The sequence below is a fragment of the Salmo trutta genome, chromosome 22 (assembly GCF_901001165.1).
Source record: "Salmo trutta chromosome 22, fSalTru1.1, whole genome shotgun sequence".
NCBI lineage: Eukaryota > Metazoa > Chordata > Actinopteri > Salmoniformes > Salmonidae > Salmo > Salmo trutta.
In genome coordinates this window covers 10849122-10921210 of record NC_042978.1, presented here as the reverse complement: position 1 = coordinate 10921210, position 72089 = coordinate 10849122, and the positions used below count along the sequence as shown (strand labels likewise).

Sequence of the window (72089 nt, the reverse complement as noted above, 5' to 3'; positions counted from 1 at the left end):
AGAAGAGAGCAGTAGGAGTAGGAGTGTTTTCTGTGGTAATCCATGTTTCCGTCAGCGCCAAGAAGTCAAGGGACTGGAGGGTAGCATAGGCTGAGATGAACTCTGCCTTGTTGGCCGCAGACCGGCAGTTCCAGAGGCTGCCGGAGACCTGGAACTCCACGTGGGTCGTGCGCGCGGGGACCACCAGGTTAGAGTGGCAGCTGCCACGCGGTGTGAAGCGTTTGTATGGCCTGTGCAGAGAGGAGAGAACAGGGATAGACCGACACATAGTTGATAGGCTACAGGAGAGGCTACGCTAATGCAAAGGAGATTGGCATGAAAATTAACTAAACAACTGGGGAAGCGAGAGAGCAGGGCCTCCCTCACTAACAATTCACTGAAACACTAAAACGCTAAAATATAACTTTTCTAGCTACCACTAGAAATTAAAATTGATGTAAACTACAGTGGTTCAATGTTTCCAGGAATAGGCTCAAACTTAGTTTATTCCGCTAGATAACTTGGTACTGTATTCTTCCGTGAAAACCCCCCCTAGTGCACCGTGTCCTATGACGCCATAGCTAACTAGCTAACTAGCATGCTAGCATCCTATAACACACGGTTAGCACCAATACTTGGTAACAACAAGCTACCAATGGATCATTCGTGTCCGTGTCTAGTTCATAACGCAGAAGTAATTAAACGTTGGCTAGCTAACACAAAGTCAGTCCTGCTAGCTACACAAGTGGACTACACATCTCGAATGTTCAGAAAGTTAAGCTTACGTTGACTTACGCAGAAAGACTCACAGTTGCCAAAGGTTATTCGAACATGTTTTGACTTTTTATGTAAATGAGATATTTCTGAATTTAATTTTCAATACATTTTCACTTTGTCATTATGGGGTATTGTCTGTAGATGGGTGAGAGAAAACATCTATTTAATCGATTTTGAATTCAGGCTGTAACACAACAAAATGTGGAAGTCTGAGGACAAAGTGAGGGAAATGATCTCAGAGAAATTGAAGATGGACCACAGGAAGATTGAGGTGGAGTGCGCCCACAGGACTGGAAAACCAACTACCAGCTCAGGTGACAGGCCCAGGACGATACTGGTCATGTTCCTGAGGTTCAAGGACATTGTAGCTGTTCTGGAAAGAGCCAAAAACTCGAGAGGAACATATATCTTCCTCAACGAGGACTATCCTGAAGCTGTGCGCCAGAAGAGGAAAGAACTGATCCCAGCCATGAAAGCTGCCAGAGTTCATTTACATTACATTTACATTTAAGTCATTTAGCAGACGCTCTTATCCAGAGCGACTTACAAATTGGTGCATTCACCTTAAGATATCCAGTGGAAAAACCACTTTACAATAGTGCATCTAAATCTTTTATCTAAATGTTCGTGGGGACATTGCTTACATCCGCTAAGACAGGCTCATTGTCCACCCTCCCTCCCAGAAGCCTGGAGGGCAATGAGAGAGCCAAGCCTATGGATTTGTAGCTTCAACCCCGCAGAACACACACACACACACCAATTGATTAATGGACTGCTGAATGTAGATTTTTTTCTTTTGCTTTTTGGCTCTTTTCAGTATTTATTATCTCTGATAAGCTACCCAGGAAAGAGCTGAAACTAGCCCATATTAATATGTGTAGCCTTAGAAATAAGGTTCATGAAATCAGTAACTTACTAACATCAGATAACATTCATATATTAGCCATTTCTGAGAATCACCTAGATAATTCATTTGACGATACAGCAGTAGCAATACAAGGATATAACATCTATAGAAGATACAGGAATGCTTATGGGGGAGGTGTTGCTGTATATATTCCGAGCCAAATCCCTGTAATGCTTAGAGAAGATCTTATGTCAAGTGTTATTGAAGTGTTTTGGTTGCAGGTTCACTTGGCACATCTAAAACCTTTTTGGGGTGTTGCTATAAGCCACCAAGTGCGAACAGTCAGTATCTAAATAATATGTGTGAAATGCTTGATAGTGTATGTGATGTTAAACAGAGGTCTACTTTCTTGGGGACCTGAATATTCACTGGTTTTCATCAAGCTGTCCTCTCAAGAGGAAGCTTCTTACTGTAACCAGTGCCTGAAATCTGGTTCAGGTTATTAATCAACCTACCAGGGTGTTTACAAACACTACAGGAACAAGATCATCCACATGTATCAATCACATTTTTACTAATGCTGTAGAACTTTGTTCTAAAGCTGTATCCGTAAGCCAAAGTTCCAACAGCTGGGCCTAAAATAGTGTATAAGAGATAATACAAAATATTTTGCTATGACTCATGTGGATGATGTTAAAAATATTTGTTGGCCTGATGTGATTAATAAGGAGCATTGAGATGCTGCACTTGATGAATTTATGAAAGTGCTTCTTAGAATTATTATAAACATGCACCTGTAAAGAAACTGACTGTTATAACTGTTAAGGCTCCATGGATTGATGAGGAATTGAAAAACGTTATGGTTGAAAGAGATGGGGCAAAGAAACTGTATTATGAAGCCAAGACCAATGATATAAAGAATGATGAAAAAAAACTACTTTAAATGAAATTATGGGCAGAAAAACAAATTCAACTCCATCTTGCATCGAATCAGATAGCTTATTCATCACAAAACCATTTGATGTTGCTAATTATTTTAATGGTTACTTCATTGACAAAGTGGATAAAGTTAGGCAGGAAATGCCAACAATGAACAGTGAGCCATCGTATTCATGCATCTAAAAACTAGTAATGAAAGAAAAGCATTGAAAGTTAGAATTTTGTAAAGTTAGTGTGGGAGAGGTGGAAAAATTATTGTTATCGCTCAATAATGACAATAATGTCCTTCAATTTAGATGGAGAGCTACTGAGGATTGTAGCTGACTCGATAGCCACTCCTATCATATATTTAATCTGAGCCTAGAGGAAAGCTTTTGTCCTCAGGGCTGGAGGAAAGCCAAAGTAATTCCGTTACCCAAGAGTGGTAAAGTTGTCTAACAGTAGACCTATAAGCTTGCTGCCAGCTTTTAGCAAACTGTGGGAAGAAATTGTGTTTGACCAAATACAACACTATTTCTCTGTAAACAGACTTTCAATTATAACAGACTTTCAGCATGCTTATAGAGAAGGGCACTCAACATGTCAACACTGACACAAATGACTGAGGATTGGTTGAACGAAATTGATAAGAAGAAGATTGTGGGAGCTGTACTGTTAGATTTCAGTGCAGCCTTTGATATTATTGACCATAACCTGTTGTTGAAAAAACTTATATGCTATGGCTTTTCAACCTCTGCCATATTGTGGATTCAGAGCTATCTATCTAATCGAACTCAAAGGATTTTCCTTTAATGGAAGCTTCACTAATGTAAAACATGTAAAGTGTGGTGTACCGCACGGCAGCTCTCTAGGCCCTCTACTGTTTTCTATTTTTACAAGTGACCTGCCACTGGCATTAAACAAAGCATATGTGTCCATGTATGCTGATGATTCAACCATATACGCATCAGCAACCTCATCGAATGAAGTCACTGAAACCCTTAACAAAGAGTGTCAGTCTGTTTTGGAATGGGTGGCCAGTAATAAACTGGTCCTGAACATCTCTAAAACTTAGAGCATTGTATTTGGTACAAATCATTCCCTCAGTTCTAGACCTCAGCAGGACCTGGTAATGAATGGTGTGGCTGTTGAACAAGTTGAGGAGACTAAATTACTTGGCGTTACCTTAGATTGTAAACTGTAATGGTCAAAACATATAGATGTAATGGTTGTAAAGATGGGGAGAGGCCTGTCCCTAATAAAGAGATGCACAGCTTTTTTGACACCACACTCCAGTTCTGCAAGCTCTAGTTTTGCCTAGTCTTGATTATTGTCTAGTCGTGTGGTCCAGTGCTGCAAGGAAAGACCTAGATAAACCGAAGAAAAAACCCCCCCAAAAAACCTAGTTAAACTACAGCTGGCCCAGAACAGAACAGCATGGCTTGCACTTCATTATAATCAGAGGGCTGATATAAATACTATGCATGCTAGTCTCTCTTGGCTAAGAATTGAGGAGAGACTGACTGCATCACTTCTTCCCTTTATAAGAAACATTAATGTGTTGAAAATCCCAAATTGTTTGCATAGTCAACTTACACACAGCTCTAACACACACACTTACCCCAACAGACATGCCACCAGGGGTCTTTTCACAGTCCCCAAATCAAGAACAAATTCAAGAAAGCGTACAGTATTATATAGAGCCGTTATTGCATGGAACTCCATTCCATCTCATATTGCTCAAATAAACAGCAAACCTGGTTTCAAAAAACAGATAAATCAACACCTCACGGCACAACACCTCTCCCCTATTTGACCTAGACAGTTTGTGTGTATGCATTGATATGTAGGCTACGTGTGCCTTACAAAAATGTTGATGTAGTTCTGTCCTTGAACTGTTCTTGTCTATTAATGTTCTGTATTATGTCATGTTTCATGTTTTGTGTGGACCCCAGGAAGAGTAGCTGCTGCTTTTGCAACAGCTAATGGAGATCCTAATAAAATACCAAATACCCAAAAAAATAACATAGCCTAGACATCTATGATTCGTACAGATTTGGTCTGGTCTGGACTGACCAAATGTTTACTTGTTTGGGGGCGGAGCTCATTAAAATAATACCAAGCCTGCTTTGCAAGTGTTTGTTATTACATGTACTTTTTAGCATTCAGCAAACACTCTTATCCAGAACAACTTGCAGCCAGTGAATTCAACTACAGTAGAAAACAACAACATATCACAGTCATCAAAAGAAAAACATATTTCTGTAACCGAGACTGAGAATGCTATTCTAATTGAAGTGGACTGTTGGTTTATTCAGTATGCTCGACATCATAGCTGCCAGTAATAAAGCTTTTGAAAAAGCTAAGGTAAATTCGTGTGACAGATGGGTGCAATAGTAAATATTAGTAACGAGAAAATTGAGGCTTTCTAAAGACTTTGGCGCTGTCATCAAATTGTGCTGGTGTGGTGCCAAAAATCTCCCCCCTGCCAGATTTCTACCCCCCTTTGCAAGAACGCGCACACACTCAATTCTTCATTGCTGCGACTTGCTTGGCAGTTGAGAGTTCTGCTCTTCACTCTGTTGTCAGTTTAGCCTACATTTCACTGATCTTAGTAGCAGAAAGCATTTTTTATTTGTGTCCTTCAAGGCAGCTGCCAATGATCACGTTAGGCTGTGTTTCATTTTATTTTTTATGGTGGTTTGATTGTGGGGGAGGCACTAGTAATGTCTGCAGTTTTCAGTTTGGCTATTTGTTTCAAGTGTATTAGTCTATAAATAAATCTCTTTGCCAAAATTCATCATCTCTCCCATGTCTTATTCGACTAGTAGCTGTTCTGAAATGTTTATTGCTTGCCTACATTTTACTCCCTCCTCTATGCTTAATATAACACACATGCATTCATTATTAATTTCGGTTTTCTAAGTTTGCTCTAAGTTTGTTCTATAGAAAGTATTTGAATCTGATGTTCGCCACAAAAAGTATTTGACTCTAGTGACAAAATTAAGGAAATTAGAAGGGGGGGGGGGGGATTTCGGCAAGGCCATTTTCTTGCCTGCTGAAATTCTCCCCCCTCCCCCCTTCGATCTTGGGACTGGAGGGCCTGGTACACTTCCAAATAATTTTGGTAGCTCATGTTGACCAGTAGTTTTTGCCACAGAACGTATTTTACTCTAGCCACAAAATTAAGTTGTTTTACAGCGTCCTGTGTGAATTTAAATATGCTCCCTCTAATTCTCTCTCTCCTTTTCTCTCTCTATCTCTCTCTTTTTATCTCTCTCTTTCTCTCTTTCTCTCGGAGGACCTGAGCCTAGGACCATGCCTCAAGACTATCTGGCCTGATGACTCCTTGCTGTCCCCAGTCCACCTGGTCGTGCTGCTGCTCCAGTTTCAGCTGTTCTGCCAGCGGCTATGAAACCCTGACCTGTTCACCGGACGTGCTACCTTGTCCCGGACCTGCTGTTTTCAACTCTCTCTCTACCACACCTGCTCTCTCCAACTCTGAATGATCAGCTATGAAAAGCCAACTGACATTTACTCCTGAGGTGCTGACCTGTTGCATCCTCTACAACCACTGCGATTATTATTATCTGACCCTGCTGGTCATCTATGAACGTTTCAACATCTTGGCCATGTACGGTTATAATCTCCACCCAGCACAGCCATAAGAGGACTGGCCACCCCTCAGAGCCTGGTTCCTCTCTAGGTTTCTTCCTAGGTTCCGGCCTTTCAAGGGAGTTTTTCCTAGCCACCGTGCTTCTACATCTGCATTGCTTGCGGTTTGGGGTTTGAGGCTGGGTTTCTGTACAGCACTTTGTGACATCGGCTGATGTAAAAAAAAAGGGCTTTATAAATACATTTGATTGATTGATTGATTGATTATCATGTCACCAGAATAAAACCCTCAAAATGTATTGGAAATGAGCATCAAGCTCATCACCTTGCACTTTCACCACCCTGTGAAGTTCATCATCATTTATTTCATCTGTAGCCTAATAAACTGCATGATTGCCTGACGAGTTGTATTGGGAAGATCACACACTCATGATGCCAAATTTACTTTGATATGATTATTATATGAGTATCTGCTCACAAAAGCGTTTCCACCAACATTTCTTTAATAATTAATCTTACCAACACAAAAATATCCTACCATGTTTAGCCTCCTTTTTTTGTCGACATTTGAAAAGTTTACTGAAACATTTTCTGTTTCCATCAGGACATTACATGTACTTTACTTGCAAAAAAAGGTTGAATGGAAACCTGGTTAGTAAGACAGAAGCGTATACTACACTAAATTAAAATAATTATTTGAACAAAAATGTGCAGAAAGTGTGGTTTCAATTTTTTTTTAATCAAAATAGTGTGCCACCACCAGCATTCGACCCCATACCTTCACTTCCCTAAATGTTTCATAATTCCCTATTCTACCTGATAAACTACCGGTCAGATGAAAATACAGTACCTGTAAAAAATCCTAACTATATTTGTAAGTATGGTATCCAGTAGAGGTCGGTGTTTGAAAGCAGCTTGGAATCAAAGAAAGCACCAGAACCATGACAACATTTGTGGGATCTCGAATTTCTCAACACATGGTTTGAAAAATCACGTGATCAAATGAAACTGACTTCATTGTAGTGATGGGCATTCCGGCTCTTTTCAGTGACTCGTTTGGCTCAGCTCACCAAAAAGAGCCGGCTCTTTTGGCTCCCAAACGGCTCTTTAAAAAAAATTGGTTTTGTATTTTTTCAAGTCAAACCGTTTGCGATAGTTTGACTATGATTGGTGTTAAAACAATTCAAATTAAATTATTGAATGAAATCATACCCTACCTTAACCACAATGTATTTAAAAATGCATTGGTTTGTTATGAAAAAGAATGCTATTAAACATTTGCATTAAAAGTATAACTTTTTAATGTATATAAACAAAGTGCATATAAATCTAACCATTCAAAACAAATACAATCTGAACAGCATAAAATAATATTGCACCATATCAAATAAAAATAAATAACAATTTGCAAAACTGCAGCATCCCACTTAAAACATTAAACTGGTCCCTCTTTTCTCTCTCTTCTTTATTGCCATGTTATAACCAGCAGCACACAGCAATGCTGACCATATTTTGCTTTTATGAGAGATTTGCATTTAGAAATGCAAGCTGCCTCACTTTCGAGGGGCTGATGCGTTTTCTTCTCTCAGTAATTATTTGTCCCGTTTTCGAGAAGACCCTCTTAGAGGGAACGGATGTGGCCACTATGCAGAGTCTCCCTGTCATGACTTTAGTTAGCCGTGGGTAGACAGAGGCCTTGTTCCTCCACCAGCTCAGAGGATCTGCTCTTCCAAATAGGATCGGACCTCCGTTATGGCATCTGCTGAGGGATTCCTTCGTGCTGCATCCCCAGTTGCTCTCTCGTCAAACAGCATCCAAACAGCAGACGTTTGTGGCACTACTGCTGGTGCTTCTGCCAGTGGCGGTTCTAGACCTTTTCAACTGGGGGGGCCAAGCTGGGGCCAGTTGTACTGTTAGAGGGGCCAGTTACATTAGACGTTATTGTTGTCATATCGTTTTCTTCACTGCATTGCAGGCATTAGCAGGCAAAAGACCATGTTCATAATCATCATCGTTGCCACTGTCTAATGACGGATGTAAAAAAAGAACGATAGCAAAAATTTGTTATGTAAAAATTATTTCATTCTCCACGTTTAGGGGGGCCACAAGGGGGTCCACAATTGTTGTCACAGGGGCACTGGCCCCCCCTGGCCACCCCCCAGAACCGCTAGTGGCTTCTGCTCCATCTGATCCCTCTTCTTCCAGTTGCCCTGGTGCCTGAGCCAGCTGACTGCTGGGGCTGTCCCTCCCTGCTGCTGGGGTTATTCTTTGAAGAGCCTCATCAATCGTTCTGGCATCACTGAAGACTAACTTCTTAAACCTGGGGTCAAGTGCAGCGGTTTCTGATAGCCTTTCTGTGGAACTTTCTGTCCATTGATGAACATAGGGTGTCCATCAACTCTGTCACATGTCCTGTGGTTACATTTGCTTCTCTCTGGTGGCTGGCTGTGATTCGCTGCAGACCCTTACACAGGAGTATCATTTTTGAGGCTGTCACATAGCTTATAAAAGAGAACAGTAACTTATTAGTTCAGGTTCATGTTTTGTCTACTGATACTACATTCTCATCTACTGCTCATATACATATATAATACTGGATTAAATAATGATGTAGTAATAACTGTTTACTGTACCTCTCTCCACTGATCTCCACAGTGACCTGCTCAAAGGGTTCCAGGACTCTGCACACCTCCTCCACCACCTCCCATTCCTCTTGGGTCAGAGCATCAACAGGTGCATTGACAATGGCCAGGGTAGAGATAATGGCATTCTTTGACTCAAGAAACCACTTCAACATATAAAATGTTGAATTCTACCTTGTAGTGCAGTCTTGTTTAGGCCTCAGCTCAGGCATCCCCATCTGGCGTTGTGTAGACTTTAGTTTTTCAGCACCTACTGTGAAGTATTCCACAGCTGCTTTCACTTTGTCCACAGTGGGTTTCATCACCTTCAGAGCATCTCTTACAATCAGGTTGAATGTGTGGGCAAGACATGGATGATGGGTCCATTTTAACATTTTCATGGCTTTGGTTATGTTAGCTGCATTGTCGCTAACACAACAGACCACTTTTCCATCTACTTGCCATTATCTGGACACTCTCAACAGTTCCTCTGCCAAGTTCTCTGAGGTGTGTCTGTCGCTGACCTCAAAGCAGTCCAGAAGACAGCTAGACATCGAAAAATCTTCAATGAAGTGACATGTAACGGACATGTAAGAAGTGGTTACCCTTGATGTCCAGCAGTCAGTGGTAAGGCAAACTGCAGTAACTTTTTGGACTCTTTCCCACACTATAGCCTGTGTGCTCTCATACAGTTGTGGAATAAGTGATTTTGAAAGGGTTTTCCTGCTTGGAATTGTGTACATTGGATTTAGACTATTGCTATAATTTCTAAAAACTCTGTCCGCCACGATCGAAAATGGCTGGAAATCGGTGGCAATCATTTTAGCCAATGCAATATCAATTTGGCCTTGTTTTGCTACAGACATAGACTTTGGCATAAACTGGTCCATAGAAGACTGCGTTGCTGTGGGTCGCTTGAACAGGTAATCGCTTGAAGACTGCGTTGCTTACTTCATTCAGAATGTAACGTTATGTGCAGTTGAAATTTCCCCATAGAATCAATGACAGAAAAATATATACTTTTAACGTCTGGAAAATATGCATTTTCACCTTTCATCGAGAACATAAAGTGAACCTAACTTCAATGTCTCGAAAATACATATTTTAGACATGTTTTCAACATCATTTTGCTTACTGTGAGTAGGCTAGGCCTACAGTGACACGGCATAGAACTGCAGCAGCAGAATCATGACTCCTGTAGGTTACTTTATTATGGAAAAAATTACTGTGAAAACGCAACAGTTGAACTCATCAATGTTAGGCATTGGTGGGTACTGCAAGGGACAGCCTAATTCGCACTCAAAGTGGTAGACATCATTATTTCTACGCAAAAATGATTAGTCAAAAATTGAAGTACATATATTTTTCAAACAACATTTTGAGAATACAAAGAAAATGTAGTTGTACTGTGGATACCAATATCCTTGTGGGCCTCCCATGCCCTTCTAACTTTGTTGTGCATATAAGGTAAACAAAACTAAGGACATTAGATAAATGGTCAAGTTTGAGTTTTTGGCATTGCACGTGTACTTGTGTTTCCAGCTTCATTAAAAAAGTCTGCTCAAACACAAGTTTATTTGTCACGTGCACCGAATACAACAGGTGTAGACATTTCAGTGAAATGCTTACTTACAGGCTCTAACCAATAGTGCAAAAAATGTATTAGGTGAACAATAGGTAAGTAAAGAAATAAAACAACAGTGAAAAGATAGGCTATATATAGTAGCGAGGCTATAAAGTAGCGAGGCTACATACAGACACCGGTTAGTCAGGCTGATTGAGGTAGTATGTACATGTAGATATGGTTAAAGTCACTATGCATATATGATGAACAGAGAGTGGCAGTAGTGTAAAAGAGGGGTTGGCGGGTGGTGGGTGGCGGGACACAATGCAGATAGCCCGGTTAGCCAATGTGCGAGAGCACTGGTTGGTCGGCCCAATTGGGGTAGTATGTACATGAATGTATAGCTAAAGTGACTATGCATATATGATAAACAGAGAGTAGCATCAGCGTAAAAGAGGGGTTGAGGGGGCTGGGCACACAATGCAAATAGTCCGGGTAGCCATTTGATTACCTGTTCAGGAGTCTTATGGCTTGGGGGTAAAAACTGTTGAGAAGCCTTTTTGTCCTAGACTTGGCACTCCGGCACCGCTTGCCATGCAGTAGTAGAGAGAACAGTCTATGACTGGGGTGGCTGGGGTCTTTTGACAATTTTTAGGGCCTTCCTCTGACACCGCCTGGTGTGGAGGTCCTGGATGGCAGGCAGCTTAGCCCCAATGATGTACTGGGCCGTACGCACTACCCTCTGTAGTGCCTTGCGGTTGGAGGCTGAGCAATTGCCGTAGCAGGCAGTGATGCAACCAGTCAGGATGCTCTCGATGTTGCAGCTGTAGAACCGTTTGAGGATCTCAGGACCCATGCCAAATCTTTTTAGTTTCCTGAGGGGGAATAGGCTTTATCATGCCCTCTTCACGGCTGTCTTGGTGTGTTTGTAGACACCAAGGAACTTGAAGCTCTCAACCTGCTCCACTACAGCCCCGTCGATGAGAATGGGGGCGTGCTCGGTCCTCCTTTTCCTGTAGTCCACAATTATCTCCTTAGTCTTGGTTACGTTGAGGGATAGGTTGTTATTCTGGCACCAGGTCTCTGACCTCCTCCCTATAGGCTGTCTCGTCGTTGTTGGTGATCAGGCCTGCCACTGTTGTGTCGTCTGCAAACTTAATGATGGTGTTGGAGTCGTGCCTGGCCATGCAGTCGTGGGTGAACAGGGAGTACAGGAGGCTGAGCACGCACCCCTGGGGAACTCCAGTGTTGAGGATCAGCGTGGCAGATATGTTGCTACCTACCCTCACCACCTGGGGGCGGCCCGTCAGGAAGTCCAGGATCCAGTTGCAGAGGGAGGTGTTTAGTCCCAGGATCCTTAGCTTAGTGATGAGCTTTGAGGGTACTATGGTGTTGAACGCTGAGCTGTAGTCAATGAATAGCATTCTCACATAAGTGTTCCTTTTGCCCAGGTGGGAAAGGGCAGTGTGGAGTGCAATAGAGATTGCATCATCTGTGGATCTGTTTGGGCGGTATGCAAATTGGAGTGGGTCTTGGGTTATACTAGAATTTCTTAGATTTTCTTTGCACTTTGCCTTTCTTAGCACTGTTTAAGCCATTGAAACATCTATAGAGAGAATTAGCAAACAAAAAACAGCAAGAAAGTAAGAAATGTTTTGAATTATGAAAGAAATATTACACTTACCATATGCAAAAATTTGTAAATCATTTTGTGACATTCGTTCTAACCGACGTAAGTGTGCTAGCTTAGTATATAGCGCTGCTGTCACGCCCTGACCATAGAGAGCCCTTGGTTAGATCAGAGCGTGACTGTTCTAGTCATTCATTTTCTGTGTTGCTGGTTTGTATGGTTCCCAATTAGAAGCAGCTGGTAATCGTTGCCTCTAATTGGGGATCATATTTAGGAAGCCCTTTCTCCCACCTGCTTTGTGGGATATTGTTTTGGTTAATGCTTTGTGCCCTCTGTGACTGCACATTTGTTATTTTCTTTGTTGTTTTGTTGTAAGTTTCACTATTAAATATAATGTGGAACTCTACGCACGTTGCGCCTTGGTCCACTTATTTCAACAAACGTGACAGCTGCCTCCCTGAATTTGCCTCTGACTGGGTTTGAACCAGGGTCCTCTGTCTCGCCAACACAAATGCATGCCCGCGAGACAACGTGCAAACCATTTGAGCTATACAAAATGCATCAACTGGATAACTTCCTCAGCAACAATCCAAGCTTCCTGTGGAGTAAGGTATGGCACATTCCTAACTCTTTTACACTGTGCTGACATGCTTTTCTTTGCACTGCAGGCGGCATGGTAGTTACAAGGTCAACATGGAGTGGTAAGACAGCCATGCCATATTCTGCTTGAGGACTGAATGTTTCACCATGTTCTAACAAACAACCCCCTTTACAGATAAAAGAAACATGGATCAATGTGAATTCATCTGACATTCTGGAGGGAGATTCGGTGGGAGTTCTGTGTGGAGTTGCCATTGACTACACTGTTGTCTTTATAGAGGTAGGAAAAAGTTGCTGCAAACCCATGGTTGCACATGTCCTTACAAGAGCTGCTGGGAGAGAGCCCTGCAGGGACACGGACAACCTTGAGGTGTGACTATGTGGCTGCCTGTGTCCAGTGATAAACGCGCAGTGGTGGTTTGAGGGGAGGTGCCTATTATGTCTACTATGGCTATATTCATCCTGGTTTATAGGGACCACTATTTTCAATTCAAGTTGCTTAAATGATGCCAATTATGCCTACAGGGGCCCCCTCAGGGGTGCGTGCTTAGCCCCCTCCTGTACTCCCGGTTCACCCACGACTGAGTGTCCACTCACGACTCCAACACCATCGAGTTTGCTGACAACACGACGGTGGTAGGCCTGATCACCGACGATGATGAGACAGCTTATAGGGGGGAGGTCAGAGACCTGGCGGTGTGGTGCCAGGACAACAGCTTCTCCCTCAACGTCAGCAAGACAAAGGAGCTGATCGTAGACTACAGGAAACGGCGGGATGAGTATACCCCCATTCACATTTACGGGGCTGTAGTAGAGCAGGTAGAGGATTTCAAGTTCCTCGTCCATATCACTAAGGATCTATCATGGCCCACTCACACCAACACAGCCGTGAAGAGGGCACAACAATACCTCTTTCCCAACAGGAGGCCGAAAAGATTTGGCATGGGTTCTACAGCTGCACCATCCTCAAAAGGTTCTACAGCTGCACCATTCAGAGCATCTTGACTGGCTGCATCACTGTTTGGTGATGTAGTTTCAAACCAAACGGTGATGCAGTTTCCCTCGGCTCACCTGCATCTACTGCTGCAAGTCCTTCAACCAGAAGGGCAGCCTGGACCGTCACATGCGACTCCACATGGGCATCACACCTTTGGTTTGTCGCATCTGCGGCAAGAAGTACACCCGGAGATGGACTGCTTTAGTTCTCAGGCTGAGGATTGTTTGCCCCTGCTGATAGTCACGCAGCCTCAAGGCCGAGATAGCAGAGTGAGAAACCACAGTCTAGACATGTTTTTCTCGTTTTAGATACTTTGTATCTAATTCAATGCAACAATGTTAAGGTATGATCGATGGTAGGTTGTCCACACCACTCGTATAAAGAGCGTTGTCTCCTGTTTCGCCACACAGAGGTATTCTGTATGTGAATCTCTGTCTGCAGTTGCATTTTATTTCTAAAGAGTTTTATACCAAGGTTCCTGTGTCTGTGTCATCTATCTGGAAGACTGATTGTTAAAGGAAAATTACATCACCCCATGCAAAGGACCACCCAACATTTGGCGAGCTTCCCAGGAGTGAGTGACCACTGCGTCTGGATGATCTTCGTCTCACTGTGCAGCGCATCAAATTATAGGGTAAGCAGACGCCTGTTAAACCAAAAGTCTGAAATTAGAAGAAGCACTGTGTGGTTGATGACTCATTCCAGTATGTAAGTGGCACCTCACTCATGGGGTTGATAATTACAGGAACAGTCGATACCTAAATGTATGTACAAGCCCGTAATTGGATGGATATGTGATAAATGACACAGAATCCCAGGTGTAATAGTCAGAAATTCCTGAGGGTCTAATGGAACCTTGTGTCAGGAACTTGGTTATAGATTAGGATGAACCAAGTCAGTGCTGAGGTACTGGGTGACTAGTGATTGAAAGTGTTATATGCGCATGGTGTTCTTACCTGAGGGAAGGCACAGGTTTTTAAAGAATGTGTGGTGTTCTTACCTGAGGGAAGACACTGGATTTATGTACAGTGTTCTTACCTGAGGGAAGGCACAAGTTTTTAAAGAATTGTTGTGTGTGGTGTTCTTACCTGAGGGAAGACACTGGATTTATGTATGGTGTTCTTACCTGAGGGAAGACACTGGATTTATGTATGGTGTTCTTACCTGAGGGAAGACACTGGATTTATGTACGGTGTTCTTACCTGAGGGAAGACACTGGATTTAGGTACGGTGTTCTTACCTGAGGGAAGACACTGGATTTATGTAAGGTGTTCTTACCTGAGGGAAGGCACAGGTTTTTAAAGAATTGTTGTGTGTGGTGTTCTTCCCTGAGGGAGGACACTGGATTTATGTATGGTGTTCTTACCTGAGGGAGGACACTGGATTTATGTATGGTGTTCTTAACTGAGGGAGGACACTGGATTTATGTATGGTGTTCTTACCTGAGGGAAGACACTGGATTTATGTATGGTGTTCTTACCTGAGGGAAGACACTGGATTTATGTATGGTGACCTTACCTGAGGAAAGACACTGGTTTTATGTATGGTGTTCTTACCTGAGGGAGGACACTGGATTTATGTATGGTGTTCTTACCTGAGGGAAGACACTGGATTTATGTATGGTGTTCTTAACTGAGGGAGGACACTGGATTTATGTATGGTGTTCTTACCTGAGGGAAAACACTGGTTTTGTTATGTGTATAATTGGTGGGATTATAGATTTGGTGTGGAACAATTGTTGTATGAGTTGAGTGTATTTGATAACAGTAAATGGACATATGCTAGTCAATATCAAGAATTTTTATGTACTGAAATAAATCTAGACTGGTATAGACAACAAGTCTTTAAGACTAGTACAAGAAGGGATACATTTGCGAATTGCATATTGGGCAAGACATGTTGTGAGTTTCCTCTTCCATTACATCCACAAGAGAGGAGACAGGGAGACCCCCGTACTGAAGTTAAAATAGAATTGAAACCAATTGTGGTTATTTACCACACATCTGTGGAACCATTTACAGTAGCGTGGTTAGTGAATAAATGTAGTGAAACTAAAGAAGAAGACGGGTTAGAGAAAATAGAACTGCGTTGGGTATATCATCCTATGTTAGGTTCTACTACCCGTATACGGGGATAGAATTGGGTTTTTCTACAGTATCATACAGATAAGCCACTCAGTCCACATTACATAGAACCCGATTAAAACAAAATCACGGGACACCATGACAGATTCAACCAAAGGCAGTGCGGAGACAGTGGGTCCCACACCAATGAAGGGTGAGCCTGACCTCTCTGACACTGCCCTGACTTATGCTGACTTGGAGCTTTCCGTTGACGGTTCTGCATAAATGGATCAGACCACAGGGAAGAAACATGCAGGGTTTGGTATTATGACAATTGATAGAACCACTCACATACAACAACCATTGCCAGATACTTTCTCAGCTCAACAGGCTGAACTTTTGGCACTAACCACTGCCTGTAAAATGGGAGAAGGGAAAAGGGTTACAATTTTCTCTGATTCTGCTTATGCAATAGGGGTTTGTCCCTCCTGGTGTGGTGTCTGGAAGATTAGGGGTTTTCACTATGGTTTTAGATCTCTTGGAGGCTATGATGCTGCCCTCTGCTTTGGCTATTGTGAAGGTTGCTGCTCACACTGGGGGGAACATTTTTGTGAGTATGGGTAACGCCATGGCAGATGAGGCTGCTAAATTGGCTGCCTCAAAGTGTCACAGCCACTCCATGTTCTTCTCTGCTACTGTTGGGAAAGACACTGATGATTTAGTATCTAAACAGGCTTTGGATGTTGGTTCTCATTTGATATGGCAACAGTGGGGTCATTTCCCTACGCCAAGAGGACCATTTGTCCGTCTTGCCATGGATTTGATAGAACTTGCAGAAAGAAAAGAAAGGGAAAAGGTACTGTTTAGTCCTTATTGACAGATTCACCAAGGTGGGTGGAGGCATTTCCCACCACACTCTGTGATGCTAAGACAGTAGCAAAGCTACCAGTGAGGGAGATAATACCTAGATTTGGTCTTCCTGAGGTTTTATCTGCAGACAATGCTACCCACTTCACTGGTGATGTAGTGAAGCAGGTAGCCATAATGACGGGAGTGGACCAGAAATTTGTGTCCATCTACCACCCCCAGAGTAATGGGGTTACCGAGAGAGCTAACCAATCCATTAAACAAGGGTTAGCTAAGGCATGTCACTCCACCAAGAAATCTTGGTTGGATTGTTTACCAATGGTGTTAATGAAAATGTGCAGTAATGTTAATAAAGGCCTGGGGTGTACACCACATGAAATGTTGACAGGAAGACCCATGAATGTTCCCGCACACAGACCCATGACTGACAGACAAATAGACCTCACTCTAGCTGAAGTAGAACACTTGGAGTACATGAAAGAGCTAACTACTATTGTCAGATCTCTCCACTCTCACACTAAGAAAGCTCAGGAGGAGGTACCAGGTGAGGACCCCGACTACCTGCCTGTGGAGGTTGGAGACTGGGTCGAAATCCGGGTCCACAAGAGAAAGAGAAAATGGAACCAACCAAGATGGATGGGGCCATTCAAGGTAACCATGGCAACACCAACCCCAGTCAGAGTTCAGGAAAGGACCGACTGGCCCACCTGCCAGAAGGTGTTCAGCCCACAGGAGATGATGGAGCCAGACACAGCCTAAAACCAGAGGAAGAAGCAGATGAAGGGCAAGACCAAAGCCCTGAAGAACCAACTGTTTTACATGATCAGCAAGCTTATGTTGTAAACCCTTGGGGGGTATAACAGAGGGAAGACGACAGCATGTGGTCATTGGTGGTTGACTGTGTTGGCTCTATCCACACTACTTGTTTGTGTGGGTGATGCCGGCCCTGTCAACACGTGGGTAAAGTTTGTTCGAGACTTAGGTAGAAAAGTGTCCCCAAACGGGACTGCGGTGTTAATTTTGTCTAAACCCAAATCCATGAGAGAGTTGTTTGGTTCAATGAGTAGACAAATGGCAGAGACAGATCAGGCCTGTGGAATGTTGTATTTTATTAGGAGGGCAAAATAAAAGCAGAGCCAGCGTAATGGTTCACTGGGAAATTTGGAAATGGTATGTTCCAGATTTGAATGGGTATCTTATCATTTGTAGTTCCTGTGTTGATAGGCTTTCGCTATGTTTTGATATTTTGTTGTCTTGGTAAATGGGCAGTGAAGACCATGCCTGGTTTAACAGTATTGGCTTTACCTGCCTCCTATGATGAACACTATGATGCCACTGATGTTGACCCCAACTATGACCCTCTCGCTTGCCCAACTGACCCTTAGGATGATTACTATACTACCTATATGTGAATGGTTAAAAGTTCCAGATGTCTAACGTTGATTTCTGTACATGGTTATATGAGACTAGGTAGTCTCAAAGGAGGGAATTTTGGGGGTTACCCTGGGGGTCGGGTGTGGGGCTACACAAATGCCATGATTACTGTATATATGTGATAACCTTTGTATGCTTGCAATGATGGAAAAGTACTGGGTAAATGGAGATTGAGAATTGTCTGCACCTGCTGATAGTCACGCAGCCTCAAGGCCGAGATAGCAGAGTGAGAAACCACAGTCAAGACATGCTTTTCTCATTTTAGATACTTTGTATCTAATCCAATGTAACAATGTTAAGGTGTGATTGATGGTAGGTTGTCCACACCACTAATATAAAATAAAGGTGAAATAAATAAATAAATCAAGAGCGTTGTCTCCTGTTTCGCCACACAGATCTTTACTATAGACTACTGAGGTATTCTGTATGTGAATCTCTGTCTGCAATTGCATTTTATTACTAAAGAATTTTATATCAAGGTTCCTGTGTCTGTGTTATCTATCTGGAAGACTGATTGTTAAGGGAAACTTACATCACCCCATGCAAAGGACCACTCAACAGTTCCATTTACTGCGCAGTACTTTAATGCCACTACTGCAGACAGCCAATGCCTCTCAGTCTGGGACAGGAAATGAAAATGATTGTTGAGGCCATCAACAGTAGTAGTATTTCCAATCAGATTTGTACATACCTTTAACTGTTGGGTTGTTTGTCAATTATAGTGGCATAAAAAGTTATACTATGGAAAATGATATCTAGTATACCAATTAAAAAGACTAACAAACAAAGGTCATGTTGGATTTTTTTGTTTGATCTGTGGAGTAGTTTGAAAGTGTGTACTTAATGAAGTTGGTGGAGCGTTTCAGTCTTCTATGCTGACTGCTGAAGTCCAGAAAGCACATCAGATTGAACAGGCAATCCAGGGCGACATTAATTGAAAATACATGGATGGGGAAGCAGATGGTGAGGTGAAAGAAAGAGCAGTGTTTTAAAGGACATTTACACCCAATAAACCAATTTTTCTGTCCGTAGTTCCATGATTATGAACTATAAACTAAATGCCATAAATTATATCAGAAAGTCAAGTTATGAAAGTGATCTTTTCAACATCCTCAACTTTCAGTCAATCAACTTACAAACTAACAAGCAAGAAGAGATAGTCTACTGCACTTTTTTTTCTCATTTTAGCTACTACAAGTAAATAAATACATCAGGAACTACAAGCACCATAAACATCTGTTTGACTTCAAAGTAATGCATTCTGGGAACAGATGCTATTTTATCCAGCGTCTTCTCTGTTCTCTGAGGGCTTGTCAATGAGAAGAGAACACCAATTCCCATAATGCAAATTCACTTTTTTCCCTCGAAATTGTCCCGTCTGCCGTATCATGAAATGGGAAAATGAGAGCTGCGAAAGGAGTAACCGGGCAGATAAAATTGAACATAAGTTAACGTGCACATAGACACATTAAATATGGAACAGTACCGCAGTTGTATTACGATGGTTCGTTATGACACAGAAGTTGTACGGTGTTCTGTCTTTCTTCGTTTTTGTTGTTAGCTACATGGACGTTGAACTAGCTGGCTAACGTTAGCCACCTCCCTGTCGCGAGCAACGCCGGGGTGTATATCTTCGTTTAGGCTTCGGCTCATCACCGTACTGCAGTATGTTACAGTGGCTAAAAAGAGGGCCAGGGCTCGGTTATAGCATTTGAGCGTTACCGCTGTGCAAAAACAGCGTCGGTTCACACCATTGGTCAACAATGCACAACCCTTTGCAAGCTATAATTAATTCCATATTCTATGCAAGTTAGCCAGCCAGCTTAGTCAGTAGTTAATATGATGGTGCAGTACAGAAATTAATTGCAAGTAACGTTTCAGTGCCCGTGGTACAGTGCTGCCGGTGTATTCCGAAAAGGTAAGAAAAGTTGTCCTCTTTTGCTAAGCAAAGTTTCTTGGTTAGGTTATCAAACAGTTAATCTCCAAGATATCTGTCCACTAGTTTCCAACTTGGGGATCATACAAGGCAGCATGGAGCGAGGAGACACCATGGAGCGAGCTGGCAGCATCCAACTGGACATCCCTGACTTCAGCAACTCTGTGCTGTCCCACCTGAACCAGCTGCGTATGCAGGGGCGGCTGTGCGACATTGTGGTGAACGTGCAGGGCCAGAGCTTCCGTGCTCACAAGGTGGTGCTGGCTGCCAGTTCCCCTTACTTCCGAGACCACATGTCACTGAGCCAGATGAGCACCGTATCCCTGTCAGTCATCCGCAACCCCTCTGTGTTCGAGCAGCTCCTCTCCTTCTGCTACACCGGGAGGCTGTGCATGCAGCTGGCGGACATCATCAGCTACCTGACGGCTGCCAGCTTCCTGCAGATGCAGCACATCATCGACCGCTGCACGCAGATCCTGGAGGGCATCCATCTGAAGATCAGCCTGGCGGATGTGGAGGAGGAGCTGGGGGCCGGAGTGAGGCACAGGGGGGCTGGGAGCTTGGAGGCCAGAAGAGGAGGAGGGGGGTTAGGAACATCAGGGGGCTCGCGCTCCCTTAGCCCGCGCCACAGCAGCCCCAGGGTTCTGGGCCTTCGAGGAAGCAGTGCTGGAGGGGCCTTGGATATCCGGGAGGTGGGAAGCCCAGCGGGGGAGTCCATGAGCCCCCAGATGGTGGAGCACAGCGGGCTGGGCCCAGAGGGGCTGGCTAGGGGGGTGGTAGTGGGCAGCAGGCTGGGGAAGGAGCCCATACTGCGCATCAATCGGGCTGGCCAGTGGTACGTGGAGGCCGAGTCAGAGAGAGGGAGTGGTGGTGAAGAGGGGGAGTCAGTGCGGGTGGTGGACGGGTTGAGGATAAAGACTGAGAGGATGGAGGAGTGGATGGGGCCCGATACCCAGGAGGAAGGGAGCGGGGCGGAGGAGGGAGCAGCCATGATGATCGACACGTCCGGGCGCAGCTCATTGGTGCAGGAGGGTTTTGTCACGGGGGCCAAAAGCTCTCAGCCCTCCAGCAGCTTCAGTGAGACAGAGAGGTGGGTACAAGTTCCAGGGAAGCAGGCCCTTCATGGTTTCATCTATGCCTTTATATAAAGGGAGAGTGTGCATGCAAGTTTTAAACTGAAGTCAAATTCAGCACAAAGTACCTCAGAAAAGCACTTTGGGTAACATTTAAAGTTGAGTGAAAATTCAATACAAAAGTAGCCTACTATATGTATTACTAATGGAAGATGGAGTGCTAAGGTAAATGGCAAGGTGGAGCTACTCACCGAACTGAGGTTTACGGATCCAGTATCTCTGTCCTGTTAGGTTTAGTCCTACTGGCAGTGTGGTGGTGATGGCCGAGAGACAGAGAGCCAAAAGTGAGTCACCCAGCAGAGCGGACAACCAGCGCCACACCAGCTCACAGGTATGTGTCACCCTCATCGACTGGTATTCTACCCTGGTGGTCAGCACTATGCATTCCCAAAGTCCACCATACATCGCTAGTCCTGTGGTTTGTTTGCCAGGGGGAGGAGCAGGCCGTGTTCGACATGGGTGGTTACGAGGAGTACCTGCGTGAGCAGGTGGGTGACCGCTGGTTCCGCTACAACCCTCGGCTCACCTGCATCTACTGCTGCAAGTCCTTCAACCAGAAGGGCAGCCTGGACCGCCACATGCGGCTGCACATGGGCATCACACCTTTCGTTTGTCGCATCTGCGGCAAGAAGTACACACGCAAGGACCAGCTGGAGTACCACATTCGCAAGCACACAGGAAACAAGCCCTTCCATTGCCACGTCTGCGGCAAAAGCTTCCCCTTCCAGGCCATCCTCAACCAGCACTTCCGCAAGAACCACCCGGGCTGCGCCCCTCAGGAGGTGGCCCACAGTGCCTCCCCAGAGACCACCACCGTCTCCTCCCGGGGGGGCCAGAACGAGGAGTCATCGCCCAGCCAGGAGGAGCCAGAGGGGGGTAGCAACGGAGGTGGGGCCTCTTTTGGAGAAGGTGCCCAGGCCTCGGTCTCCACCACTGGGCCTGATTGACCCAGTGGGCCATGGAGGGAGATGGTTGGGGTATGGGAGAACAGGGTATTAGTTTTTTTTGGGGGGGGGGGGCAATTAGGCTGTCGTTTTGTACTCTCCTGCCAGGCGAAGAAAAAAATATATATCTTGGAAGTTGCTTCAAAGGAAAGGATGAAAAGGGAGTAGGTGATTTCAGAGGGTTTTAAGTCCATCCAGGGTGTTATTTTTATAAGCAATTTTCAAATCCCTTCAACTAAACAGCAGGGACGGGAGTTCCAGAATGATGCAAAAGAGTAGTTTGATAGGGCACTTTGTATTATATAGTTATTTATAAGTGATATGTCCGCTTTAAACCACATCTACCTTCATAATACAAACTGAACAGATCAATCGAACACATGAAGAAATGCCACACACTCTAATAACTTCATACAACACTGAATGCCCGTGGTTTTTATTTGACTGTCTATTTTCCCATGTTACAGTTTTATACTTTTGTATTACCGGTTTACAGAGTCAGAATGCAGAAAAGAATAACAGGCTGAAATGGTCACAGTTTGGTCATATTGTATTAATATTGCCAAAACACTGTGCCAGTATAATAACTACATACATCCATACTCTCCATTTTTTCCTTTTGCCTTGAGACAATCTTGAGCAGTTGAGGGTCAATGATAGATAATCAGACTCTTCATATAAGCTCATTATAAGTGCCAGAATGGCTTAAAAAAATGCAATTGCACATGAATAGTAGATATGGCCCAGTGAACAAAAAAAACACTGTTAATTTGGTAGTAATAAGTGCAATGATGAAAATAACACAACCTTCTTGACAGATGTCAAGAAGACCGAAGGGTCAACATGGCTAAATGCTTTTGAAAGTGTAACATTATTTAATCAGTACAACAATTTTACAGATGTATTGTAAAAGAGGACTCTTAATCCATCTGTATTTTACTCGTTAAAACCTCATATCTACATTCTTCAACTAGCTGCTGAATGCATACTTATATACAGGAACGCAAAACACAGGAAACTCAATGGTCTTCAACCTCAGATAAGCTACAATAAAACTGTTACCTCTCACACATCACTACGCAATACAAGTCTGCTCCAAGCAGATTGGTCGATACACTCAGCAGAATTTACAGTATGTAATTGTTTTCTCGTTTTTCTATGTTGTGGTTAACGTTAACTACTTTTTTTTACAAGTGACAGATTTTCTTTCGCATAGGTCTTATGTCTTCGGAACATTTTTTTATCTAGCCAATGTTGGCAATGTTGGAGGATGTAGAGACGAGACAAGATTGTAATGGAGGACACTCGTATCCCTATCAGGGGAGTCCTAAGGAGGAGCAGGATGGGAGACTAATAAGACCTTGCGGCTGTACTGTAGTGCCACCCAAGAGAAAGCAGGAGGTCACTGACTGCCACGGATGGCCCATCACCAGAGGATAGACACGCACCCTGCGTGCTTGCTACAGTAGAATGTGCTCCATTGGAAATCAGTAAGAGGCATCCTGGCAACCAATGGAATTGAGAGGATAAGCCAAGGAACTTATTCCCCCCCTCGCATGGAGGCCAACAGTACTATGCCAAGCACTTAAAGGAGGGGTTTGAAAGGATAGCATTTAAGAATTATGTAAAAGGTATATATCGCATATGCATATTTAAACACATTTGTTGCTATATAAGAGTAAAGAGAACCTAAACAACTTGCTAAGATTTTGAACACAGATATAATGGTAGCATAGTGGATTGGCTGTTCTTTTTTTCCCCCTTTTTGTTTTACAGAGCTGTGAATCATTTGTGGTTGTGAAAGGAGTTTTTATGAATGGGTGTATGCAAGTGAAAAACAGCTACTGATTTGTCCACTGGTTTTTTCTTATCCGGATTGAGAATGCATTACACATCACCACAGTACACCTCAGTCTAGATTCGTCAGACAAAAACAGGTCAACATTTGTTACAACAAATATCAGGTATTTTTGTTTACTGTTTTTAAGTTTACTCTCTTTGTAAGTTACGTTTAAGATTATGGAGTTTAACAAAAACATGCTTTGGCTAACTGCAGTGATATCTTACAGCAAGCTTTATTTAGCAAGTGTGCAAAGCTTAAATATACATGTTTTAATAAAATGAATAAACTATTTTGTGTAAATGAAAATGCCATTATGGCGGTAGCAATGCAGCTATTATCTTACGTCGAAACTAGGGATGCACAAATGTGGAAATGAAACCGGTTGCTTAGGGCCCCAGCCGTTAACAGTTTTTAGGAACTCAGTTGGGGTCTCAACTTACAGTTTTGAAATTTAGTTGAGCATCAGCAGTTTTTTCTCTTATGTCAGTCAATTATTAAGCAGGCGCGAAGGGACATGCCCAGGGTCCTCCCATTGATTTTGTCAGTCACTCTCACTCAGATATCATATTAACGTGGCGTAAGTCATGGCAAAATGTGTAGAATTGCAGGAAATTAGCTTTAAAACTGCAAAAATGTCTCTTCAGCTTATGGCAAAATCTGTAGAATTGCAGGAAATATGGTGTAAAACGGAAGAAAAAAATCTCCACCCCGATGGCAAAATGAGTGGAATAGCATTGAAATTAGTTATAAAATCGCAAAGTCTTCTCTGCACCATGGCAAAATGTGTAGAATTGTGGCAAACTTGCTTTAAAACTGCAATATTTTCTCTGTGTCCCATGGCAACAAAAACAATTATTGCAGGAAATTAACTCAAACATATTTTTTTCTCCATGCCATCAAGAGGGGTCCACTAAAATGTTTTGCCTGTGGGAAAAATGTTGCTTAAGGCCCCCAAAAGGCTAGGGGGAAAATCTTGGTCAATAACCAATATCTTTTTGTCCATGATGACTGATACAATTTATGTATTAGCCATCATGGGAAAATGGCATTACAGAAATTATGTCAACAACTAGCTATTTATCAAAAGGCCTTTTTCATAATTTATAGAAGACCATTTTTGTAAAGGTCCAATATATTTTCACCTAGAGAGCACCAATCCCCGGGTGTGGGAGTTGTACAAGGTGAACGATGCGCCGTGTCATTTTATTTTAGCTCAGATTTAACACCATACAATATTGGTACAGAATATCGTTTTTTCAGCCATGTTTGTCCTATACTGATATGAAGTCAGATATGTTTCAATTAGGGATGCATGATATAAGTATTTTAATACTCAATATTATGCTTGCAGCATGAAGATTCTTAACAATGAGATGGCTTCAGCTAACATAAAAAAATGTGAGTCACGCTCACAGATCATGCCTCTAAGCCAGTGGTCACCAACCTTGGTCCTGGAGAGCTACAGGGTGTGCCGACTTAGAATTAAAACATTCCAGTGCGTACATAGCATTCCAAAGTAGAACTAAAGCGGAATCATTTGAATTGACAGTCGGTTTTCAGATACATTAGATTTCAATCATCTTAGAGATGACATTACATTTACTAACCTTGATGCTGGAAAACCTGGAATCCAGATAGGAAAGTGTTCCTGCATTATGTGTAAAAAATAAAAAACTATTTGATTTTTAAACAATTACTATGTGAAAAAAGAACAAAACTCAATGTTTGGTTTTACAAGATTTTTCCCAGCAGGTACCAGGTTTGCCGGATTTCAATTTAGTTTGAATAGTACTCCCAGGCCTTTTTGGGGATTTGACCAAGATTGATTGTCATGCTGTTTTCTTTGTCTATTGCTTATAATTCAAATGGCTTTTGTTACTTTTTTAATAAGCTTTAACTGCGCAGAGGACATGTGTGTTTGCAGTGTAAATATGATTATTGAACCGTTGTATATGTATTGTTACTGCTGAATGTGGATCAATGACAGGAACAAGCCATCTCGTGTAGCGCCTCTAGTTTCAGCAAACAGATCTATGTCGTCTCCACTTACCTCGGTATGTCGTGTGAAGATTCTTACTAAGCTAGTGAGAGGGTGTCAATAATGCATATATAGTTGATTTAAGTACTGTTCTGGAAAGTTCTGTTTTGACCCATCTGTCCAACTGTGAAAAACAACATCTAGCTAAAAATGTTAAGATGTCAAAATCAGGAATCCAAACATTTCAGTTACTTGAATGAATTGTCAAGCTGAGGCCCTATTTAGCATCAATGCATGCCATCTTTGTCATAGGTTTTCAATGCCAAACTTGGGAAAGTTTCTTTATCAATATATTTGCTCCAAAACATGCCAAATAATATTAGGTGACATTTAATATATTCTACATTTTGTGCTATTATGTCTTGGTCTTGCTGATTTATTGTCTTAGAGGTTTCTCTTTTTTTTAACAATTGTCTTGTGTGAAATGTCTATACACAAATGCATACATGCAGTATATCCAATATTATTTTGGCTGCAAAATGCTTACTCCAACTAATTATTAAGCTATGTAATTAATTGGCAAAAATATTTAATACTTAACGCAAAATATTATTTGCCGTAAAAAATATATTCATAAACAAAGAATATCTCAAAGGAAATTGAATATATTAAATAACAATATTTTACATTTTCCCTGTCAAGAAATGTACAAAACCAGCTGTGGTCTTGCAAGATCTTGCAGGTTATATGTGAAGTTCCCTTTTTATTGAATTGTTTGCATGGTCCTGTTCCTGAAAAAGAAGCATTTCTTGATTATACTGTAAAGGGTAATGCTTTGGGTTAGTGGTATGAAGAGGGTTTGGTTTATCGCTTGGGGTCATTTGCAAGGCCAAAGGTTGATTTGTTAATTGCTTTTGATAATGTGAAAAAGGGTTACTTCACAATAACCACTATATCATTTTCATTATTAAAGTACATTCTCTTCAAAGGAAATAAAGTACTTTAAGTGTTACTGTGATTGGCTGGTTTTATTTTTAGTAAGGTCAGATTTAGCAGTTTGCGTACATGTGACAGGATGAGTTCATGTGTGAATGGATGTGTACCTGTATGTGTACCTTTTGAGTGTTTGTTTAAAAGTGTCATTTTAAGGATGGTCCTTTCACCAATCAACAGATACTTAATCAATTAGTCATTTGACAGATTTACATAAAAAAGTATTGACTCTTAAATACATCACAAAGTAGTCCCCTGTCCATCCGATTTGGTTTATTTTACATTGATACAGAGACCAGAAATTGGCAGTTACATGAATGACGAATCCGAGGTTGGTGTGTGTGATCAGGGGTCACAGGGGTCAGCCACCCGGCCGGTGAACACCATGGTGTTGATGGTAGACTCTCGGATGAGCAGGAGGAAGGGCCGGTTGGCCATAAACACCTCCTGGTTTAAGTTGATGGAGCGGCCAATGGCCACCACAGCTGTGGCAGCAGCCACCTTACTGCCTTCCTCATTCACCTGCAACAGTTTGTTTATTTGTTAAGAATAGTTTAGAAAGTTTATGATCTTCATTGATTTAATGAAGTTAAACAATTCTATTTTATGCTTGTTAATTGTCCAATTAGGCCTAGTGCCCCACCTGATGCCCATTTGATCTGTTAGCAAATAGTTTTTTTCAGATACTTTAAGTGATGATCCTTATGGATTTCATATGATTCTTATGGATCCTGTACATACCTCTATGAATGCTTTATGGAATGCATCTGAAATGTACAGATTATTTGCCTCATCTTCCAGGATGCCTGAGAGGCTGGCATCCCTGGGGCTGAAGATGTCCTCGAGCCCCATGGCCTGAAGTTGCTCCTTCAGACTGAAGCTGTCTTCGATGCGGAAGCGTGGCAGGTGCACCGACACTGTGGTCTCCCTCATGTTATCCAGCCAGCCAGTCAGCTTCTTCAAGTCCAGGTTCTCTTCCACCTTACAACAACAGCAGATGTTCAGTGTGATTGGTGGTATGGAGGATGAGTTGAAATGATCTAATGTGTCATGAATAGCAAATGACTAAAACATGAATAACCTTGGGAGTACAAATATAATTGTCAGTGAACAGTGTAAATGACGACAGTAGGCACCCAGGACCCACCTCAGACAAGGGTGTGCCTTTCAGTGGTAGGATCAGCACCATTGTGATGCCCTCTCCGCGGTACGGCAGCTCCAGCAGCTGCACCTTATCTTCAGTGAACCTGCCGTAGCGAAACTTGGTCTCCTGGTACATCATGGACACTGGGCACGTCTTGGACTTACTCACGTAGAAGTCGGCCTTGAAGACTTTGTCTTTGTCGAATTGGCTTTTCCACTGACCCTGTGAGACAGCAAAAAATAAGGCGACAGTTGAATGAAAGGCAATGGGTTCCTGGGTGGTGGCCAAAATGAAACTTGTTTTGGCCTGTCCGTCCATAGGCAGTGCAGAACACAAAATGTATGAGAAAAATATACTCAACTCACCTTGAAATAGATGGTGTTGACCAGGACCAGCACAGTGTTGGAGTTCAGTGATCCCTCCGGCAAAGTGTTCTGAATCCTTTTTTCCGTCTTGTTTGAGATCCAATCGTTGATGGTCACCCGTGACAGCTCTGGCTTCTCCTGAAAGACCCGTGTTCACAGAATTACACTTCTACCATGTCACATGCCTTGAACTACTTTGGTAACTCTAGAATTGAATTACTCAACACTGTGCAGTAACTTCAGATAAATAACATGTAGCAATACCTCAGTACATCTAATTCAGTTGTTCCCAACTCCGGTCCTCGAGTACCCCCAACAGTACACATTTTTATTGTACCCCCGATCATGCACACCTGATTCTACTTGTCAACTGATCATCAGGCCCTCAATGAGTTGAATCAGGTTTGTCTGGGGCAACAACAAAAATGTGTGCTGTTGGGGGTACTGGAGGACCGGAGTTGGGAACCACTTCTCTAATTGATTACTTAACTCTGGTCCATAATAGTAACAAGTGAATTAACTCTTGTACACACAGTAATTGTTATTAAAGAGTGCATAATATCAAATGCTATTTGTGATGTGTGAAAAGGCCAAATTAAGCAGTAGGCTATGAAAAATGCAAGAGGGAATGACCTTGAAATTGAGTGGCATGAGTTTGGCGCCATACACCAGCTCACTGATATTCTGGTAATTCTCACTGAATGCCAGAGACTTTTCTCCGAAAAGACGGTTGGCTGAGATCAGCTCTGTCGTCTTGTCTTTCTTGCGGTACAGGCGACAGTTTAGCTTGGCGAAGAAGAAATGCACTTGGTCCGACGTCTTCTCTTTGATTGTGTCAAACTCAAACACCTGAATTGAGATTGAGACAGAGGTCAGACATAGGGAGACCTGAGCTGTTATTGGTTGTGGCTATAAATAAATAAACATCACTGAAGAAGAAAGAGCAAGAAAGACTGAGTGAACATATTAACTGACATAAAACCCACATTTCTAGTTCCTCCTGCCTAATGTGTATGAAAAAAATGCTGAGCGGGTCATGCATGTAATTGTAAATGTATAGTAACAGTCTCAATCTTGATGGTTTTATACACGGATTGTAGGAACACTTTCTCTTTCCATGACATAGACTGACCGTGTGAATTCAGGTGAAAGCTATGATCCCTTATTGAGGTCACTTGTTAAATCTACTTCAATCAGTGAAGGGAGGAGACAGGTTAAAGAAGGATTTTTAAGATTGTATATGTGTGCCCATTCAGTCTCTGAATGGCAAGACAAAAATATTTAAGTGCCTTTGAACAGGGTATAGCAGTAGGTGCCAGGCACACTGGCTTGAGTGTGTCAAGAACTGCAACGCTGCTGGGTTTACACACAACAGTTTCCCGTTTGTATTATGAATGGTCCACCACTCAAAGCACATCCAGCCAAAAGGGGGTGCAACGAAATATTAGGAAGGTGTTCTTAATGTTTTGTACACTCTGTATTTTGGCCTTTTAATGCCGGTTACAAAGACCATTTAAAGAGCAACTGCCCCTAAAAACCAACTTCTCATTTTGAAAGCGAACTATGTGGCAATGATAGGAGTCAGACACATTTATTCTAGTGTCCATAAAGTATAAAAAGGAGAATTTTGTCATAAAGTCAGTCTCGTCCAAAATAGAGTTGCAAGATGATAGGAAAAATCATTGTCATGGAATGAAGGGTACCTTAACAGTTTTCCTTAGGTTGGGTTTATTTCAATCCTGCCCACAGCTGGAAGCACCCAAGTAATCATCGATTTGGAGTGCAGCTGCACGCGACCCGATCGTAATGCCCATGGTAAATTTGTACACAATATTTTAAAAGGTCAATAGCTCCAAATTTGTATGACTTACAAACCTCAAATCAACTATATATTGTAGAAATTCACATACAAATATTGAAAGCATTTAATGAGACAACTAAAAGGTGTGCAACATGAAAATATTGTCCCATTTACATTGTGTAATTTATTGATGGTTCCTAACTAGCCCCAGAGATAGGCTATCCGATGTCAACCCCATTTTTCCACGGTCGCACACCAGCCGCGCTGAAGCTAATTGGCTAGCACTACCTAGCCTAGGCAACTTCAAGACACTAGACCTGGTTAGACTATTTCAAGTTATCTAAAAGGGTGAGTGACTAACTGTGTACTGTTTTGGCAGAAGTGAATGTACAAAAGCTTGCCACGTGCGAACACACGAGACACCAACATTATGCTTCAGACCCCTTACGTTCATAATCTGTTTGAGCGTGTTGTTGCAGGCGCCCAGTTTGGTCATGGCGAAGGCTGTGGATATGCTGATAGGGGACATGAAGATGTTGGCCTCGCTGGGTTTATCCTGGGATAGCTGCTTGAACAGGGACAGGGCGAAGCGACTGTTCGCCTTGGACAGCTCCCACACCCGGGGATTGGTGTTCTCAGGGACTTTCTCTGGCTTAGCATCCACTGTCAAGGCTTCATCGTCGGGGCTGCGGTAGACACACTTGGGCTCCAGGGGCACGTCTTTGGGCTTGACATGGCAGAAGTCTTTGAACGCCTGGGAGGTTGACAGCAAGGCGAGGAGCAGCCCCAGAGTCCACACAAACTTGGACAACCTCATCCTGAGGGGGGGAGAGAGGGGTCTGGGTCAGGTTATATGAGGCTTATTCAACCCCTTTGGTCATTGGTCACTAATTTAGACTTGGGAAACCAGCTGTCTCTGGCCAACCGATGGCATGTAATGACCAATGAAGCACCGGGGGAAGGGGAAACTAGCAGACACTGCAGCTCACAAGGACTAGCGTTGGTATAGGCTACAGTATGGTACTGTATACACATCTATTGCTTTAAGCTACCTTGAAATACTGGTACAAACCAGAGGAGGCGCCTTCAGGGAGGAGAGGGATGTCCTACATTTTTAGGAAACGTTAAAAACAATATCATTCAAATAAAAGCATGTCATACCATTGGCTTAACTAGAACAAATTCTAAATAACTTTCAACCTACCTCCCTTACTTTTTAAGTCCCCAGATGCCACTGCAGCACACATTCTAACCAACATAACACCACTCAAAGTAACTTCCAAAGTTCAACTGTCTCTTTGCCTAGTGAGAGGCCGTTGTAATGTAGGGAAACAAAAAAATAAAGCACACACTGGGGCTATCTCAATGGGGAAATTCATCATTTTACATTTACATTACATTTTAGTCATTTAGCAGACGCTCTTATCCAGAGCGACTTACAGTAGTGATTGCATACATTTCATTTCATGCATTTTTTTTTTATACTGGCCCCCCGTGGGAAAGAGTTTCCACTCAGTTTTCTCTCCGAAATATGTGATATTTCAATAAAGCTTAGTGTATGTTATGTTATGAGCTTATTAGAAGCACTTTTTTCTTTAAAGTGGATAATCCTTTTATTCAGCACCTGTAAAAAAAATAAAATTGGGACGCAAGTAAAACCTCTCCTTTAATGGAATTCATAACTCAAGAGTGGCAATCTAAGTATGTACAGCGGGGTCCAAAATGATTGACACCCTTGATAAATATAAGCAATAAAATAAATAATTTAAATACTTAGCTATATTGTATGCTAACAACATTTTTAACACATTATTTTATACTAATACTGAACATGCTAACCTCCCATTATTGGTAATCTGTAACTTTCTTACTCATTATTCACGATTCATTCAGGATTATCCGTAATCATGGTAGCATCCACATTTTTATAAACATATTCTATTCTTATTTACAATTAAAGTGACTGCAAAATAATCAGAAACACAACCAAAATGAACTGCAAATGCATCCAACAAGTTTGTAGAGTCACAAGCTTGATGTAGTCATTGCGTGCTAGGAATATGGGACCAAATACAAAACCTTTGATTACTTAATATGAACCTTTAGGGGTGTCAATTTTGACCCCTAGCTTTTAGAGAAAGAAAAGTATTACTTGTGACACAAAATCTTTCCTGGAGCAATTGTATTAGTATAAAATAATTTGCCAATTATGTTAGGATACAACATAGCTCAATATTTGAATTATTTATGTAATAGTCATTATTGCTAATCTTTATCAAGGGTGTCAATAACTTTGGATCCCACTGTATATGAAAGGGATTAAAACAGCAACTAGGAACCACACAATGCCAAAAAACTCTGTTTTAAGTTTGAAGACTTACAATAGAACAACATTTCTGTTGAGAAGCTTTGAATTTACCCTCTGTTTATTCAGCTAGCCATTGACAAATACCTGTTGCTAAATACGTGCCATCTTTGAACATAGCGTCACCTCTTTCAACCAAACTAAACCCTACGTAACAGTATTATGAATTGACAATGCCTTACCTGAGGTATATTTTCCTTGTAAATGACTGTGTGTGTGGAACCTAAGTATCGGCTGCGAGTTGAGCTTATGAGTCCCTCATAGGGGTCAAGGTCAGTGTCCTGTAGCGCAAGTGGGGAAAGGAAGATTTACTCAGCTCAAACTTTGAAGTATTGATCGATTCAGTTGAGTTGGTCCCACATGTGGATTGATCCAATGTTCTAAACACATCTTTAATAGTATTTGTTAATAGGAAATAATACAATAGTGCAACATGCCAATACACAGAGAATGGTTACAGTGAAGAATAAATAAGTACAGCCTCGTTTGTATAATTGTACAGAAATACCTCATACATGGTGCAATATTGATATTGAGAAATACTTTTTTATTTTTAATTCACCTTTATTTAACCAGGTAGGCCATTTGAGAACAAGTTGTCATTTACAACTGCGACCTGGCCAAGATAAAGCTAAGCAGTGCGACAAAAAACAACACAGAGTTACACATGGAATAAACAAAAGTACAGTCAATAACACAAATCTATATACAGTGTGTGCAAATGGAGTAAGGAGGTAAGGCAATAAAAAGACCAATAGTAGCGAAGTAATTACAATTCAGTGCTGAGCACTTGTTGGCTGTTTTTCCTTCACTCTGCGGTCTGACTCATCCAAAACCATCTCAATTTGGTTGAGGTCGGGGGATTGTGGAGGCCAGGTCATATGATGCAGCACTCCATCACTCTCCTTCTTGGTAAAATAGCCCTTACACAGCCTGGAGGTGTGTTGGGTCATTGTCCTGTTGAAAAACAAATGATAGTCCCACTAAGCCCAGCGTATCGCTGCAGAATGCTGTGGTAGCAATGCTGGTTAAGTGTGCCTTGAATTCTAAATAAATCACTGACAGTGTCACCAGCAAAGCACCCCCACACCATAACACCTCCTCCTCCATGCTTTACGGTGGGAAATACACAGGCGGAGATCATCCATTCACCCACACCGCGTCTCACAAAGACACAGCGGTTGGATCCAAAAATCTCAAATTTGGACACCAGACCAAATGAGAAATTTTCACCGGTCTAATGTCCATTGCTCGTGTTTCTTGGCCCAAGCAAGTCTCTTCTTATTATTGGTGTCTTTTAGTAGTGGTTTCTTTGCAGCAAATCGACCACGAAGGCCTGATTCACACAGTCTCCTCTGAACTGTTGATGTTGAGATGTGTCTGTTACTTGAAATCTGTGAAGCATTTATTTGGGCTGCGATTTCTGAGGCTGGTAACTCTAATGAACTTATCCTCTGCAGCAGAGGTAACTCTGGGTCTTCCTTTCCTGTGGAGTCCTCATGAGAGCCAGTTTCATCATAACACTTGATGTTTTTTGCGACTGCAATTGAAGAACCTTTCAAAGTTCTTGAAATGTTCCATGTTGACTGACCTACATGTCTTAAAGTAATGGACTGTCATTTCTCTTTGCTTATTTGAGCTGTTCTTGCCATAATATGGACTTGGTCTTTCACCAAATAGGGCTTACTTCTGTGTAACACCCCTGTTTGGCCCAAACGCATTAAGAAGGAAAGAAATTCCACAAATTAACTTTTAAGAAAGCACACCTGTTAATTGAAATGCATTCCAAGTGACTACCTCATGAAGCTGGTTGAGAGAATGCCAAGATTGCCTTGATGACCGCTTTGCACAAAGGGTGGCTATTTGAAGAATCTCAAATATAAAATATATTTTGATTTGTTTAACACTTTTTTGGTTACTACATGATTCCACATGTGTTATTTTGATGTCTTCACCATTATTCTGCAATATAGTAAAAATTAAGAAAAACCCTTGAATGAGTAGGTGTTCTTAAACTTTTGACCGGTAGTGTATGTAAACAACATGTTTTTACATTTTAATACATTTGCAAAAATTTCTAAAAACCTGTTTCCACTTTGTCATTATGGGGTATTGTGTGAAGACTGATGAGGATGTTGTATTTAATCAATTTTAGAGTAAGCTGTAACGTAACAAAAGGTGGAAAAAGGGGTCTGAATACTTTCCGAATGCACTGTATATACATTTTACGGACAATGTATTCTACAATAGTTGTCTTTCCTTATTTCATTTTTTTCCATCCTTCAACTACCCTCAACCCCTCCCATCTACAGTGGGAAGAAAAAGTATGTGAACCCTTTGGAATTACCTGGATTTCTGCATAAATTGGTCATAAAATTTGATCTGATCTTCATCTAAGTCAAAACAATAGACAAACACAGTCTGCTTAAACTAATAACACACACAATTATACGTTTTCATGTCTATTGAACACACTGTGTAAATATTCACAGTGCAGGGTGGAAAAGTATGTGAACCCTTGGATTTAATAACTGGTTGACCCTCCTTTGACAGCAATAACCTCAACCAAACGTTTTCTGTAGTTGCGGATCAGACCTGCACAATGGTCAGGAGGAATTTTGAACCATTCCTCTTTACAAAACTGTTTCAGTTAAGCAATATTCTTGGAATGTCTGGTGTGAACTGCTCTCGAGGTCATGTTATAACATCTCAATCGGATTGAGGTCAGGACTCTTGACTGGGCAGCTCTAACCAACACCTCCAATCTCGTGTCATTGATTGGACTCCAGGTTAGCTGACTCCTGACTCCAATTAGCTTTTGGAGAAGTCATTAGCCTAGGGGTTCACATACTTTTTCCAACCTACATTGTGAATGTTTAAATGATGTATTCAATATAGACAAGAAAAATACAATAATTTGTGTGTTATTAGTTCAAGCAGACTGTCTATTGCTGTGACTTTGTTGAAGATCAGATCACATTTTATTACTAATTTATGCAGAAATCCAGGTAATTCTCTGAAGACCGTACAGTTTCTATTTGACATACTTTTTTTAACTGCTGTTTCACGAAAGTTCTGAACCTACTGTATATACATTTTACAGACACAGTACATTTTACATTAGTTATCTTGTTTTTAGTCCCACCCTTCAGCTCCACTAAACCCATCTTCTCAACAGCATCCAGTTTTGATTTCCATTTACCATATATTTTTCAACTGTGCTGGGATTCACAAAAGTTCTGAACCTTTCTATTCTCATAGTTTCTACAGATTGTCAATTAAAGATAAAAAATGTTGCTAAAATATTAGATTATTGATCGATTGACTATTACTTTTCAAATCACCCAGCAGTGCCATTTGCAGAGTTAGCTCCAGGTGAATGTTGTAATTCTTCATCCGTTCCTGAACCTGTGACCAAAAACCAGCTACATATGGACAGTGCCAAAACAAATGATCTAATGCTTCTGTCTCTTCACAGCAACATCTGCAGAGCTGCGAATGGTTCTATCCCTATATAAACCCAGCAAAAAAAGAAAAGTCCTCTCGCTGTCAACTGCATTTATTTTCAAACGTGTAAATACTTGTATGAACGTAACAAGATTCAACAACTGAGACATAAACTGAACAAGTTCCACAGACATAACAGAAATGGAATAATGTGTCCCTGAACAAAGCGGGGGGGGGGGGTCAAATTCAAAAGCAACAGTCAGTATCTGGTGTGGCCACCAGCTGCATCTCCTCCTCGTGGACTGGAATTGAGATCCGGGCTCCATGTTCTTTGCAAACATGGAGGCAATGCGAGCGAGAGGAAGAGGTAGAGAGAGGAGTAGGATGAGGACAAGAACAAAAGAAGGGGACCAGGCAATAGACGGAGACATATTTCCGACGACATTAGGGCCACTTTGGTGGACCATGTCATAAATCATGGCCTGACGATGAGGGAGCCTGAGTCGCTACGCGGTAGCATCCATAATACAGACATTTAAACTGGAGAACAGGTATGTCTTCAACTTTCTACACTAGACTGTACATATGTAATTGTTGCACATCATTCTGCATCACAGCACAATACAATGTAGTCCTACAACATTAGGTCTATGATCCTCAGTGAACAAAAAAAAAAGTAGTGCTGTGAAGTACATGTAATACAGTTTTGATGTTACTGTGTACAGTATGTAAAAACCTAACCAATGACGACATATTCTTGTATTTTCTACACAACTGCCAGACGACCTCCTGAGGGTGGAAGGCAACGTCTGTTCACCCATCAACAGGAACTGGCCATTGTCAATCTAGTGTTGGCAAACAACACCATCCGCCTACATCAACTACGAGGGTAGATCATTGCCGATCCCACAACATTCCATATTATCAACCATCTCAGTATGTCGACACTGCCGCATCTTGCGTCAACACCAACTTACGACGAAGCAGCTGTACAGGGTTCCATTTGAGAGGAACAGTTTCATTTTGACATAGAAGCGAGATGTTTATCTCCAAGTGTTGTGTCTTATTTGACTTGTGTGTAGAGTTAACACAATGAGACAAATTCCGCAACAAGTGTGTAAGCAATCGCAAAAAACTAATGCAGGGCCAACAGACAAGTTCCTTACTTTTTCCCCCTTCCACTTGCCTCTTCCATTTCTGCGGTAATGCTGCCCATTAGTTGTGTGTGTTTGTAGAAATACAAATGACAGCTAATAAAACATCAGTTTCACAATATTATTTAATTACAGTCCCTGCCAGTAAAGAATCACTGTTGCACATAAGTTACATTTACTTCGAACTTCCAGTTAGTTTTCCCCCTAGTACTCCCCCCCCCCCCCCAAAAAGCAATTGTATTATACAAAAATGCAATCCAATTTTCACACAGTGAATTCTTTAACAAAAGAAAAAATGGTATAACAGCTACATCCAAATTGGAAAAATATTCTAAAACATTCCTTAAGGGAGTATAATATAAAAACAAACATTTTCTTCATCATGTTGAAGTTAAACATGTACCTTAATTTAATTAAGCAAATTCTTACAAGAAAACTTGGGTAGTAGTAATCAAAAGCAATTACATTTCCCAAAGCAATTACATGTCCCAATTACAGTTCCCAAACCAATGAGTGTGTTCAGCGTGAACAAGAGAAAAAGAAAAAGACAGGAAGCGGTCTCTCCCATTGGGACATGGCCGCTCACATGGGAATCAACTCCCAATAATACCCGTTGCCTGTCAGTGTGTGAGGTGTTACAATGTGGGTTAATGTTCCGTTTCATATTCACTTAAAAAGTTAAGTGATCCTGTGCTACTTGCTTGCAGCGGTGGCAACAATTAAGCAGAGGTGGGCCACCGCTTTGTAATGAATATAGGGGGAACACTGATAGGATTGCTAACAAGGACAACTAAGTCCAAAATAAGTAATTAATTCCGCAGTATTTAGTAAAAACTCAATGAATAACTGAAGACATTTCCTGGACAAGAAAGTAACATTCTTGGAAAATAAGTTACTCGTGTTGTCTTGGTGTATGGCTACCCTACTATCAAATGTTACTGCGTTTACCCAATACGAGTCAATCATCACACACACACTTCATTTAAATTAGGAAGCATAAAACAAGACTACCGGGATCTTCTCTCCACAACTTCAAAAAAAAAAAACGGACAACCTTCTAGAAGGGTTGGAAAAATAAAAGCCCCTTGGAAACGGCGGATGTCTTTCCTCTAATCAAACACAGACCAGACGATGCTACGACAGGCCAAACTATTTTCTTGGTTTGTATGAAAGACACAAAATGGCTATGTAAACAAACAGGTGAGTTTCCCGGTATCAACGGATCTTTAATATTAACTTGCGTTGCAGTTTTACAAAGTGTAGATTCTGGCACTGAACTCCTTTGTCTCAAAGGATAAGCGGTTCCTCGGCTCTGCATTGGCAATCAGCTGATTGACTCATCTTTGCACAGCTGATTTTTGTAGAGACCATTTAATATAAATGCTGACTCTTGAAGGAGTTTAATTAACAGCTGCAAGTTGATGGATGTACTGTATAGACAAGCCTGTAGATATGCATCTTAAACTTTGAAATAGTCATCCTGCTGGAAAGCTCGTCACATTTCTTTAGCCTCAATCAGTGCGCTCAACAATAGAACGACTGAGAACAGACAGTATTCAAAATATAGCAGTGAAGGTACGGAGTGAAGAGAATTCCCATGCAGACACATTAAAAGGATACATTTTCCCACCAATTTTTTTCCTAAAGAAGTGAATACTTCAAAATGAAAACGTACATTTATAAGGACATATTTAAACATACATGTTTAAGTTTTAATATTATATTAATTTGCACTGGCGCAAAATGTTCACCTTTTTTCAAACACTTAAATATGAAGAAAAAAATTAGCAACAGACAGGGCTTTGAACCACAGTAGTTAACTTAAGAGGTAATTCACTTTCCCAGTGCGGGCAATGGCAGTTTCTTCTGGTTAATACCTCTGATCGAAAGCAGTTCTTAGAAACCACAGCATGTTAAAATGGACAACTCCACCACTTTTAAACCTCATTTTCATTATCTCCAGCACAATACCATTGTCAACATATGTGTAAACGATGCATTTCTACGTTTTGTTGAAAAAAATAATACATTTAAAAAAGTTACATTCTACCGATGACATCAAAAGCTACATTTTTAAAAACAGTGATTTTCAAACACTATGCGATTCGCGGTGACACGGGGACCATGAAAATACCCTCCCTTGGGCTATAAACTCATTGCAGGTTTTGAAAATCAATGTTTATTTTTGACTTTTTATCCTACTCTGTGATGTCCCAGAGAATAATTTTTTTAGGACCTTTCTTGTCATTTTAAACACAGGTCATAGAAACGTGCTGTTTTCACATATGTAGACACTGGTTTGGTGATGATCAATGAGGTTGAAAAGTGGCGGAATTACCCTTTAAGAAGTAGCCTAACCCATGAAGCATGGCAATATAACAAACCATTTCAAAGTGTTACATTCTTTTGAACCTTCCCCAAATTCTGTCTCTACAATGCATTACAGCAAGGCTTTTGTATCCAATCTTTACGATTGTTCAAATGTCAACAGCGCTTTCCCAAGCAATAGTAACACCAAAAACAACAATAGTATAATAATGTTACATAGCGATTATACATTTAAAAAAAAAAATTAAAAAAAAAGAGGTCCCACCAAAATTGGTGCTTTTAAGATGTCTCGAGAGACCAGTTTATATTGGTCTGCAAAATAGTAACAAACACAAAATAAAAGAGGTGAATAACTGAATAAATGTACAAAGAACGTACATTATTAGTCCAATTCCTCAATACGGAGTCAAGTCATGGTAAAGCTGTACGTTGACTCACGTTCAGAGTGATCCCACACGTTGGTAAATTAGCATCCCCTAGCGGCTAACCCACCGACAACTCTCAACCAGGTCCTCAGAGGACTTTGACGTTCTCTGTAAAAAGGTGTCTGCACACCTTCAAAGACAAAAGTGTGCATTATTAATCCACGTTCAGAGAGCAATGACTCAGCCTTTTATGAGGAGACATGTTGTCTTGATGATGACGCTGATGGAGGAACATACACTGTGTCCAAATACATCAAGCCGTCTGATACAGCCGTAAGTCCAAATGCAATTGGAAGGATTGTTGGAGTTGATTTTTACTGAATGGTTTGGCAGATATTTGTAAGCACTGCTCTTCAGATAACAGAAGTGACGCTCCTGGCATTTATTCAAACTTAGTAGTACCAGTGTATTCTTGGTACGTCTCAGCGCTGTCAAAGCCACAGAGGTCAAACAGGTCAGTATGATTTAGACCTCATGAATCACATACATGATCAGTGTTTGCCCTATGATTTTTTTTGAGCAGTTTTGCCAAAGTTGGGGGGGGGGGGCAATGGTATGGGACGGTCTCTGACCAAATGTTTCAGGCCGTCCTCTTGGTCACAGAGATAACATTTTTATGTTTTAACGCAAATTTCCTGCAATTCTACACATTTTGCCATGGGCGGGGGGAGAAAAATCATACTATTTTAAAGCTAGTTTCCTGCAATTCTACCCATTTTGCCATGGCTTATGCCGTGTTAAATGAATAACACTGCATGATAAATATATAATAATCTTGTGATTATGCCAATGGTTGTCACTGACCACAATTTCCCCAGACATTAAAATATTTCTGTCTGTGTATGTACACAGCATAGTTGACTGCAGTTCTGTTCAGCCCCCAAACTACAGGTGCACATTTTGCACAATGATACATACTTTCTCTTTTCCTATGAACTTCTATAACTACTACAACAACCACCATAATTTAGCCACCACAATGGCTCTACACTACAACGCAATTCATTTCCCACTATGACAATAGTTTGAAGTCACATTCGTGCCAAAACCCCGATGACACAGAGGTGACTAAAGCGAGATAACGTAGTTATTAACAACAAACATGCACGATGCCATGCCAATTTATCCTAACGATTCACAAAGGGATTGTGTCACCATATCCTTGAAAATCTGTTTGAATTAATACGATGAGGTATGAAGGGACCATTGGTTATGGTTAGCATGAAGGGTAACGCAAACCGCATTGAGTAGTCTACATTATGGTCTGATTAACAGTCATTTTCCATAATATTGCTAGCTAGAATGCTAACAAACAAATCTAATGCTCTGAAATGAGTACAGAAAACGGTTAAACGAGTGAATGCTCAAAAAGACAGCAACCTTTGAGGTCCAATGAATATTTCAATGTCATGTGCACAGAACTTCGACGGGAGAAAAATGGCCTTATGTCAATGTCATTGTCTGGCTTTGCAAAAAGCCAATGCCGTATAGGTTATGCACATACAGTGTAAGCTGTTTCACATCTCAAATAAAAATCTCAAAAGTGAGATGTAACTAAAAACATGTATAACATACTTAAACATTTCCATGAAGACAAAGACTTGGTTAAAACAAGTGTGACTATTCCAGGCGTTGGATATCTTGTGAATTCAAAATGGAATATCCCAGCCATCATTTCACAATGAAACTTAAATACATTTCGGGTGAATTCATTTGACCTAGAAGGCAAGCAAACTTGTTGTTCTTAATTTCATAGTCTGCGTGTATCTGACAGTAACATTATCCGTGTGACTATTATGTATTGTTAGTTAAGTTGTTTTTTTTGGGGGGGGGGATACATTAGCGGTGAATACCATTCAGTACCAAGTAGTTAACTAAAGATGTTGAATTACTTGAAATAAATTCAATAACTGGTTAGTACTATTTAATATATTTCTACTGCCGAAATAGGATTAGAAGAGAAGTGTAACCGACAACACAAAAAGGTGACGCTAGTGTCAAACGTGACTGCACTATTCCAAATACATAAATATTTACAAATATCAATTCAAATTGCAACATCAATGCAAGGGGTGCAACATAATGCACATTATCCAACTGCAAAACTGCTGCACTTTGAATTTGTTCATATTTTGGAAAAAACACTTATTTGGCAGCGTCAAAATGTCACTGTCTCCTCCCACCCTTTTGAGGTGGTTCTGCGGTTGTTTATCCAGTGATACTAACTGCTTAGCTAACTCTAGCTCTGCCATAGCCCAGTTCAGTGGCCTGTCCCTACCTACGCACTGACCCCCATCCAGAAATGATTAACCCCTCCAGGAAAACAACAGAAACCCTTTTACTAGAGCAACTTCTTGGAAGTTAAAATATAAAACGACACAAACGTTCGCTGCGGTTGGTGAAAAAGGTGATCAGAGTGGAGATGAGGAGGAACTGAAATAGGAATTTCACCTTTCCTGTCATTCACCGTGTTATGGGTATGTGAGATAGCATACCGTGTCACAATGGTGGAAGTGAACCTCCACCCAATTATTATTATTTTTTTAACTAGGAAGTATACAGTAGATTGTTTTTATTCATCAGAGTGGCTGTTTTAACCCTGCTCTGTACATGGTCAACTCTATTATGGCCTTAGGGAGCAGCCATGGCCATCTTCGACTACACATTCTTAAAACAGAATGGGGGTTGTAAGTTTTACCTTTCAATGTTATATCCATCCTCAGGATGAAAATACATATGAATAAATACATATCCTCAGTACAAACAATCCTTAAAGCTATGAAAGTGCAAAATATACACTTTGTAGATCAATGTCTCAAATTCTAGCCATGGTTAACGTCTGGCTTCGTTCCTATGTTTCTTTTTACTCCATCTTCCCATCTCTGGCCACCCAATCAACAGCAGACGGATGCTTGACACGTGACTCCCTCCCACCCAATCCCTCGCCGCATTTAAATTACCCCCCAAAAAGAATAGAAAAACCGCTTGAATGCCAAGCCTAAATGTACACTGAGTATACCAAACATTTGGAACACCTTCCTGATACTGAGTTGCACTCGGTTAAGCCCTCAGAACAGCCTCAATTCGTCGGGACATAGACTCTCTTCAAGGTGTCGAACGCGTTCCACAGGGATGCTTGCCCATGTTGACTTCAATGCTTCCCACAGTTATGTCAAGTTGGCTGGATGTCCTTTGGGTGTTGGACCATTCTTGATACACACGGGAAAATGTTGAGTGTGAAAAACCCAGCAGCGTTGCAGTTTTTTGACACAAACCAGTGCGCCTGGCACCTACTACCATACCCGTTCAAAAGGCACATATTTTGTCTTGCCCATTCACCCTCTGAATGGTACACATACACAATCCATGTCTCAATTGTCTCAAGGCTTAAAAATCCTTCTTTAACCCACCTCCTCCCCTTCAGCTAAACTGATTGAAGTGGATTTAAGAAGTGACATCAATAAGGGATGTCATGATCATGTCATGGAAAGAGCAGGTGTTCTTAATGTTTGTGTACTCAGTGCATATCCTTTTCCCTTTTCACATCAGCCCCATCCCAAAGCATGGGTGGCAGAGGCTGTAGAAATCTCATTTTCCAGAGTCTGAAGGCGGTTGTGGTGGTGGTGAGGGGGGATACCAAAAGAGGTCCAGGCCACTGAACTAACAACTGGACGCAGGGGACGCCTTTGCCTCGTCTAGTTTGTTACAGTTTCAACAACATCTCAATACCTTCCCAGTTGAAAAGTGATAACTCTACGCCTTCAAGAGGCCAAAGTCCTCTTCAATTTGTAGTGTCTTGGCTTTATAAAACTTATTCACAGCCAGTTGCCAACAAGTATTGTTTCTATGAAATGGAGAGCTTTTGACCAGATGTAAAAGTGCTCCTTCAACAGAGCACCAAGTATGAAATCCTCAAGTGGCAAGAGTGAAACTTAACGAAACGCTCTACAAAACACGGTCTGCGAATAACATTGCAACTCAGCTACAAGAACTTACAATTAATTCCAAATACAAAGTCTGCATTTTAGAACTTGTATGTACGCTAAGCACGAAGATTGTTGTAGGGATGCTACTAAAAATGTAGCACATTGTGAAGCTAACGACAGATATGTCAATGCGATTATGGGGGCCTTGTCTATTTGAAACCAAGGAACTGGCCTCATCTTTATATTCTTCTTCTAATCAGTATTGGGTTCACCTCGGAGTTCATGGAGCATAAATCTCAAAACCCTTGGTTTCCAAGGCAGTGAGAGATTGTATATGACAAAACATTCATCCACAGAATAACAAAAATGAAAAAAATGAAAAAAAGATATGAAATTCACGGCAGATACTGCTTAGTTGTAGACAAACTAAAGTTGCGAGTGTGCAATTTGTGTTGTATCAAATGAAGCGCCGTTGTCTATGCAGGCACTACGTCCACATTTGCATATCAGTGGCTTTTCAGTTACTTAAGTTATTAATAGCCCTTATATCCCAAATCCCTGTAAGAAGCCTAGAACGGTCTCTCACCATTGTAAGCGAGGAGAGAGACTGCGCCTCTATCCACATGTTTCATGATGGGAGTTAAAATGCTCTTAGTGGCTTCAACCAGATCTTGCAAATGTGGATTTAGGTAGGGCATACCAGACAGTTTGGAGGACCTGGATGTGTGTTCCACTCAAAAATGGTGGAAATGTTTAAGCGTTCAGAGGATGAGAGGTTCCCCCAAGGCTCTGTGTGGTTAACTGACTGGTTGGTTGTAGCAGTGGTTGGAGTACCAGACTCCAGTTGTGTGGCTAGGAACACGGGTGGACCGCGATGTTCTCCTGTTAGTCAGTTCCCCCGGTGGTGGGGAGGTCTGATGACAGGCTGAGGGACGAGGTCTTGCTGGTCAGGCAGGACAAAACGCTGCTGGCCGCACTGCCGCCCAGCAGCACACAACTGGAACCGTTACAGCCCTCACTGCAGGGAATAAAAGGTCAGAGAGAGAGAAAGAAACAGAACATTATGAGACAAACATTTTGTATTATTGTACAATACCAGTCAAAGGTTTGGACACACCTACTCATTCAAAAGGTTTTTCTTTATTTTTACTATTTTCTACATTGTAGAATAGTAGTGAGGACATAAACTATGAAATAACACACATGGAAATCATGTAGTAACCAAAAAATGTGTTAAATCTAAATATTTTATATTTGAGATTCTTCAAAGTAGCCACCCTTTACCTTGATGACAGCTTTGCACACTCTTGGCGTTCTCTCAACCAGCTTCATGAATGGAATGCATTTCAATTAACAGGTGTGCCTTGTTAAAAGTTCATTTGTGGAATTTCTTTCCTTAAAGTGTTTGAGACAATCAGTTGTGTTGTGACAAGGTAGGGGTGGTATACAGAAGATAGCCCTATTTGGTAAAATACCATATAGCAAGAACAGCTCAAATAAGCAAAGAAAAACAACATCACTTGAAGACATGAAGGTCAGTCAATCTGGAAAAGTTTAAGAACTTTGAACGTTTCTTCAAGTGAAGTCGCAAAAACCATCAAGCACTATGATGAAACTGGCTCTCATGAGGACCGCCACAGGAAAGGAAGACCCAGAGTAACCTCTGCTGCAGAGGATAAGTTCATTAGAGTTTACTGCACCTACGATTGCAGCCCAAATAAATGCTTCACAGAGTTCAAGTAACAGACATCTCAACATCAGCTGTTCAGAGGACACTGTGTGAATCAGGTCGAATTGCTGCAAAGAAACCACTACTAAAGGACACCAACAAGAAGAAGAGACTTGCTTGTGCCAAGAAACACGAGCAATGGACATTAGACCGGTGGAAAATTTGTCCTTTGGTCTGACGAGTCCAAATTTTAGATTTTTGGTTCCAACCGCCATGTCTTTGTGAGACGCTGAGTAGGTGAACAAATGATCCCTGCATGTGTGGTTCCCACTGTGAAGCATGGAGGAGGAGGTGTGATAGTGTGGGGGTGCTTTGCTGGTGACACTGTCACTGATTTATTTAGAATTCAAGGCACACTCAACCAGCATGGCTACCACAGCATTCTGCAGCGATACGCCATCCCATCTGGTTTGGGCTTAGTGGGACTATAATTTGTGCGACAATGACCCAAAACACACCTCCAGGCTGTGTAAGGGCTATTTTACCAAGGAGAGTGATGAGTGCTGCATCAGTTGACCTGGCCTCCACAATCACCCGACCTCAACCAAATTGAGAGGGTTTGGGATGAGTTGGACCACAGAGTGAAGGAAATGCAGCCAACAAGTGCTCAGCATATGTGGTTACTCCTTCAAGACTGTTGGAAAAGCATTCCAGGTGAAGCTGGGTGAGAGAATGCCAAGAGTGTGCAAAGATGTCATCAAGGCAAAGTGTGGCTACTTTGAAGAATCTAAAACAACATATTTTGATTTGTTTAACACTTTTTTGGTTACTACATGATTCCATGTGTTATTTCATAGTTTTGATGTCTTCACTATTATTCTACAATGTAGAAAATAGTCAAAATAAAGAAAAACCCTTGAATGAGTAGGCTAAAACTTTTGACTGGTAGTGTCTGTGCAGCAAAGCTCCCCAACCTGACAGAGCTTGAGAGGATCTGCAGAGAAGAATGGGAGAAACTCCCCAAATACAGGTGTGCCAAACTTGTCATACCCAAAATAAAAAAAATTAACTGTTTTTGTCTTGTCATTATGGGGTAGTGTGTGTAGAATGATGAGGGGGAAAAAACTATTTCATCTATTTTAGAATAAGGCTGTAACCTAACAAAATGAGCGGGAAAAAATCAAGGGGTCTGAATACTTTCTGAATGCACTGTATACTTCCATTCATTTTTGGTAACAGGGACCTTCAGACGAGTCTTGTGGGAGTCCTAGAGCAAAACAACCGACATGTACTGTACGTGTTTGTGAGAGACTCACTTTTCCACAGAGGGGTCATATATTCGTGTGTAGCCCAAATTGTTCTGACGCTACAGACAGAAGTTGGCAGACCGGCAGAGAACACCATCGTGTTTGTGAGAGTCTCACCTTTCCGCAGATTGGTCATAATAGTTTCTAGGCCAAACCGTTCAGATGCTACAGACGTTTTTGTGAGAAGACGGACTTTTGGAATGTCTCATGGTCCGACAGACACCGCTCTAGCTCTGCCACCTTTCCACTGCAGATGCGGAAGTGCGACATTGGCGGATGCGATGGGTTGAGACACATTCGATGCAAAAAACTGGTTCTAGCTTAAACTGACGGATTTCGATGGGGATTTTTTATTATTATGCTAATTAGATTTCAGTGGGGCCCCGGAAATCAACTCTAGGGGGTTAAGGGAGATTTATGGGGCAAACTAAACGGTTCCTTACGGCACAGCAGTTGAAATAAACTACTACTAGTCTCCCAATGTGCGGTTTACCTGAGAACCAACGAGTGCTCCTCTCTCTGCATTTTGTTCTCAGTGGGCTTCAGCTTGTATGCCCCGCTCCCATCATGAGACACATGGTTCTCCTGCAAGGGGACAATGGCACCACTGTCAGTTCACCACAATAGTGACTGGGAGACTGAAAGCTTGTACGTTTTGGAGTCTACATCAATATCGTCTTGGTAGAAAAGCTTTCAGGCTGCACCTGTTCGGCTCGCTTGTGTTTCACTCTTTGTCTTATAAGTGGGATAGCAGTAGGTGACATTAGCCCTGCTCCTGTTCGCAAACCCTTTTTAGAGATCAAAGCAGGCTGTGTCTCTCCCTCTCCTGCTTCAGTCTGTCGCTCTTTCTATCTATATTTGGCCATCTCTGTGCCCCCTACTCTCTCTCACCAGGGCTATCTGGCGGGTCCTCTTGCCGATCTCCCTCTCCACATGGTGGAGCTCCAGGCTCAGCTGTTGGCTAGAGACGCTCCCCGAAGACCACTCCCCCGGGTTGGGTTGGGCCGCCTGGGCAGTCTGCTTGTTGATCTGCCGATTGACCTGCTGGAGCTCCATTGTCAGCTGCTCCCTCTCCTGGACTGGCCTTTCACTGAGGTGGGCCTGAGGGGGCTGGGTGTACGGGGCAACACCCCATCCTGCACCGTTCCCATAGGGGTAGTCCGCTGTGGTGGACGACAAGAGCAGGTCAGACTCTGACGAAATGGAGTTAACAGAGCAAAAACCCTAAAAGGCGTGTATGTGTTCTCCCTGTACCTGTTGCAGCGGTGTGTTTGGGGCTGTTGGTCCCCTGTGAGGGGGTCACGGCATGCCCTGACCCGGCCATCTGGTAACCCGTCTTGGGGGTGCGGGAGATCACCCCGAAGCGCGACACAGTGGGCAGGGAGCCGAAGGGGATGATAGGGTCGTCGTCTCTGGCCTCGGCCGACCTGCGCTGGCCCTCTGCACCTTTCCCCTCGGTGTTCTACAACACTCAGAGAGTTATTATGGTAACATTATAAGATGTTGCATAAAGAAAGTACAGACCCACTCCACTGAAACTGGAAAAGCTGTAGTTGAAAGACTTTTGTGAGCTTAACCGTGTTCTGAGAAAGTCACAGCACTATTTCTATGAGTGACCTTTGATCAGTCAACGAGGACAACCAATAGAATAGTAAACGCAAGATAACCATCTGTCCAACAACAAAAAATGAAACAGACATTTTGGCCCTATTACAAGAGATGAGCTTTTGGAAACTGTTTTGAGCTTGGTCGAGCTTAAGATATTCAGATTTGGATCTTTAAAAAGTGGTCAAGCTTTACACCACAACAAACAGAAAATAGAATGAGATTAGATATTGATTGATGACTCACCATCCTCTCCATGCTGTCTTTAGACTTCCCCTCCTTGCTGCCAATGTAGGAGCCAATGGTGTCACATGACCAAGGAGAGTACTGGCTAGCGTAGTCTGGCTCACGGTACTTTGCAAACACTTGGGAGTTCTCCATGTACTGCTGTTGCTGACACACACAAGCGCACATTATTATTTCCTATCTCTTCCTTTAAGTGACTAACTGCTGCGGTAGTACGCGGGCGAGATGCCACTGCGTTCTACCATAGAAACACTAGACGAGTGTAGCCTCTTACCTCCTGTGTGTAGTTGGACTCGTAGGTGTGTGGCTGCGTGGGCGAGGGGGCAAAGGGTGGGGGAGTGACCTGCTTCCTGTCCTCCAACTGGGCCATGATCTCCTGGCGTCGACGGTGCAGGTAGTCCAGAGTGGGAGTGGGCTGGGGCCGACTGTAATCCTCCTGTACAACAGTACACGTGGACACCTTTACTGTTGTGCACTTTTTGCAGCGTTGGAAATACGTTTTTTTGCAGTGGATTTATCCTGGACTCGTATGATACATTCTTGACACTCCCGATATGTAAAATATATAAATATGTGTTTTTATTACGCACGCAAGACTGTGTGCTAAATGGCATATCTTGTGATAATCGGCTGAGTAATGTCACTACTCAATCTGGATGACTAAACTCCTGAAGATTAATTGCATAGGTGTTTAGAGTTATGGATATTGTGATTTATAAAGAGCCTAGTACTCCAGACGTGTGCTTACCCGTGTGGCGTAGGGCCTCATGTGGCCGGGGTGGGGGCCAGCGGGCTGGTAACCCTCGGGAGGGTATCTTTCTCTGGAGGCCTCGTCCGCAGGCATGGAGGAGGGTTCCTCCCGGTGGGGATAGGTTTGTGGTGGTGGCGGCGGATAGGAGGGATGTCGACGGCCGTCGTAATGAGGGGGAGGTGGGTACCCATGGGGGTTGGCGTTGGAGAAGTGGGGACCTGAGGGCTGGGGGGGACACTCGTGCTCCTGTGGGTAGGTGCCGGGGTAGGGGGACTCCGGGTAGGTGGGCGAGGCCGGGTCGTTAGGGGGAGGGAGGTTCCGAACGTAGCGGGGCTGGGGTAGGTACTGGGAGGACTGGTAGGGGTAGGGGGGGTTACCTGAGAGGACACGGAAGAGCGTGGCAACAGGATTGGTATTAGATAAGCACAATAGAACCACACTGGGAGATTTACAAGTCTAATTGATCCTAGATAGAAACACTTCCTTTCATCAGCAGACGCGTCCATAAGCTTGAGATACATAGGAAATCACAGGAAAAAGAGTGGTCTGTTCTGCCTTACCTGGGGGGTACTGGGTGGACTCGTACTGCATGGCTGATGGTGGTGCCCTGGGCTCAGGGGGGTAGAAATGTTCACCCTGCTGTGAGGGGTACATGGGGGGCCCCCTGGGCACTGGCTTGTGCATGGCCAGGTGGTCCACCGCCATCCTGGGGTGGGCCATGGGCCGATTGGGCACGGGATCCAGTCTGGAAAAGACAGAGGATTTCAGTGTGAGTGTGAGTATGTGTAACAGATGCTGTGTGTGTCCATCTACTCACAAGTCAGGGGGAGAGCCGGGGGCACTGTGGCTTCCCTGGGACTGGGGCTTCCGCATAATGGGCTCGTAGGAGGGGTCGGCACCGCGGGAGATGAGCTGGGGCAGGGCGGAGCTTGTGACTGATGCCACCATGCCATTGGTCAGGCCCTTGTGGGCCAGCCCCTCCATCATCCCCACCTCCTCGGGCAATAGGCCCACCTCGTTGAGCTGCGTCAAGGACAGGCTGAGGGGCCGTCGGGCGGCCAGACGCTTGTTCATCTTACGATACCTTCAGAAAGAAGGAGAAATATATGTGGTTAGTGAAAGAGGTTGACACCTGTGTGTGGCCTAATGATCGTTGTCACACTATCAGAGCGGATCTGTGCAATGAACAGTCAACGCCCCATTGACATCAATACACAATTCACTGGTAAGCAAAGTTGGGAATGTGCCCAACGATCCCCATTGGGTGTGGCTCATGGTGGAATACTCACTTCTCTAGCTCGTCCTGAGAGTGGGCGAAGGTGCAGCTGGCTCCTCGAGGACAGCCTCCCTTCTGCTTCATGTCCCGACACATGTACGTCTTGTATTTACTGTGCTGGGGAGGCTGGGGAGGAGCCACCACAAGGGCATGTTAATAATGGAAAATACAAAAGGTGTTATTACTGTTAAGATCACCAACCAGCAGACAGTCATTGACTGCTATTATTAGCTTTAACAAGTATCAATCAAGATTCAAACATTGGTCATATGCATTAGGCACCAAACAGAAGAAGAAAACTGACAAACAGGAAGGGACTACCTGGACTTGTCTAATAAGAAAAACACTCCTTACGTTTTATGTCGCAAAACATTTCCCGTTGCGTGCCCTAATGAACACGACCCTGGTATTATCAATCATTTCAGCCCTATTCTATTGATATGCTTTGGGGGATTGAGCATCTAGATTCAGACCTGTTGCGTGTCGCTCCCCTTCTTGCTGTGGTTCTGGATGAAGTCCACCAGGCCGTGCACAACCGTTTTCACCGCCACCAAGCCCGTGTCCAGCAGCTCCCACGTGGGGGGAGGGGAGTCTAAGATGGAGGACAAGACAGGGTATTTTTTGGGGTCAAATGCATAATACTTGGAAGAGCACTGGGGACCTTGTCTAATAGGCCCTGTGAAAGTGATGACGACTTGCTTGCACGGCAGAGTCGCTTACATTTAAAAAAACGCATACAATTTGGATTCCTTTTACTGATACATAACTTTTAAAGTGAGCGCGTTGAGGGCTTTTCGCACTGCCGAGCCAAGCCAAACAAAACTGTACTGAGCGGACAGTGTGTACAGAAAATATCTGGGCCACCACAGTTAGGTACGGGGTCGGAACGATAGTTTGAAAAGGGTATTGATGTACTGTGAATGGACCAACCTGGGCTGGGGTCAATGTTGGCAAGCAGCTCCAGGTGTGGTCGCAGACGGTTCAGGTTGGCCGGGTCGCCTGTCCTCTGCAGGGCGATGGTCAGCTCCTGAACGCTCTGAGCAAACGACGCTGGCGTCTGCAACTGACACACACACACAAAATCTCTGTTCAAATACACAGCAACACCACTAGGGCTCATATTTAAGTTACATCAAAATACACATACACGCACACACACGCCTACGTACCTTGTCGATGATGGACTGCATGTGGGACTTGTGCGACTGGTCCCCGTAGAGCAGAGAGGACCACTGGTCAGGGGCGATGCGGAGGCCACCCTCCATGGCGATCTGGACAATCTGGGAGTCATGTTCGCGCCGCAGTGCCTCGTATGTCCGGAACTCCTCCTTCAGCTGCATTAGGGACGAGTCCTCGTCTCGCTTGGTCACCTGAAGACACAGGGTGACAGACAGGACGGTTTCAGTTGTGTGCCCTAAAGCAGTTGGCCCTGTAGAGGAGCTGCACCACGTGGCCTATGCTGGTCTTAGAACCATGTTTAGGTGTATGTTTGTAGGTAGTCGGACCTACCTTAAAGCAGGAGGCCCTGTAGAGGAGCTGCACCACGTGGCCTATGCTGGTCTTGGAGGCCTGGGGGAAGCGTGGCTCTAACCTTTGGACCACAAACAGCACCAAGACCTTCCTGGACAGAGCGGAGCCGTCCTCTAGAGCCAGCAGCACCAGCTTCAGAGCCTCCTCCTGCATCGCTACAACAACACATGCATAATATTTTCACATGCTTCCGATAGCATTCATTTTCTCAGTCGTTCAGGGCGGATGCAATTGAAACATTTGTCATTTGGGCCGTGTGTGAATGTGAACGAGTGGCTTGCTCGCTATTTTGCCCGCCTGTGCTTGCGTTTGTCTGTTTGTATGTTACCTGGGCCGAGAAACTGGCAGCCCCTTGCCCTGACTGCAGCCCACAGGTTGGAAGAGAGCTGCTGGGGGTTCTGGTGCTGCAGAATGAGCTCAGTGACTGTGCGCTCCCCCAGGGACCTGGCCGCCCGCGTGGCCCTCACCCGGCCCTCCTCTTCCACCAGCTGACAGTGCACCAGGGTCACCAGCTTCCTCTGCATGGGCCGACTCAGAGAGCTTTGTGCACCGCTTGCGCTCAACCCTACACCCGGAGAGAGAAGAAGAGGGGTGGAGTGTGAGAGAGAGGCTGGGGTTGTATCCATAGCAACTTACAACCAGTGCAACAGTAAGGGAGGAATTGTGAAACAACTAAATACACAAGGATCAAAGCAAATGGATAAGGATGAGAGGAAAGTGTGAGGCTGTGAGGAGAGGGAGAGAGAAGCACCACCATTCAATAGACTGTTTATACCGTATGCCAAGCTATTCCGAAATACAGTGCTGTGAAAAATGATTCTCTAGTTTTGCATTTTTTTTTATACTGAACGCTATCAGATCTTCAACCAAAACCTAATATTAGATAAAGGGAACAAATAACAACAATTATATACTATATATTTATTTCATAAAACAAAAGTAATGCAACACCCAATTCCCCTGTGTGAAAAAGTAACTGCCCCCTTACACTCAATAACTGGCTGTGCCACCTTTAGCTGCAATGACCGCAACCAAACGCTTCCTGTAGTTGTTAATCAGTCTCTCACGTCTCTTCCATGCAGAACTGCTTTAACTCAGCGACATTTGTGGGTTTTCAAGCATGAACTGCTCGTTTCAAGTCCTGCCACAACATCTCAACTGGGATTAGGTCTGGGCTTTGACTAGGCGGTTCTGCATGCAAGAGTGGGCCTTAATTTCTCCACAGCGATGTGAGAGACTGATCAACAACTACCGGAAATATTTGGTTGCAGTCATTGTAGATACATGTGGCACAACCAGTTAGAGTGTAACGGGGAAATTACTTTGTTCACACGGGAGGATTGGGTGTTGCATAACTTTGTTAATTAAATAAATTAAATAAGTATCCATTTTTCTGTTATTTGTAAACTCAGGTTCCCTTTATCTAATGTTAGGTTTTGGTTGAAGATCTGATAGTATCAAAAACATGCAAAAATAGAGAACCAGAAAGGAGGCAAATACTTCTTCACGGCACTGAACACTAGTGCACTAGAATAAAATGTGGATTGTCATGGGTGGATACAAAGGGAGAGTGGGTGAATCTGATGCTATTAAATATGATATCTTGAGAAATGAATGCAGGGTGAATAGAAGCTTTTCACATAATTAATGAGCCATGGTTGTGACGGTGAGGTGGTGTCTGACTGACCTCTGCTGTTGCTCAGTGGTTTCAGGTACAGAGCCAGCTCCTCCACACAATCACTGGCTTCCTCATAGTGGGCTATGTCCTCTGGCCCCGTCAGCAAGGTGGTAGGCTGCCGTTTGGGCACCTGGGGAGACAAAACAGACACACCATGGTCACAACACACATGTTTAAATATAGTTTCCATTTCCATTGTGTGTGTGTGTGTGTGTGTGTGACACTGCATATAAACGGACTGAATTTAAGGGACAAAAAAATGATACGCTATATTAATGTTTTGATTAATACAAGGGTAAAGTGTACAACCATTTCAATGTGTGTATCCTAGTAGGCAGTAGGAACAAATCATCTGATCAACCACTTGGTAGATGCAAGGAGGAGCATGTCTTGTCACAGGGCAAACCACACCAGTAATGGTGGTGCAGGGGTCAGACGTGATGAAAAAAAATCTAAATGGAGGATAGATGGTGTGATGGGGCCAAACCCTCCTTCAGACCATTAAACAATCCGGAAGAGAAGCACTATCCTGCATACTTGCCTTCACAAACATCTGACACATGATCGAAAGAACAGTCTCTTTCAACTTGACACACAAGTGCAAATTACCACTGTCAAAAGAGTGGAGAGATGGAGGAATAGGGAGACTTTCAACTAGAGGTCGACCGATTAAATCGGCATTTTTGGATGCCGATTATGGCCGATTACATTGCGCTCCACGAGGAGACTGCGTGGCAGGATGACCACCTGTTACGCGAGTGCAGCAAGGAGCCAAGTTAAGTTGCTAGCTAGCATTAAACTTATCTTATAAAAACAATCAATCTTAACATAATCACTATTTAGCTACACATGGTTGAGGATATTATTAGGTTAACTAGCTTGTCCTGCATTGCATATTATCAATGCGGTGCCTGTTAATTTATCATCGAATCACAGCCTACTTCGCCAAACGGGGGATGATTTAACAAAAGCGCATTCGCGAAGAAAGCACAATCGTTGCACGAATGTACCTAACCATAAACATCAATGCCTTTCTTAAAATCAATACACAGAAGTATATTTTTTTTCAACCTGCATATTTAGTTAAAAGAAATTCATGTTAGCGGGAAATATTAACTAGGGAAATTGTGTCACTTCTCTTGCGTTCATTGCATGCAGAGTCAGGGTCTATGCAACAGTTTGAGCCACCTGGCTCGTTGTGAACTAATTTGCCAGAATTGTACATAATTATGACATAACATTGAAGGTTGTGCAAAGTAACAGCAATATTTAGATTTAGGGTTGCCACCCGTTCGATAAAATACGGAACGGTTCCGTATTTCACTGAAATAAACATTTTGTTTTCGAAATGATAGTTTCCGGATTTTACCATATTAATGACCAAAGGCTCGTATTTCTGTGTTTATTATATTCTAATTACCTCTAGTTTCAACCTGGTCTCAGAGTATTTTGTATTATTCTGTACGTAAATCCGATACATTCCATTTAGTATGATATATTACATTTTGTATAGTATGTATTCATTTGTGTATGCCCATCACCAATTTCAAATATGTTAAATTACAAATCATATGTTACAAATTTGCAAAACATATGATATGTTATGAATTCTAGCTAGTCGAATAGCATTAGCTTGCTTGTTAACGTTAGCTAGGGTAGGGGTTAGGGTTAAGTTTAGGAGTTTGGTTAAAGGGTTAGGGTTCGGTGAAGGGTAAGCTAAAAGGGTTAAGGTTAGGGGAAGGGTTAGCTAAAAGGGTTAAGGTTAGGGAAAGGGTTAGCTAAAAGGGTTAAGGTTAGGGAAAGGGTTAGCTAAAAGGGTTATGGAAAGGGTTAGCTAAAAGGGTTAAGATTAGGGGAAGGGTTAGCTAACATGCTAAGTAGTTGCAAAGTACCTAAAAAGTAGTAAGTAGTTAAAAAGTTGATAACTAGGTAATAGATCTCTCGCCAGAGAGTGAAGTGCGCTCCTCCTTGACCCTAGTGCCGGTGGAGAGATGGGTTCATGCCAGAGTATGTCAGCGGTTGGAAATCCTGCTCGTCACTCGTGGCGTGGTGCTTGTGCACCGCTCCACATCCTTTCCAACCGCTCTGCTAAGAACCGCTCCATGTTCACAGGACAAGAAATGCCGCTCCATTCATTAAAATCACAATTTAACCAACACCCATCTATTTTTGTGACTATCTGGACCTACCTTTTGGTTTTGAAGTATTGAAACCAATCACATGATTTGAATGAAACGTATTTGAATAAACATGGAAAGGTAAATGTAAGAACTGCACATAATTTAAAATAAGTCAAATGTCATTAAAACAGCATATAAACACAAAATAGGTCAGGAGCCAGACAGGGAGCCAAAGAAAATTATTTTGGCTATATTATTTCAAGGCTATAGCCTACAAAGAAATGCATTGTGAAGCATTTGTGGGTGAAACACTAGGCTGGTACAACATTTCGTTGTATTAAATCATTAGTCTAAATTGCGCATATAGGCTATCACTTACTTAAAATGAAATACAAATTAAACGAAAGACGCCTTATTAGGCTCAGTGACTTTGAATTCATCTTTAGAAACCTGAGTAAGACCAGAGTCTGTGGCTTCAGGTGATGGAGCCTGGAGATCAGATCAGCAGCAGAGAATATCCTCTCAGCACTTACAGAGCCACTGGGGATGCTAAACACCCTTCGGGCCACTCTTGCCAGGATGAGATAAATATTTTTTTTTATATTAGGTAGGTTTTTAAGCAAAATAACCCAATCCAAGCTCCTTGAAAGTGAGGAATATTCCAAGCCTATTGGGCCAAAGTCTATTATATACGGTTGAAGTCAGAAGTTTACATACAGTTAGGTTGGAGTCATTAAAAATTGTTTTTCAACCACTACACAAATTTCTTGTTAACAAACTATAGTTTTGGCAAGTCGGTTAGGACATCTACTTTGTGCATGACACAAAACATTTTTCCAACAACTGTTAAGAGACATTATTTCACTTATAACTCACTGTATCACAATTCCAGTGGGTCAGAAGTTTACATACAATAAGTTGACTGAGCCTTTAAAGAGCTTGGGAAATTCCAGAAACTGATGTCATGGCTTTAAAAGGTTCAGAGAGACTAATTGACATCATTTGAGTCAATTGGGGGTGTACCTGTGGATGTATTTCAAGGCCTACCTTCAAACTCAGTGCCTCTTTGCTTGACATCATGGGAAAATCAAAAGAAATCAGCCAAGACCTCAGAAAATAAATTGCAGACTTCCACAAGTCTGGTTCATCCTTGGGAGCAATTTCTAAATGCCTGAAGGTACCACGTTCATCTGTACAAACAATAGTACGCAAGTATAAACACCATGGGACCACGGAGCCGTCATACCGCTCAGGAAGGAGACGCGTTCTGTTCCCTAGAGATGAACGTACTTTGGTGCAAAAAGTGCAAATCAATCCCAGAACAACAGCAAAGGACCTTGTGAAGATGCTGGAGGAAACAGGTACAAAAGTATCTATATCCACAGTAAAACAAGTCCAATATCGACATAACCTGAAAGGCCACTCAGCAAGGAAGAAGCCACTGCTTCAAAACCGCCATAAAAAAAGCCAGACTACGGTTTGCAACTGCACATGGCGACAAAGATCGTACTTTTTGGAGAAATGTCCTCTGGTCTGATGAAACAAAAATAGAACTTTCTGGCCATAATGACCATCATTATGTTTGGAGGAAAAAGGAGGAGGCTTGCAAGCCGAAGGACACCATCCCAACCGTGAAGCACGGGGGTGGTAGCATCATGTTGTGGAGGTGCTTTGCTGCAGAAGGAACTGGTGCACTTCACACAATAAATGGCATCACGAGGGAGGAAAATTAGGTGGATATATTGAAGCAACATCTAAAGACATCAGTCAGGAAGTTAAAGCTTGGTCGCAAATGGGTCTTCCAAGTGGACAATGACCCCAAGCATACTTCCAAAGTTGTGGCAAAATGACTTAAGGACAACAAAGTCAAGGTATTGGAGCGGCCATCGCAAAGCCCTGACCTCAATCCCATAGAACATTTGTGGGCAGAACTGAAAAAGTGTGTGCGAGCATGGAGGCCTACAAACCTGACTCAGTTACACCAGCTCTGTCAGGAGGAATGAGCCAAAATTCACCCAACGTATTGTGGGAAGCTTGTGGAAGGCTACCTGAAATGTTTGACCCAAATTAAACAATTTAAAAGCAATGCTACCAAATGCTAATTGAGTGTAACATCTGACCAACTGGGAATGTGATGAAAGAAATAAAAGCTGAAATAAATCACTCTCTACTATTATTCTGACATTTCACATTCTTAAAATAATGTGGTGATCCTAACTGACCTAAGACAGGGAATTTTTCTAGCATTAAATGTCAGAAATTGTGAAAAACTGAGTTTAACTTCACTAGGGTAGGGGGCAGCATTCGGAATTCTGGATGAAAAGCTATGGATATGCATATTATTAGTAGATTTGGATAGAAAACACTCTGGAGTTTCTAAAACTGTTTGAATGATGTCTGTGAGTATAACAGAACTCATATGGCAGGCAAAAACCTGAGAAGAATCCAACCAGGAAGTGGGAAATCTGAGGCTTGTAGTTTTTTCAAGTGATTGCCTTTACAGTATACAGTATGCAGTGACTTTTGCACTTCCTAAGGCTTCCACTAGATGTCAACAGTCTTTAGAACGTTGTTTCAGGCTTCTACAGTTAACAGAGAGTGAACGAGAAGGGCGGGAAGTTGGTGACTCAGAAAATAATATGACTTCAGTGGCGCGCATTCACGTGAGAGGTAGATGTGTTCCATTACATTTTTGAAGACATCGGAATCGTCCGGTTGGAATATTATTGAAGATTTATGTTAAAAAGGCCCTAAAGATTGATGCTATACATCGTTTGACATGTTTCTTCAAACGTATATAGAATTTTTTTTACTTCTCGTCGTGAAATCTTCAGCGCGCTTCCTACATTTGGAGTAGCTTACTGAACGCGCTAATAAAAAGGAGGTATTTGGACATAAATGATGGACTTTATCGAACAAAACAACATTTATTGTGGACCTGGGATTCCTGGGAGTGCATTCTGATGAAGATCATCAAAAGGTAAGTGAATATTTATAATGCTATTTATGATTTTAGATGACTCCAAAATGGAGGGTATCTGTATTGTCTGATGTTTTCTGAGCGCCGTACTCAGATTATTGCAAAGTGTGCTTTCCCCATGAAGCTTTTTGAAATCTGTCACAGCGGTTGCATTAAGGAGATGTTTATCTATAATTCTTTGAATAACAGTTTAATATTTTATAAACATTTATGATGAGTATTTCTATAAATTGATGTGCTCATTCACCGGAGGTTTTTGAAGGAAAATCATTTCTGAACATTACGGCCAATGTAAAATGGGGTTTTTGGATATAAATATGAACTTTATCGAGCAAAACATACATGTATTGTGTAACATGAAGTCCTATGAGTGCCATCTGATGAAGATCAAAGGTTAGTGCTTAATTTTAGCTGTATTTCTGGTTTTTGTGACGCCTCTCCTTGCTTGGAAAATGGCTGTGTGGTTTTTCTTGTCAAGGTGATGTGCTAACATAATCTAATGCTATGCTTTCTCCATAAAGCCTTTTTGAAATCGGACAATGTGGTTGGATTAACGAGAATCTTATCTTTAAAATGGGATATAATAGTTCTATGTTTGAGAAATTTGAATTATGAGATTTTTGTCGTTTTGAATTTGGCGCCCTGCTATTTCACTGGCTGTTGAATAGTGTGACCCGCAGGTGGGACGGTCACGTCCCACATACCCAAGAGAGATTAAATGTATTTGGCTAAGGTGTATGTAAACTTCCCACTTCAACTGTATGTGTGGAATTATTTGTTGATTCAGAATGTCCCTCCCAAAAAACAACATCCGTAGCTTGCTCTCAAATAGCAAATAGAGGTTACGTGAGGTTATATTTATGAATATGCCTGGTAGGCTACACCGGTTGTAAAGCGGATTAATGTGCTTAAATTTAACAACTGAGCAATCAATAGCTGCACGAGACCTCTTTTTAAACTGTGGCCAGTCAAACTGTTTCCTCACGCAATGGTGCAATGACTGGGCTTATAAGAACACGTTTCACTAGGCTCTGTAGGCGTTGGGCTCTCCAACTCTGTTCCAGGAGCTCTAGGCCTTTAGGCTATGCTTAGAGTTATTTGGCCACTTTAGTTGTGATACGAACCTTATGAAAACACCTAGGCGTATGGGCTAGGCTACATGATGCATTCCATTATTTAAACAGCATGCGCTGTTTCTTACCACACACTGGGCATCATTGATAATATTCTCACCCATCAGACTATTCTCAATTTAATCTTGTCAATAAATATACTAAATATTATGTGTTAAATTAATTTGGATTTAGAATGGACCATTATCATGCACCTGTCAGAACAGGGGGAAAAAAAAGACATGTAATCCGTATGCACTTGAATAGCGAATGGAGGACGCTTTCCCCGCGGGGAGTTTTCATGCCAGCCAGGTAGGCTACTCCAGTTGTAAGCAATGTGCTTAGTATTAGGAAAGTTTGGAAATAAATATAGTAGGCGTAGCCAATAGAATCTTATTTTTAATAGAGGCCATCAACTCTGTTTTATCACACAATCGCATCGCATAGCCTATAGAAATGTTGTGCAACATGGGCTTAGAAGAACACTCATTTCATTCCATGCATCAACCAGCTATGAGGAGTTGGCTCTCGTTTTACAACAGGTGATCCTATCCCGCTCAAACTCAATGCCAGGGCTCTCATGAAGTGTTTGATTTGATTGCATTTGCATTGCCGTCAGAGTGATAAGAGGGACGATAGAGTGCTGAGTACCAGGCCATTAGTGACCGTCCGTTGGCAAGTTTGGTAGGCTACTAATGATGGTCATGACACGGGACTTGCCAGTGTGGCACACACCCGCCCTTTGCCTCTCCCTTTCTCCTTCCCCTCAATCCATCAGACCTCTGATGTTTGGCAGCTGTAAGAGGAGTCGTGCCGAGGGAGCAAATGAGTATCAGTGTTTGCTGAGTCATTGGGTTGGCCAAGGAAGAGGAGCTCTGACACACACATGTACGTCATCCCTCCCAACATGACATGCAGGTCTCCACCAAGCACTCCCAGCTGCAGGAAAGTTCTAGATCATCATTTCAGCAGTTGCTGGCTGCGCCTGTAGCTGCTCCCATTTGAAATCTAAAAGCCCCCCCCTTCTATTTATAGATATCTGTGTACACATTGTGTAGGCCTACTTTTAGTGAATTCATTCATATCCCATGAGTACAAAGAGCAGGATCTGGACTGAGCATTGTGGAGAGTAGCAAAGGCAAGGAGTTGGCAGTAAGGCAGTGTTTTCTGTGTTACATAACATCTGTCACATACTACCTCTGCCAAAGCTATTTAGGCCATAATAACACGGTACTATACCTTCTCACATGGAGATAGTATGCTGAGTGCCTACAACACAGGTCAAACCAGCACTTCACTTAAACACCCTATGGGAACTATTATCAACCGATGAGGAAGTGAGGCCAACTAGCATGGTGGTTGATTTATGAAACATGGTGGCACACCCATTTACAGAGGTGAAGTTTTTTTTTTTTAGCAACATCTCTTTTTGAAAAGCAATTGGAGCCCAAACAAACAGCCTTCGAACTGGAGCTCAAAGGTTTGCTTTCGGTTTCTCTGCAAACTAGTGCAGTTTCATCCACACACACACACCCATTCTAAAAGGCAAAATTTGCATTAAAAGGGGAAGGGGGTAAAAAAAAAAAATCCAGTTTACTGCTGAGGGTGTAAGACTGCCTGTGTATTTGTTTTAGTTGAAGGGTAATACTTTTTAGCGTGCGTGTCTGGGTCAGTGTGTGTGTGCACGCACGACATGTACAAGTGTCATTTAGTTCTCTTTCAGTCGACATCTCACTATTGGATACGCCCCTTGTGTCCTATTTGCAGAAACCTTATTCAATCACTCCTAATAGGCCAATCAGAACTTTGTAGGCGTAAACCCCACATATCTATATAGCATCCGCAATGCTCACGCAACCCGACTTCAACTGTATATTAGTAAGCTATGTGTAAAGACAAGATTAAATTAAGAACATAATATCAAGTGCTTGTCAAATTGTGAATGAGAGACTGATGAACTGTGTGCAGCATGTGCAAGAAACAGAGCAGAGTGCATGCCTTTCATGGAACTTTTTTCAAATCATCATTAGTCGCATCATGCAGCCTTAGAATATATTAGAAATACAAACCTTAGGCTCTATGTTTCTATCACAACTAAAGTTGCATGAATAACTCTAAATTAAGCATATGTGAGGACCTGTTTCAAATAATCACTTCGTTAACTGCTCAACACAGAAAAGCTGCATGTGCGCACTACTTTGGAAATCGTTTGGGGAAAATATACTTTCTATTTTATTCAGCTATGTTCAATTGTATTCTTACTATAAAAAAAGCAAATATTGTCTGTTAAATGAACTAGTGCAGCCCAAAGCCATATGGCATAACCAGATCAGGGCCTAACATAAGGACGACTCAGACTTTGCTATTCAGTTCTTCTGAAATAGGCTACATTTTCTTTATATCATAATGTTTCTTTAGACCTGCCTAACATAAATAATCGATTTATTGTGATATTGTAGACTATATTAAATGGATTCATTAGACTTTTTAGAATGTAGATGTTCCAAAAGGTCCGCATCAGTGGCTTGTAGGCTATGCTTGGAAGCACTTAATTAAGATAAACACGTTTAGCATTTAACGGTCAATTACCATGAGCCTGGCAGTTTTTTTGCATGACAATTACCGGATGATCAAACGTCATGACAGCTACAGCCATAAAGTACCACAACTGAAACCTAGAGGAACCTTTGACCACAACATCGGTGGACTGATATCTAAAAATCAGAATGGCTGCTTCACAGTGTGCCGAGTCCCAGCCACGCGCTACATTATCCTGCTTCAGGATCCATGTCAACCTCCCACCTTTCATGTGTGCACTTCTCTCCTTGCCCTTCCTTCTCGGTTGTGGTCTCTCGGGCCATCTCTCCTTCTCAGAGGTTAATCTTTGTGACATTGTGACTAACAGTAGTCCTTCCTGTATCCCTTCGAATGCGTCACAGTAGCTAAATAAAACAACCGCTGGGGACAGTAAACATCTCATGACAGTTATTGTCCCTCATGTGCAACATCGGTTGAGTTATGAAAACACAGCCACGTGTTTTTTTTTGCCTAACCCAGCAGCAAGCTAGTATCATGTTTCTGATAAAATCTCACAAATATGAAAACAGTGGTACTGTAATGAGCAGTGGGGATTCACTGACTGTTTGATGTATCAATAGCTGTCACGCACAAACCGATATCATCTTGCAGAAACTGATAGATAGCATGTGACAGATACTTCCTTTTTGTGGCCCTGAAAGGCAAACTGATAAATGGTTTTGACAATGTTCAGCTTCAATTTGTACAGGAAAAAAACTGACACAGTGCATTCGGAAAGTATTCAGACCCCTTGACTTTTTCCACATTTTGTTACGTTACAGCCTTATTCTGAAATTGATATATATATATTTTTAAATCCTCAAATCTACACACCATAGCCCATAATGGAAACTTTGGCCAAAAAAACCCAGAAATACCTAATTTACATAAGTATTCAGATCCTTTGCTATGAATCGAAATTGAGCTCACGTGCATCCTGGTACCATTGATCATTCTTGAGCTGTTTCTACAACTTGATTGGAGACTACCTGTGGTAAATACAATTGATTGGACATGATTTGGAAAGGCACACACATCTATACAAAAGGGCCCACAGCTGACAGCGCATGGCAGAGCAAAAACCAAGCCATGAGGTCGAAGGAATTGTCCGTAGAGCTCAGAGACAGGATTGTGACGAGGCACAGATCTGGGAAGGGTAACAAAACATTTCCCCAGCATTGAAGGTACCCAAGAACACAGTGGCCTCCATCTTTCTTAAATGGAAGAAGTTTGGAACCACCAAGACTCTTCCTAGAGCTGGCGGCCCGGCCAAACTGAGCAATCGGGGGAGAAAGGCCTTGGTCAGGGAGGTTACCAAAAACCAGATGGTCACTAACAGAGCTCCAGAGTGCCTCTGTGGGGATGGGAGGACCTTCCAGAAGGACAACCATCTCTGCAGCACTCCATCAATCAGGCCTTTATGGTAGAATGGGCAGACGGAAGCCACTCCTCAGTAAAAAGGCATATGACAACCCGCTACGAGTTTACCAAAAGGCACCTAAAGGACTATCAGACCATGAGAAACAATATTCTCTGGTCTGATGAAACCAAGATTGAAATCTTTGGCCTGAATGCCATGCGTCACGTCTGGAGGAAACCTGGCACCATCCCTACGGGGAAGCATGGTGGTGGCAGCATCATGCCGTGTGGATGTTTTTCAACGGCAGGGACTGGGAGACTAGTCAGGATCGATGGAAAGATGAAAGGAGCAAAGTACAGAGAAATCCTTGACGAAAACCTGCTCCAGAGCACTCAGGACCTGAATGGGGCGAAGGTTCACCTTCCAACAGGACAACAACCCTAAGCACACAGCCAAGACAACGCAGGAGTGGCTTCAGGACAAGTCTCTAAATGTCCTTGAATGGCCCAGCCAGAGCCCGGACTTGAACCCAATCTAATATCTCTGGAGAGACCTGAAACTAGCTGTGCAGCGATGCTCCCCATCCAACCTGACAGAGCTTTAGAGGATCTGCAGAGAAGAATGGGAGAAACTCTCCAAATACAGGTTTGCCAACCTTGTAGCGTCATACTCAAGAAGACTCAAGTCTGTAATCGCTGCCAAAGCTGCTTCAAAGTGCTGAGTAAAGGGTCTGAATACTTAAGTAAATGTTATATCAGTTCAGTTTTTGCAAAAAAATCTGAAAACCTGTTTTTGCTTTGTCATTATGGGGTATTGTGTGTAGATTGATGAGGGGAAAAAAAATATTTCATCAATTTTAGAATAAGGCTGTAATGTAACAACATGTGGAAAAAGTCGAGGTCTGAATACTTTCCGAATGCACTGTAGCTCTCTCACAAGAAGACTCAAAATATGAACCCTTTAAGACTTCGGTACAACAGCCAGAATAAGATAAAGACAAGTGAAAGTTATTTTGTCTCTAAATGTAATGGGAAAATCGCATTGACTGGCAGAATAAATCTGGCCCAATACAGAATCGGGTAAACTGCTCCTACACAACACTGATATACCTGACGCAAGACAAATGAAAGACACCAAATTCCCAAAGCAGATATTTTGTTTGTCAGTCGTTAGTCATCACCAGTCCATGTATGAGCATAAACAATTGAGTTCCGTTCCCATGCTACATTAACATAACCTATATTCACCTCACCAAGTGATACACAAACTGTCATTAGGAGAATAGGGGAGAGAATAAGGGGAGCAATTGTCCAATGCAAATGTGGGGTACTGTCCCAACAGTAACAATATTCATAATCTTATGAATGTGAACGTGACATTGAGTGAGTACCTAGCCTAGCATCTCACCCGAGTAGCACCTACCTAGCCTGTCTCACCTGATTAGTACCTACCTAGCCTAGCATCTCATCTAAGTAGCACATACCTAGCCTAGACTATGTCTCACCTGTCCTCCCACCAGCTGCAGTAGGGCAGTGTTGACAGGCAGCAGCTCAATGTCGGAAGCGATGGCCGTCTGGTCGAAGGGGCAGGCCTTGCGGTGCAGCTTGTTCAGGCACATCTTGCAGACGGTGTGTCCACAGCCCAGGCTGATGGGCTTGCGGACGCTCTCCTCGAACAGCTGGGTGCAGATGGGACACAGCAGGAATTCCGTCCATTGCGGCGCTTGTACAGGCATTGTAACCCTAAGAGGTAACTAGGGGAAGCACGATGGCTTCGACAAACGCCTTCCCTTTCAAATAAAAAGGTAGATCCTTCGGTGTGTTGGTGCGTTGCCACGTAGGGTGCGTTCTCTTTTCGAAAACAAAGTGACGCAAAAGACCTGAAAAATTCCACTGGAATCAAAAACTCTTCTGAACATCAATTTTCTTCTAAATGTTTAGACATCATGAACATTCAGTACGTGGTATGACCTGAAAAGACAAACGAGAGAACAGTCAACTGCATACACCAAACCCAAAGAGCAAACAGATTAATCCTGTGGGAAGAAAAAAAAACATCCAAATTTGCTTAACTACCCAACTATGCTATGACCAGCTGAAAGCAGCAATGGTGCAGCAGATTCACCTGTCTGCCCTTTCAGTGAAGGACAAAAGCAGCAGGACGTCAATGAGACTCCCCTGTTGTCTTCACTGAGGTCTGGGAGCGTTGGGGTATCCCCCAGCAGCAGTCGTGTTCACTAAATGCCAGCAGGCTGATGAGTTACTTACAGTGGCTATTTTAAGACCCTTCCTATGTCCAATAAAAAGCGCTCATCTGAAAACAGGAAGTTTGGGGCTTCAATGGGGAGAGACTGCTTCTTGTTGCTGTATACGAACAGGTTACCGTAAGTGAATAGCCACATTTCAGCAGCAAAAGTGAAACCCTAGGCTAGATGTTATACCATTATTGATGCGTAACAAGTGGAAAGAAACATAATTTCGACTGTCTCCTCACATACCAAAGGGAGTTTCACATGATTAATATTAGGCAAACCTTATGCAACGTGAGCATGAATATCAGGAAACAACCAAACGGTTCACTCCAATAAATCATTGTCTTTATGTAATCACGTGCAGAACTATGATTCACTTCACAAGCATGTCTGAGCTTGTAGACAAAAAAAACTTCTGCTGCTATGTTGCTGTGACCCATTAGTGCGTATAAACTCCCCTTTTCCACTAGAAATGATTTGAATATCAAGACGGATGCCAATACAAAAGTCTGCTCTCTTATACAAGCAGTGCTCTCAAAACGCACCGAAACAAGACAACCCAACCAACAACAAAAAATACTCACCACAAGAAGGTATGGATGATATGACGAAAATGCATCTGTTGCAACATGAGTGGACAGACACAGAGGCTAATCACTTCTTACTTTGTTGAGGATTTCCAGAGTATAAGATAGTCTACTCCATGATGCTGGTACTGGTTAGCTAGTCTGCAGAGATAGAAACACTACGTGCCTAGTGTTGCCACTTTCTCACCTGACATGTGACTACAATGAGGAAGAGGTTCTCAGTTGATTTATGCTCCCGGAAGCAAAAACCAACCTAACAAAATAGTCATTCGAATTTGCCTAAATCCTGCACTTATCCTTGTATCTGATTCAAGATGGACGTGTGTAACATTCAAATGATCTCTTTTGTTCACATACGTGCCCGTGCCACCGCCGGCCCGTCACTAAGGCATAATTTGGTTTTGTGGCCAGTGTCAAAAAAAGTCACAACCGATGTCTTCGACCTGAACAAGGGTTTCACAGGATGAAAATAGCCAGAGGGGTGTACTCAGTGGGTGAGTTACCAATCAGAGTAGGGCTGTGGCGAATGCAGCAACATACGCCACATGAAATAGGAGCAGGAAACACCCTCACAGCGATGCTGAGGTGAGTGGCCCAGGATGTGAGTGTGTTAAGCCTGGGAATTGGCTGTAACAGGTGACAACGGAACAGGGGCTTTTCCTCAGTCAGTGTTTGACAGACAGCGGGAAAATACCCTTTTATAAATTTAACTATATACTAACCTACACCGAGAAGAGAAATATTCCTATGTGTTTCTGGGAAGGCTGATCGACATTGAGGTCACTGCCTGGGACTGCTCTGGTTCCACTCAAAATGCAGTAGCAAAAGGCCATCTGTCATTTCCTTTAATACTTCTGGACAAAACAAAATGGTGTAATAGGTAGCTATGTCTGCATGTGATCTAACAACACAAGACCAAATAGATAAGTGAATGCAGTGCAGCCGTGTCCATAAACTACAACTACTTGAAATAGGGCAATTGAGGGAAAGGGGATACCTAGTCAGTTGCACAACCGAATCCATTCAACCGAAATGTGTCTTCTGCATTTAACCCAACCTGAATCAGAGAGGTGTGGGGGGGCTGCCTTAATATATACGTCCTCGGCGCACAGGGAGCAGTTGTTGTTGGGGGGTTAACTGCCTTGCTCAAGTGCAGAATGGCAGATTTGTCAACCTTTTCTTAACCGCTAGGCTACCTGCCGCCCTTTGAGGCCAACTTCCACACAAATCTTCCATTGACATCAATAGTTAGGTTTCCATTCTATATGCAACAGATTATCATGCAAATATTATAAAGTCCACTTTAATTTTTAATATGCACATTTTCCCACTAGAGGTTTGTTTCCACCAAGCTGACTTGCTGCGGATACAAGGCTGTGTGTGATGACGTAAGGTTAGAACACCTAAAAAACACTTCTGCTCTGAAGTTCTCATGTACCAAATAAAAAACTAATTCAATGCGTTTCTATAGCATTTTTCACTATATCGCTGGTTTTGTCACACAAACTATTGCAATAAATGGCAAACTTGTCCAATCTGGTTTTCACGTATGCACTCTAGACAACAGTTCGCTGATAAAGTGGACACTGGATAGGTTAGGTTATATGATGAGTTGGATAAGAGCAAGATCATGTGTATTTGTTAACTGGCAGCTAAGCACTGATCATCATGTTACTAGCATACAAATTAACACCCTTGATATTTATTGGAAAAGAGCATCAAGCTCATCACCGTGCACTTTCACCACCCTGTGAAGTTCATTATTATTTGTTGCATCTGTAGCCCAATAAACTGGGCATGATTTTTCAAGTCGTAGTGGGAGGACCACACAACAAATTAGACTGCAAATTTACCTCAACATGGTTATTCTATCAGCAATTGCGCAGGAAATCGCTTCCACCGCAATTTGTCACATAATTCAGTTTACCCACACAAAAAGATCCCACCATGTCGAATGAACAAATTGTCTGTCAACATTAATAAAATTGTATGGACACTTCCTGATTCCATCACCGTGGGCATGATTTTTTGTTGTTGGTATGACTTTACTCACATAAAAACTGGACATTGGAAACGTTGTTACTGTAAGATCAGGGACAATAGTTTGAATTACGTGGACCTCAAATCAAGTCTACGTTTTCGTCTTTCACCCTCATCGCAGACTGATGCGACACATCCTGCAGTGACTTTTAGCCTAGACAAAATACAGCCTCTGTCTTAGCTATGACTTCTTTACCAAAGTGAGGTTACAATTACATGACTAAATTTACACCCAACTCCCCCTGACCGTCTGGCTGTTATAGCCTGGCCTACATACTGTGTGGTTACATTTCACACAGTATTTAGGCCAGACCCTTTTACTCACATCTAAGTTACGCAATTGTCCATATTCAAAATGCCATGTAAATCATGATGTGACACTGACAGATTAATGTCGACTTGACTAGTTATCCTAATTGCCGGTCCCTTTATAGCAAATTTCAACTAGACAGGCTACCGGTGTAGAACTCTGATTTGTTATCTGGCTGACTGTATTCTATCAGTCCCAAACAAAGTCAAGTTAGGCCTAGGCCTAAATCATAGTGGAAACTGTGGCCACAGCAAACACACAGTCATGATGAGGATGCAGATGCAAACACTCACAGCTAGCAAACAATTTTTTTTGCCATGACTCATAATAGCTAACACTAAGGAACTGCATATACAGTCTTACACAACCACTAATCACAGGCCTACTAATTACCCTACACTAAACCAATTCAATCCAGACCAGTATCTGTGATGCATTTTACAATTTGATCATCAAAGCGACAATTTTTCCTGAATATTTAAAAAGCACTATAAGTAACAAGTAGTTGCATTTTTGTTTTGTTTCACTGTTCACTGTTGGATATATGAATACAACAACCTGGGAACTCAGTTTGAATAACATGGGCACTTCCTCTGTTTTCCACTATCACAGCAGTAAGATCAAATGTTGTCAAGCCTCTGAAAAGGTATTAGTTACAAGCATTTAAACATAGCATGCAAATATATCACTATGGTGCAATGGAAACAATGCACGAGTAGCTAGCTACTAAGTTACTTCAAAGTACGCTAGTTAACGTTAATAGCTAGCTAAAAAGGTCCCCACCGCAACATTTGGCAAAAGCCCATATAACCTAACTATTTGACTAGTTATAACGGTGTGTCGATCTAGCTAGTTACTGGTGATTAGGTAGCTTTAGCAGATATACTAGCTTCAGAGAGCTTGCTAAGGGTAGGTAGTAATGCAAATTAAGTGGACACATGTAAACGTTAGCTAGGATAGCTAACTAACGTAGCTAAGTTACGAGCAAGCTAACGTTAACGTATTGGCACAGTTAACCAGTTAGGTAGCCAGCTAGTAATCACAAATACACATTTAATTTTTCTTTCATTTACTTCATGCAACTAAGGTCCTTAATAAACATGAAAAATATCTAGCTCGACAGCTAGATTGGACGGCAATTCCGGTTAATTAGCTAACGTTAGCTTAGCTGCTAGCATAGCTAGACGTAAATTTGCCGCAAAAATAAAACATGTCGAAAATAAACCTTAGCTAGCCAACGTTAGCTGTTTATAGCTAATGTAGTCCCACCGGCAGAGTATACTTACAGTTTCCAATAAAATGCCATCAATCTTCAGCTGTTTCTATGATAATATTGTTGTATTTCCTCGGTGTAGCCGGAGCCTGGCGGTAACGAGCAAGCTAGTTACTATCTTTTAGGTAGGGTGTGTGTCAGACAGCGCACAGAACAGTAAGGAAAGGTGCAAGACCTGAGAAAAAAAATTGTAACACATAGGCAGGTTACTAATAACACAATTTCTAAAAGGAAAAGGTTGCAAATTTGCTTTACTTTAATTTACGTAATTAAAAAAATAGCACATGCATATCACTTTTGTTGTACAGAATATTTTGCTGTAAGTTGCACTGATTGGTTATTGGAAGAGCCATGTATAGTCCATCCCAGCCTCCACAAAGCATATCACTTGTTGAACAGAATATTTTGCTGGAAGGTGCACTGATTGGTTATTGGAAGAGCCATGTATAGTTCATCCCAGCCTCCACAAAGCATAGGCATATGTTGGCATATGGCTGTTAGACTGCACTGTTACATGCTCAACGTTATTAAAATGTATCAAATACAATGATTTTACTGTTTAACCAATTGGAGAGAACATGCTTTGTGCATAGGCCTACCCTGTTCACAATGTTTATGTTGACCATCTGCAGCACATACAACAGCTACTGCTTTTTTATTGTTGCTCCTTAATTACTTGTTATTTTTAAATTTTTCTTATTTATTTTAGTAAATACTTTAACACTTTTTTTCTTAAAACTGCATTGTTGGTTAAGGGCTTGTAAGTAAGCGTTTCACTGTAAGTTGTTTTTGGCACATGTGACAAATACAATTTTATCTGATTTGACAACTGAGAGGAATGTCATTCAAGACATCAAACAACTGCCTCTAGACTATTGCAGTGTTGACCATAGAGATAGATAGAGGACTCATCTTTATATCTGTGCCATATAGCATCTGTGACAGCATGGGCAGCACCATTGAGGCTACAACCCATAGGAGCCCCAACTAGTGGACTACATTGAATACTTTAAAATCCTGGTTAGGGAGGGTTGGCAAGGGTAGGCCGTCATTGTAAATAAGAATTTGTTCTTAATTAACTGACTTTCCTAGTTAAAATATTTGTTTTCAATATACACAGTGCATTCGGAACGTATTCAGACCCCTTGACTTTTTCCACATTGTTACGTTAACCTTATTCTTAAATGGATGAAAAAAAATGTTTTCCCTCAATCTACACACAATAAACCGTAACGACAAAGCAATTTTTTTTATTTTTTTTCATAACAAAAAAAGAAGAAAATAAAAAACACATTTACATAAGTATTTAGACGCTTTACTCAGTAATTTTTTTAAGCACCTTTTTGCGAGTCATTACAGCCTCGAGTCTTTCTTGGGTATGACGCTCCAGTGTTGGCACACTCCCATTCTTCTCTGCATATCCTGTCAAGCTCTGTCTGGTTGGATGGGGAGCATCACTGCACAGCTATTTTCTCCAGAGATGTTAGATTGGGTTCAAGTCCGGGCTCTGGCTGGGCCACTGAAGGGACATTCAGAGACTTGTCCCGAAGCCACTTCTGTGTGGTCTTGGCTGTGTGCTTAGCGTCGTTGTCCTGTTTGGAGGTGAACTCTCCCAGCCCCTGCGGCTGAAAAACATTGATTTGACCATGCCTCACTGTAGGGATGGTGCCAGGTTTCGTCCAGACGTGACGCTTGGCATTCAGGCCAAAGAGTTCAATCTTGG

General features: G+C 42.3%; 3 protein-coding genes across 7 annotated transcripts; 1 reads left to right on the top strand and 2 right to left on the bottom strand.

Moving 5' to 3' along the window:
• The first annotated feature begins 19265 nt into the window (after positions 1–19265).
• zbtb37 (zinc finger and BTB domain containing 37) lies at positions 19266–26758 on the top strand. Its single transcript, XM_029706556.1, has 4 exons — positions 19266–19830; positions 19915–20938; positions 21213–21312; positions 21413–26758. Exons 2-4 carry the CDS (start codon positions 19944–19946, stop codon positions 21926–21928), a joined length of 1611 nt encoding a protein of 536 aa, XP_029562416.1. The 5' UTR covers positions 19266–19830; positions 19915–19943; the 3' UTR covers positions 21929–26758.
• A 237-nt stretch (positions 26759–26995) lies between these two features.
• serpinc1 (serpin peptidase inhibitor, clade C (antithrombin), member 1) lies at positions 26996–32716 on the bottom strand. Its single transcript, XM_029706557.1, has 7 exons — positions 32597–32716; positions 30498–30867; positions 28882–29097; positions 28249–28386; positions 27887–28105; positions 27481–27720; positions 26996–27261 (listed from the first exon to the last, which is right to left on the bottom strand). Exons 2-7 carry the CDS (start codon positions 30864–30866, stop codon positions 27085–27087), a joined length of 1359 nt encoding a protein of 452 aa, XP_029562417.1. The 5' UTR covers position 30867; positions 32597–32716; the 3' UTR covers positions 26996–27084.
• A 10589-nt stretch (positions 32717–43305) lies between these two features.
• On the bottom strand, positions 43306–70574 carry rc3h1a (ring finger and CCCH-type domains 1a). Of its 5 annotated transcripts, XM_029706552.1 has the most exons (19): positions 66741–67675; positions 66030–66218; positions 65410–65875; positions 53766–53886; positions 52407–52643; positions 52058–52233; positions 51718–51918; positions 51479–51611; positions 51022–51140; positions 50562–50674; positions 50090–50356; positions 49833–50017; positions 49270–49649; positions 48796–48957; positions 48522–48668; positions 47925–48132; positions 47562–47833; positions 47164–47255; positions 43306–44712 (listed from the first exon to the last, which is right to left on the bottom strand). In XM_029706552.1, the coding sequence occupies exons 3-19, from the start codon at positions 65638–65640 to the stop codon at positions 44580–44582; spliced, it is 3177 nt and encodes a 1058-aa protein (XP_029562412.1). In that variant the 5' UTR covers positions 65641–65875; positions 66030–66218; positions 66741–67675; the 3' UTR covers positions 43306–44579. The 5 variants fall into 5 exon arrangements, with proteins under 5 accessions (XP_029562412.1, XP_029562410.1, XP_029562411.1 ...); XM_029706550.1 differs by lacking the exons at positions 66030–66218; positions 66741–67675 and adding an exon at positions 70380–70574; XM_029706551.1 differs by lacking the exon at positions 66030–66218.
• Positions 70575–72089: the final 1515 nt, after the last annotated feature.

Excerpts from the sequence above, each read along its gene's own strand:
- zbtb37 (XM_029706556.1), top strand. The coding sequence starts at position 19,944 with ATGGAGCGAGGAGACACCATGGAGCGAGCTGGCAGCATCCAACTGGAC. Across the intron at positions 20,939-21,212 it reads AGCTTCAGTGAGACAGAGAG|GTTTAGTCCTACTGGCAGTG; the intron begins GTGGGTACAAGT and ends CTGTCCTGTTAG. Across the intron at positions 21,313-21,412 it reads AGCGCCACACCAGCTCACAG|GGGGAGGAGCAGGCCGTGTT; the intron begins GTATGTGTCACC and ends TTTGTTTGCCAG.
- rc3h1a (XM_029706550.1), bottom strand. The coding sequence starts at position 65,640 with ATGCCTGTACAAGCGCCGCAATGGACGGAATTCCTGCTGTGTCCCATC. Across the intron at positions 51,919-52,057 it reads ACAGGGCCTCCTGCTTTAAG|GTGACCAAGCGAGACGAGGA; the intron begins GTAGGTCCGACT and ends CTGTGTCTTCAG. Across the intron at positions 48,958-49,269 it reads TGAGGCCCTACGCCACACGG|GAGGATTACAGTCGGCCCCA; the intron begins GTAAGCACACGT and ends ACTGTTGTACAG.
- serpinc1 (XM_029706557.1), bottom strand. The coding sequence starts at position 30,866 with ATGAGGTTGTCCAAGTTTGTGTGGACTCTGGGGCTGCTCCTCGCCTTG. Across the intron at positions 28,106-28,248 it reads TCAACACCATCTATTTCAAG|GGTCAGTGGAAAAGCCAATT; the intron begins GTGAGTTGAGTA and ends GCTGTCTCACAG. Across the intron at positions 27,262-27,480 it reads TCCATAAAGCATTCATAGAG|GTGAATGAGGAAGGCAGTAA; the intron begins GTATGTACAGGA and ends AAACTGTTGCAG.